We start from the raw sequence: 70,116 nt of genomic DNA, 5'->3' as shown, positions 1-70,116 counted from the left end.
ATGACTCTAGCCCCGAGTAAAAAAAAAGAATGTTAGGCATTCTAATGAGATGAAGCTAGGGGAGCTTATAGGGAAAGAACTTTTTGTTGAAGTTTTCAGAATAAAGTGATAGACAAAAAGAATATTATCCGGAGAATAAGAAGAAAATAAATGAAGCATCATGAGTAAGATGTGATATAGGGGTGATAACAGTAAATCAAAATATGACACGATGACAGAGTCTATAGTCAAAGTGAAGGAAAATACAAGAGGTGACAAGCCTTAAGGCAATAAAAGAGTATAAGCCATAAAATCATATTTTTATTTCGAGAAATGAGTTGGTGACTTCAACGTGATTACCAGGAGGAAAGGTTAGACCCCAGAGTAATAAAAATCAGTATGGGCTGGTGAACAAGATAAAACCGAACATGAATTAGGGCCCGGAGGATTTGATAATGGTCGACATCGTGAGAATTTCAAAGATCGTGCTCCAAACAATAATAGAATAGACAACAGACGAATAACCTTTAAAGGTTATTTAGGAAGTCGCTTACCTAAAGCAAGCACTCTGAGCAGAGTTAATCTTAAGGGACTAAATGTGCCAGTTACCGTAGGTGTCACCTTCGTGCGTAAGAAATTTAGTTATCCCTGGTACAGAAGGTTACCATAAGGTGATTAAGGTTCATTGATAATGTGAAAAGACGCCGAATATGAAAAGGTAAAACAAGTATAGGTAGATCGTCGTAGTACTAAATCTTAGTACTCCCCTGAAGGGGGGAATATGGTGTGATATGGTATTAAGTCGGAGTTAAGCGGTTCAGTTAACTATGGAATGGTAAAGGAAGAATGTGGTAAAAAGGAGAAAGGGATGATGTTGCATTTATTCAGTTCCTGCAGATATGTTGCGAATCCAGAACATTATACAAGCACGACACCGGGGAGAGGCAGTAAAAGTTTCCGGCCAGGATGTTATTGATAAATAAGTATGAATGGACATTTGATACATCTGGAGCTAGTGGTGAGAGATAAGTTAAGACAAAGGATATATCCCAAGAGGGATTATGCAGAATATATATATATATATATATATATATATATATATATGAGAATGGACCAACGAGTAATTAGTAGTTGATTTAGGAAGAGCCCAGTTATGGCTAGACAAGAGGTCACGGATAAATCAATAGATCATGCAAGATAAATGTAGTGAACTGCAGCATAATGAATTTAGTCTCGCAGATACAAGATCGCAATCATTTGAAAAAAATTCAGATAGGAGTTGAGGCAATTAAAGGTACCACTTTTAAAGGTTTATGAAAATAAGAGAGAGTGTCACTAAGGAGACAATAAAAATTTGAGCTTAGAAGTAACCCTACGAGCACAAAGGCATAAATTTATGTAACTAAGGATTATTATAGGCAAGTAAGAATAACGAAAATTACCTTCGGGTGTACGATATATCAAGCTCGCAACTTTACAAGAGCCAGAAGGTCTCCCTAAGTACTACAATGAAAGACTAGTTGAGGAAATAAGGAAGAAGGTTTCCACCTAAGCATAGTGAGCTAGAGAGTAAATGATCCTGTAACAACAGTCTCACTACAATATTGTATACACTCCATAAGAAAGTGGCACCTATCATGGCTAATGAATGGTAAAAAAAGAAGCTATCAAAGGTGATGTTTGAGATCATATAAGGTACAAGAAATTATAGTATTCGTGGGCAAAAAGGACAAGCCAAGTATTCATGCAACAAGTGATAGAACGACCATCAAAAGTAATTGCTTACATTTAAGGACAACTGAGAAGGCACAAAAGGAAATTTATGGTGCTATCAAGTTAAAGGAAGGTTGGGAGTAGTATAAATAGATCGGTGTAGGTCCTAAGGTAAAGTATTGTAGAGCAACAAGGTTTTAGGTAGATAGGAGTAAGGATATGAAAAGATGAGTGAGAAGGTGACGAGAATATGTATGTCCTCGGGATTAAACCCATCAAAACAAGGGAGCTGATGATTTCCATATGAATAAAAAACTCTATACAGCCTGAATGAACCCAGAGGAGTCTAAGACTAGGTGCATTTAGAAGAGATGGAATGTTGCCCTGGCGGTAGAATAAGGGTGTAATTGTGATAGATAAGAGGATGATTCTTAGGCCTTTGATTGAGTAATGATTTAACGAGAAAGGGATTTCATTAATTGCACGGGATTAGAATACCCCCATAAGATGAATCGCGTTGGGATGCAATGAAATATGGTTATTGAAGTATAGTATTATCCCTAGGTGGATCAGGAAAATCACTTCAGATGTTCCCCAATAAGATGTGAGCCCTAGTGACAGTGTATTACGTAAGAGGTTGCAAGTTATCAGTGATAGATTATAGATCAACATTAAGGTGAATAAACAATAGATGGGTACAAGTTCCAAAGTATGAGATGAGATTTGTTTGTTATTCTTAAGATGAATAAAAATGAGGAAGCACTAAAGGACTTAGATTTATACATATAGGATAAGCAGCGAGAGAGTAACCTGGAGTTGGGTAGCAAGTCTCGGTAATTATAAAACGAAGTAAGTTTTATGGTATAGTATAACCTGCCTAGATGTAGTAAATCCATAAGGATAGATATGCAAGGCTATGAAACAAGAGATAGCAATAGTCTTAAGTTCGATAAAGTACCAAGCGAAAGACATCAATACACCTATAGATGCCTAGAGGGACAGCTTTTCATAATTCTGTATATGTTCATACGGTGAGGCTTATAGATTGGCTAAAAGATGGAGGAAAAAGGGAAGACGAGTCGCTAGGCACTCATATAAGGACACAGTCGTACATACTGCATGATATAAGGTAGCAAATGTTACGATGTTGGAAAAATTCCGACCACATGTCATGGCGTGACAAAGAGGCCTAAAAGGGGGGAATGCCCAAGCGTTTGGATTTATTCACAAAACTGTTGCTTAGATGGCAAGATGAACATTAAAGTATTCGTAAGAGCCATAGTTTATGAAATTGATAAGTGCATCAGTCAACATTCGAGGACGAATGTTCCAAAGGGGGGAATGATGTTACACCCCAAGTTTTCATACGTGAGAGTACATCGTAAGTCATTGATGTAAGCTCGGAAATGAGATTCTATTTGGAAGAAAATAAAGTAAGTTAATAATGTTACCTTGGAGGTTACAAATATTTAAGATCATGAATAACGATTACCAAGAGGGTTGGAAATCTTAGAAGCTAAACCAATTGAAGAAAATAAGTTTCGTCGAAAGTCGACAAGTTTCGAATGTTATAACATGTACTTTGGGGTGAGACTAGGGTTATTAACATGATAAGGAGGTTATTCTATGAGTTATTTTAGTCGTATGATATTCATTTTCTACATTTTGAAGGCAAGCAAGTTGTGGAACAAGAGTTGGCAAAGGTCATCACAAGTTACATTCATAAATTTGCTGAAATTTAGGTCAAATGTATCTGAGAATTTCTCCAAATATACTTGGAATAATGGGGTGTTCTACCTACCAAATTGAAGGTCTACCGAGTCTAGTTTCTAACGCATTAAACCGTTTGTCAATACGACATCGGAGTAGAGAGATATTCGCATTTTCGCGAGACCGCGCAAGCAGCTCCCAATGGGACCCACTTAGGCGGTGGTTGACCTACTTCAATTTATAAACGATTTGGACGCCTATTTTTGCTCATTTTTCAACTAAAGTTCGTCTCCAAACTTCTCCTAACCCTCCTAAACATATATCACAAGGGTTTGAAGTGATTCCAAAGTGATTACACCATATTTCAACATCAAAACTTAGTTCTAGTGAAGAACAACACCTCTTTGAGGTTGTGTTGTCATTGAGGATTGTTGTGGGCTGTATTTGGATGAAATTCCAAGTTGTTGCTGCTGTATAAGGTGAGTATAACAACCTACTAATTGTGCTTAAGCTTGCTTGTATGTTGGTTAAGTTGTTAGGATGATAAACTATAAGATAATACTTGGACTAGCTTAAGTCACTTCTATGGTGTTGTATTGCTATTAAGGGTTGTTGTAAAATGAATATAACTTGGATTTTGACTTGAAGTTACTGTAGGAGGTATGTATATTGTGTTCTTGCTTGTGCCTAAGGTTATCTTGATATTGATTAAGTTAAATGGATGGGCTAGACCTGAACTAGTGAATAAAGTTGCTAGTTGGGGATAGTTGAAGTTGTGGATTATTTTCGTTGTTATAAATATATGGTATAAGGCTGGAATCATTGATTAATGACTTCATTATCAAGTTAATGATACTTTTATGTTGAAGTAAGAAGTCTATAAGGATTGATAAGGGGTATACGGATTCCAATCGGAGTTTGCCGCTCGTCGTAATGTAGTTGTGACTTGTTGTGGTTATATGGTGTCTTGATATTGATAATTATGTATTGATGGATTGCTCTGGTCATTGTTGTTGGTATATGGTATTGGAGGAGGCCCTTGTTACAATGGAGATGCTGCCCAAATTTACGTAAACGAGCTACTAGCTTAAGTTATAGACTTAGCCTTTGCTCAGCACTGATTTTGAATCTCCTTATACTATGATAGATTGAGTTGACTTGTTTGAAGAGTTGCTTGGAAGTGATTAAGGACTCAACGGGTTTAAGGTATGTTAAGGCACTTTCTTCTTTCTTTTGGCATGGTCTAAAATGAAATGAACATAAACGATACGCTATTTCATAATGACTCTACTCCTAGCAACTAAGGTTGTCCATGTTGTTCTTTCCTTATAAAATTATTCTAAACAAGTGTGTATGATCCTTAAATCCTACTAAGGTTCATATTGATGGTAGGGATGTCCATAATGTTCTTAAGTCACTCCAAAAGGTTTAGAAGATGATTCCATGAGTCTAGCATGCATTATATATAGTATCTATTTTACTCTACCGAGCCGCGCTATAGTCGGCCGGGTACGACACCTATTGTGCAACCACTGATCAGTTGGGTTTACCGAGCTCCACGTGGCCGGGTACGATTCTACCGAACCTTATGATGGTCGGGTACGCTTTTACCGAGTCCTCTTTGAGGCCGGGTACGATATGATGATGATGCCCACAGAGGCGAATGTTTTAAAAAGTTTATGTATATATATGTATTATGCATTTCATATCAGTAACCCCCAGAGGCACTCTGATGTTACAGGTTGTATCTCCTTTATCTCTCTCTTTACATTACTGTTCTTGTTTATGCTTTCCTGCCTAACATACTCGGTACTTTATTCGTACTGACGTCCCTTTTGCCTGGGGACGCTGCATTTCATGCCCGCAGGTCCCGATTGATAGGTTGACAGTCCTCCTAGTAGGCTATCAGCTCAGCGAAGGTGTTGGTGCACTCCACTTGCTCCGGAGTTGCCTATTTGGTCAGTATGCTTTGGATATGTATTGATTGATATGGCGGGGCCCTGTCCCGACCTTTATGATTTTATGTACTCTTAGAGGCTTGTAGACATATGTCAGGTGTATGGATAATTATATGGCCTTGTCGGCCTATGTTTCGAGTTTACTAATGGTCATGTCGGCCTTATAGGCCCGTATGTCACATATATTAGTTTGTATATCATGTTGGGTCTTCATATGTTGACTATTCCCTTATGTTTTATTCTTGTTATCTCAGGACGAGTTTTCTAGCTCATTTACTCATGATAACATGATAAGAAAGATATGTTACGTTGGTACTCGGTTGAGTAAGGCACCGGGTGCCCGTCACGGCCCTTCGGTTTGGGTCGTGACACTTGATCACCGCAGATGGTTCACTATTTGACCCGTTCAACTTGATCACAGACTTCTCACTTGTTGAATTTTCAGACGGCTTGGCTTCACTAGCCCGAATCATCATGACCGTTTGCGAAGGCTTCTTGGGCTCCCCTCCCTTATGCACTATCTCAACCATATTTGTCTTATGATGGGCTGGCAAGGGATTCTGATTGATATTGGGTGCCTCTGGAGCTTGTACATCAATCTGATTAGTATCAATGAGCTCTTGAATAACTGTTTTCAATTTCCAGCATTTCTCTGTATCATGACCCGGGGCCCCTGAACAAGACTCACAACTTACCGAGCGGTCAAGATTTCTGGGAGGGGGATTCAGCAGTTTAGCCTCGATCGGATTCAACATACCCAACTGTCTCAGTCTGTGGAATATACTACCATATGATTCTCCCAACAGAGTAAAAGTCTTCTGCTTCTGCAACCTCTCATTCTTAAAGGCTTGATTGGGTCGAAAACCTATTCTAGGAGGATTTCTGTAGGTTTTTGGGGGTGGATAGGTATTCTGTGGAGCTGGGTATGTATTTTGTGGAGCTGGTGCACGCCATTGTGAGTGAGTAGGAGGTTTGGGTATAGGTTTGTGCGTGATGGATGGAAATATGGGGATCGGGCGGTGGGTAGTAGTGTTGTGGTGGGCTATATGGAGTGTGGGGTAAGTTTGTTGATAGGGCCAAGGCTGGTTGTAGTAACGTGGAAGGTTCCTGGATCCAACCCAAGCTCCTGACTCAATTGTTGCAACATCTTCTTTCTTCTTCTTCCCAAGTACACCCCCAATACCGTTTTGAATGGCCTGGGTGGTCGCTTTGATTGCTGAATAACTCATGATCTTGTTGGACTTGAGTCCCTCCTCAACTATACCTCTCATTTTTACAACCTCATTGAAGGACTTGCCCACTGCTGACACCAAGTGACCAAAATAAGTGGGCTCCAAAGCCTGCAAGAAATAATCAACCATCTCACTTTCTTTCATCGGAGGGTCAACCCTCGCTGCTTGCTCTCTCCAACGGAACCCATATTCTTTAAAACTCTCACCGGGCTTCTTCTCAATTTTTGTCAATGACAGATGGTCTGGGATAATTTCAAGATTGTACTGAAAATGGCAGGCGAAGGCTTGGGCCAAATCGTCTCATGTGTACCACCTGATGCAATCTTGTCTGGTATACCATTCTAATGCCGATCCACTCAAACTTTGGCTAAAATATGCCATCAGCAATTCATCTCTTCCACCTGCTCCTCTCATCTTGCTACAGAATCCTCTTAAGTGTGCTACTGGGTTACCATGACCATCGTACAGATCAAACTTGGGCATTTTGAACCCTGCGGGTAACTGAACATCTGGGAACAGACATAAATCTTTGTAGGCCACACATACTTGACCTCCTAACCCCCTCATATCTCTGAATGATTGTTCTAAGCTTTTGACCTTTCTGATCATCTCCTTGTGTTCGGGATTCTTGGGTGGCTTCTCGATTTCTGCCGCGAGATCAAGATGAGGGGTGTAAGAATATGGTTCTGGAACTTTGAAGGTGGGTTCAGGGGGATAATACTGGTTGTCGTGAGTTTGGAATAGAGGTTCACTAGAAAATCGGTGTAATGTAGCAGGTGGAGGTGCCACAAAAATAGGTGTGATTGGTGGGGGAGGGTGCGGGACTTGTCTGGGTAGAGGAGCTTGTGATGTATGGGAAGTGGTGTCGTGGCATTGTTGGTAGAGGGGAAAGGCTGGAGATGAGTTCACAGTGGGAGGTTCTTGAGGTTGAGCCAATGGTGGGATATAAGCAGGGTTGGTGGGATAAACCGATGGTGGATGCCCCTTTGCCCAGGCTTGGTACATTTCAGCCATTTGTTGCTTTAACTTATACATCTCTTCCCTCATCGCATTAACGTCCAATTCTTCCACTTCTTTCATCGGGTTGATAATACTTGTCTCCAATTCTTGGTTGGCCATATTCAGCCTGTCTTTTGATCGGGTTGTATGAGTGAGTGGCCAGAATGCCAATCAACTAACCACCTGTCTGGACTCAATACATCTACAGCAACCTTGTTAGTGGTTAGGGCTTTAACAAATTGGTAACCGCACATTTGGGGAATGAATGCACCTAAGCAGTTAACCGTTTCTATCATGCATTTGATCGGATGCTTGCGTCATCCCGACTTTTCCATTTACAACTTCCCTTCTTTTTCTCTTTCTTTTCATTCTGGCCTTTGCTCTTCTTTGTTTTTATCCTCTCATTTCCCTCTTATTTTGCCATTGTTTCTTTTCTCTTATTTTCTCTCTTTTTCTTTTTTTCTCTCTTGTTTTTCCTCTCTCTTTTCTTTGGTTATGGTCGAATCCTATGGATATTGCCTACGTATCATGACCCCGCATGAATCAGACCAAGCGTAGTTCTGGGGGTTAAGTGTGAAAGTAAATAATAAAACATTTTTTGGGATTTTCAGTTTTCATAAAAAAACAAATGCTTCGATTACAAAGACTCAAAACTAACAGACTCTGATGAAAATATGAAATACAGACTCCGAATATAAACTAACATACTCAAAAGAAAATACAGACTCGAACACAACTGACAGACCCCAGCAGAAAGGAAAGACAGACTCAAAACAACTGACGGACTCTAACAGAAAAGGAAATACATACTCCAATGAAAAATCATGAATACGGTAATGCTCCTGGTGCCCGCGGGACATCATTCGGTCTCACTGCGAGCATATATGCAATCTCCCTTTGAAGTCGGTCCAAGTCACTCATTATTTGCTTAACAAACGTCATCACTACCGCGAAGAAGGTGGTGTGAGTCATATCCTCACAAGCTTTGCACTTCACGACAATGTAATCGGCGATGTTTCTAATTCTCTCTCTTATGACACCTTTTTCTTGTAACAAACGCTCGATCTGTTGGGCCCTGGCTTCCAGAGTTTGCTCGGCCACATGATCCTGCTCCTGAAGTTGTTGCAAATCTATTTCTAATTGTGCCAATGATGTATAACAATGTTCTCTTTCAACCTTGAAGTCTTTCGCCTGTTTGATCATTTTGTTTTCCGTGGTGATGACCCTTTTCTTTAATTCCGCGACCTCATCATCGTACTTTTCTTTCAATTGCTTAACCAGGCGTGCTCGTTCATTTGCATTTTTAGCCAACTGTTTTCGAGACTTGGCTAGTTCACTTTCTTCTTTGTTCAAATCAAAACTATAGTCACTCACTTTCTGCCTCAAGTTAGCTATGGGTTTCTCATCTTTGGCACTTCGGGCTGGGTTTTCTGCCGCTATTTTCATTTTCTGAATGTGGACTCGAATGGCCTCATTTTCTATGGCTAGCTTTTTCTTTTCTCCTTCATCCGTCGTGGCTTGCAAGATATTTTCAAATTGAAGGTCCCTGACTTGTTTTTCCAATTTGCTTATGGTAGCCCTGTACTCGTTTTCTTTGGCCAACCAGTCCTATTGCACCTGTGCTCCGTCAGTGAACTGTTGGACATGGGGTCTCTTTGCGGGCCTTTCGGGCTCATATTTAACTCGGGATCTTTTACCATACCAAACAGTATAACTAGGCTCCACCTCGCCTCTGGATAGATCTCGTACTTGAGTATTAGGCCCTAAGAATCTACACTGATGCCAAATCCGAAGCACTTTTTCTTCTGGGAAGGCAGCTTTTGGTTCTAACTCAATGACCTATCGACTCAAATATTCATCGGGTGGGATGGTCTGGTATAGGACTAACTGACGTAGGACTCTGTATGGAGCATAAGGCTGGATACTCTGAAGACCCATCAATAGAAAAAAACACACCTCAGCCGACATATAGATTACTTCACTGATCGAGAGCCACCCGATCGTCCATTCGATCTTGTTTGCAGTCAAAGATCTCAAATGAGCATGCCATGCTTCCATACCATCCAGGAACTCATAACCCTCTACCTGCTTTTCATGTTTTTTGATGCATTCGAGGCCAGTCATACCACAATTCAAGTATCCGGGACGATGTCTATTTGTTTCTCATAAGTCTTTGGAAAAGACTCCTGAGCCTCTATTGAATGGTTTGCCTTCTCATCTCTATTGTCTGACTCAACTCGAAACCCTAAGGTTCGGGGATTTCTTGGCATTTTGATCTTTTGTGTGCGAGTTAGGTTCCACTTCGGGACCCTGGACTCTCAGACTCATTGTGAGTCTGCGAACTAGACTTATACCTCTTCTTGCTTATGATTCTGAACCTTTCTTTGTTAAACTTTCTTCTAAATAATTTGACAAACCCCTCTGGTATTCACATATTTGTGTGTTTTATATATAAGGACTCTTCCTTCAAAGGTTTGATTGATTCTGAAATCCTCTAATGGGGTTTGATTGATTGATACTGATTTTTCTTTAATTGAACCTCCTTTACCTTTTCCTGACTGGGTTCATTCGAATTGAATTGTAATTTTGATTTCCCTAGCTGTTTAATTGATTCCCTTTCCTTATTTTTTCCAAGCCGTGTACTATTCAATTCTTTCCTTTAATAACTTCTCTGTATTTACCCCTTTTGTGCTACTTTGAAAAGGTTTTAATCAAAACTGCTTTCCTTAATTGGATTTTACCTAGTGAAATCAGAATCCCTTAACTAAAGGGAGGTTGATTTCAATGTTATTTCCTTACCTTTTCTCATTTGTTTTCTGCACTATAAAAGGGGCACGACCCTTCTGCACTTTGATCATCCTTAACTTACAATTCAATACTTTTACAACACACTTCGAATTACATACTCTTACACACTACTACTACTTTCAAAACCTGCATTCCCTCTTGCTCTCTTCTCTAATGTTGTTCTCTGCTCCTGCTTATTATTAGCTGGGTGAAAGTCAAGGCTAATATACTACTACTACTTTGTCTTTGCATCCTGCTCTTGCTCTTTTACTGATATGTCTTGATTCATTTCCTAGCAATCATCCTAATGTGTTTACTTAGAACCTTTATATCTATGCCTATTACCTGCAAAGTTTGACATGTTCATATACTGCTGTTTGCTTTACTTTCTTGCGAATACTTGATCCTTATACCTTTACCCTCTATGTGTTTGTAAATGGGGATTCAGGGCATGGCAACATGAGTTGTTGTCCATGAACGGAATTTTAACCCCAAGTAAAGAGTGTCAGTAGGTTTTATTGTTGATCATGTCCTTTGCCCACTTTTCTTTTGTCTACTGTTTCTGTTATGAATCCCCTACCCTTACCCCCTATGTACGCTGAGTTAAGGCTCATAATCTGGTAGCCTCTTAAATGGCTACCCAGGCCTGAGCCTGGCTTTCAATAAGCCCTAACTCCTCAACTTGAAATGACAAGTTGGTCAGGGGTGTGCCAGTACTTTAAGTTGCTTGGCATGACCACCAGTTCATCACTCCCCTCCCCTGCACTTGCACCTACTCTTAGATTTTAAGTTCTTCCCCCCTCCTATGAGCCTTGCTTTAGGACCTTGAGTTCCCTCTAAACTTGGACATTTGAGGGCTGACCCTTCCACACTGCATTATGTCCTTGATTCTGAAATATATTTGGGGTTAAGCATTGCCCGGAGCCCCTTTGAGACTCTTGGGAACTTTGACACATCCCAAATAAGAGAAAGGCTTTGGAACTTGATGTTTGGAGTTGGTTTACTTCATGCTTCAGACAGAAGTACGGATCAGGCTCGCCTTGGTTGGGACTTTTAGTTTTCTGATGTAATTTTTATTTTATTTTTATTTTATCAATTCTGGTTTGTAATAATCTTGTAATAAACATTTGGGTTCAGCTAGTGGAAAAGGGTGGGGAACTATGCATGCAAGGGGTAGATATCATGCCTACAGAGGTTATCATTTATAAAATTCTACATCTCATCTAGAGATCATGCCTATAGGAATTACTATGTTTTAAAGTTCTGCATTTTATAAATCATTGAAACTCTGCATTCTCACATAGATACCATGTCCATAAGATGTTTTGCATTCTCATATAGACACCATGCCTATAGGACTTTCTGTATTCTTCATATGCATCTATTATTAGGCAAACGTGTATACAGGTTTAAATAAGAATCAGTATTTTAGACACCATCCCTATAGGACTTCTGCACTTCTACAAACGTTTAATAATCAGTAACGCCTAGATATCATGTCTATAGGATTCTTGCAATTGTTTAAGATCAATGACACTTAGAAACCATGCTTATAGGATCCGTTAAATGAATCAGCCACGTTTCGAATCTAAAACCCGTCTTAAAATTTTCGGATCCTTTTTTTTCCTAAAATCAGTAGAGTTTTTCCTTAAAATCAGTATACTTTGCATTATTAGATGTCATGCCTATAGGTTTCACCTAGGCAAGCTTTAGGGTAAAAGCCATAAGTGCATCAGTCTTTGACAATTCCAACTAGTAGGCAGGTCTGATTCGGATTTCTTATCTGAAGTATGTAATAAATCAGTCTGCCTCACGCATTTTTTAAGTTTAATTTAGACCTAATCAGTACATGTAAGACATGCTAAACTCTATGCTTTTCTGACTTGAGAAGGTTTATTTGAGCCTTTCAACTATTATGTGTTTTACCATATCTGCTTTATGTGTTTTGTTTGTCGCCCTAAAATTTTATCCTTTCAAAACCATAAAAGCCCCAACTCCCTCCCCTTCAAGATTAGTAGTCTCAATGCCTCCGAGATTGATAGGATTGGGACAGGTAATAGCATGCAATAAGTAACGATATCACTCTGTGCTTTAATACCTTAACGGGGCGGGAAGGGTAGAGTATGGATATGATGACCGGTGTACTAATATCACGTGTGACCCCTCTTCTGAGCAGTGATTGCTAGATATTGCATTGAAGTGATCCATATTAATCACAAACCTAGGACCCCTTTTTCTTTATTCGCTTCCTTTAGAGTTGTTTAAACTTTTTCAAATCCTTGCTCTCTTTCTACTTACTTTCATAAGTTTCAACCTAATTGCAATGTTGTATGCAAGTCCTTATTTGAGCCTTGATTGTTTACTTGTAAAGTCAGAATTGTAGCATGGCCGGGAACCACACTTGTGGATCCTGAGGGGTGCCTAACACCTTCCCCTCGGGATAATTTCTAGCCCTTACCCTAATCTTTGGTCTCTTCATCTCAAACTCTTCCAAAAAGTGTCGTAATGCACTATAATCATTAGGTGGTGACTCTTCAACTTCTAAACCCAATTCTCGAAAGGGAATAGAGTTGTCCTCCAAATGTCGTATACCCGATTTCTGACCCCACGGTTAGAGAAAAAAGGGGGCGTCGACAGCATGGCGACACCGCTAGGGAATTCTTTAGGCTTTTACCACTGCATGCTGCTTGTGACTCTATTATCTCATTAATTGCTTTATTTACTGTCTTTTATTATATCACTACGAAACTGACTTGGCTTTTCATGTCTTTTCTTTCCTTTAACTGCTTTCCTTTACTGCTTTATTTCATTACTGTTGTGATTACTGCAATTATTGTAATCATTTATCTTATGAACGTGGAAATACATGTCAATTTGTTTCATTCTTGTAAACTGCATCTTCAACATCATATTCCACTTGTGCCAAACAAATACAATAGCAACGCTTATAATGAGTGGTTGCGCTCTTCCAATATTATCACCCTTTAAATTCGGCAAAGGCGTATTTGCGGTAAAACTAGTCGATCAGCGGTGCAGTCGACGGTTTCGTGCCTTTCCCTCTTGAGTTGTCCGCTCAAGGGTACCTGTCTAATACCCCAATAGAAACCTTACTCTGTTTAATTGTACATGCATCATGGTTAAACCAAGGCGAGTTAGTTATGTTGTCCACATAATGACTCATTAAGATACCCTTGTCCAAAGTCCATTGGGTTTCCCTGAAACCCAAATGGATACCTACATGTTCTGTGTATTTATTTGGAGAACTAAATGCTTTTATGCTGATTATTGGTATTAAATAGTTGAGTCCGGTGGGAGGGGTGAGGTATTAACCCTTTTGTTTTGCAGAAAATGAATGACAAAGTTCCTGACTTCGGTATGGTAAACATACCTTCACTCTTGCAGACTTGGTGGAGAAACCTCCCATCGAGCAACCAAATCAATGAATGGAAAGAGAGAGTCACCAAGGCTAGTGAGAAGCTAGAATACCTGGAGTACAACTTGCTGGAATTGGAAGGGAAAGTGAGGAAAAGAATCACCAACTGTCAAAATGCTGAGGAAGGCAAAGGAGAACGTCTGGCGATAGCATTTTTACTGGAAAATCTGCGCGATCTAGAGGACTTGATCAACGAGAACATTCAACCTGAAGAAGGTCCTTCTGGGACCAAGTAGTTAGGAGTCTTTCTTTTCGCTTTTGATGTAATAAGGCCAATGGCCAATAGTGACATTTTTACTTTCCGCTATTTTAGTGTCGTTTTGGGATTCGTCTTATTTTTATCAATAAGATGAGGCATTTAGAATTATAAGTTCTCCAAATTAACTTGTCGCTAGGCCTACCTCGGGCACAATGAGGCACCCAAATTAGGACACGATTTATATTCTTGCACAATATGTTTAAATATTGCAATATATTTTCCTCATAATCCGCACTAACTTGTTACCTTTTATATTTTTCTTTTCTTTTATTATTCCCCTCCCCAAAGGTTAGTGCGTGCATTCTGGCACCATCATCATACAGTACAAGATCCAAGGTCCCGAAAGGCTTCGGGTTAGCAAGGCTAAACAAAAGCACCATGCATCACATTTTACTTTTTACCAACTGATTTTATTTCTGCATTGTCTTTAATTCTGAAAGAGCTCTGATATTCAAAACAAATATGAATTTAATCGAAGTATTTCAGTTTATATATCTCGCTCTTATTATTTTTCTATCATTCACTTTATTTTTACACAGCATTACTATTACTTGCCTTGATGATGAACCAACGATTGTGACTTGCAATGAGACAATGCAACAAACGGATACGGACTCAGAAGAGGATGATATACCAGAAGAGGTCGTCGGAGGAGTTGAGAATTTTGAAAATAGGCCTAAGTCTAACTTGGACGAAACTGATGTCGTTAATCTGGGAGATACAGAGAATGTCAAAGAAATGTGCATCAGTGTTCACCTGTCACTATCAAAAAGGAAAGAGTACACGGAGTTCCTAAAGGAATATAAAGACATATTCGCCTAGTCATATGATGATATGACTGGTCTCAGCACATCCATTGTAGCTCCAAAACTACCAACAGATCCAACATGCCCGCCGGTAAAGCAAAATGTCACGTCCTTAGTTGTTAACTAAGTACACGTGCGGCACTTGACAATTCACTCACGATCTTGCACAACTTGCTCACATTCTTGCTATGCCAAGTCAGCCTTACTACCTTTAAGATCGCTAAGAGAATGGAAGAAAGAACACAAGAGAATTGTTCAAGAAAGCTTTGTATTAGAGAGAACTTGAATTATTTGCTTGATGAATTACAAATGAATGACCCCTTTATATACTAGTCTCCTAGGGGCTAGTGTGTAAATATTAATTACTACACAAGTCCTTGATATTTACAAGATAAGGGCTTTTTCTAGAATTCTCTACAAGACTAGAAGATTCCAAGGACTTTCCTAGAAAATCCATAAGGATCTAGGTTCTTCTTAAGGAAATGTCCATACCTCTCTAGAATCTTCTCACAAATGCTAGCCTTCTTCTTATGTAAGCTTCCACATGGCATTAATATATTCCTAATGGCGCCTATGTGGCATGATGACATGGCGGGTCATCACACTCTCCCCCACCCAATATTGCGACGACCGCGGCGTAATGCTGCTGCATAAACTCTCAGATCTTATCTTTGAATTGCCACAAGTCTTTATATCGTTCCCACGTGGCCTCCTTCGGTGATTGCCCTTTCCAATGAACGAGGAACATAGCGGTGGCTTTTTGCCCTTGTTTTCGCCTGGCCTGGTAATATATGATAGCCTCAATCTCCCGATCATGCGAGGCGGTGATAGTCATTGGCGCCTGACTTGATTGGCCCTTACTCGGATCATCCTTATCTTCATGATATGGCTTGAGCATGCTGGCATGGAAGATAGGGTAGATCTTAAGATACGATGGCATGTCAAGCTTGTATGAGATCTTGCCTACCTTGGCGACGATCTTAAATGGCCCCTCATACTTGCGAATCAGATCTGATGCATGCCCCGTAGTGCCTTGAACTGTCTTGGGTTAAACTTCACCATGACGATGTCCCCAACTCTATAGTCTGTGGGATGCCGTTTACGGTCAACAAACTTCTTCATCTTCTTAGCTGCCTTATCCAAGTAGGACTTAGCAGTGTCGAGCTGCTCCTCCCATCTTTTGGCCATATGATAAGCCCCCAAACTCTTTCCCTCGGACGCGGCTGGTAATGAATGTGGAGTTTGTAGTTGTTGGCCTATGGCTAGCTCAAATGGTGTCTGCCCCGTGGACTCACTCCGCTGCAAGTTATAAGAGAATTGGGCGATGTCTAGGAGCCTTGCCCAATCTTTCTGGTGCGCGCTTACATAATACCTCAAGTAGCATTCTAGTAAGGCATTGACCCATTCCATTTGTCCATCCGTCTATGGGTGGAAACTAGTAGAAAAGTGCAATTCCGTGCTAAGTATATCGAATTACTCTCTCCAAAAGTTCCCAGTGAAGCGGGGGTCTCGATCACTGATGATATGCCTTGGTAAGCCCTAATATTTTACCACGTTCTTAAAGAATAGCTTGGCGGCTTCCTTATCGATGCAACCTAGTGAGGCGGGAATGAAGGTGGCATATTTGGAAAATCTATCCACGACCACCATAATAGTACTATAACTGTCAGACTTCGATAGGAAAGTGATAAAGTCCATAGTCACGCTCTCCCATGGACGCTCTGGAACTGGTAGTGGCTCCAAAAGTCCTCCGGGTTATTGTTGTTCAACCTTGTCCTGTTGACAGATAAGACAAGTCTGCACATAGCACTCTATATCATCACATATGCGTGGCCAATAGTAGACTGACTCAACCAAGGCCCTAGTGCGATGTTGACCTGGATGACCAGCCCACATTGTGTCATGACTCTCCCTTATAATCCATTGTCTAATGTTTCCAAATTTAGGAACGTAGACCCGCCGACCTGTGGTAAGTAGTAGGTCGTCTTCTATCCAAAACCGTCTCGTCTTGCCTTTGTTAGAAAACTCGATAAGCTGTCTGGCTGCTGGATCATGCTGCATGCCTTCTTTTAAAGCCTCCCGAATGTCCCATCTCACTGAAGTGATTGCAGCAATCTCGGCTTTCCGGCTCAAGGCATCGGCTACAACATTACATTTTCCTGGCTTATACTCCAGCGTATAATTAAACTCGGCTAAGAAATCCTGCCACCTAGCCTGCTTTGATGTGAGTTTCTTCTGTGTCTGAAAGTAGTTAGTAGCCACATTATCAGTCTTGACCATGAACCTCGACCCGAGTAGATAATGTCTCCATGTACGAAGGCAATGCACAATGGAATTCATTTCCTTCTTTTGCACCATGTAACGCCGCTCCGTCTCATTTAACTTGCGGCTCTCAAATGCTATGGGATGCTTATCCTGCATCAGGACACCCCCAATAGCGAAGTCTGAGGCATCTGTGTGCACCTCAAATGTCTTGGCAAAGTCAGGTAATGCCAAGACTGGCTCCTCTGTTACAGTTGTCTTAAGGCATTCAAACGCCTTTTGACAATGCTCCGTCCAAACCCATGGCTTGTTCTTCTTTACCAACTCAATCAATGGTGCGGCCTTTGTTGAGTATCTACTGATGAACCGGCGATAGTAGTTAACAAGGCCAAGGAAGGATCTCAACTCAGTTACCTTTATGGGTGCCTCACACTCCTGGATAGCACGTACCTTAGCATCGTCCATGCGTAGCTCGCCATTGCTAATGACATGGCCCAAGAAGTGCATCTTTGATTGCGCGAACTCACATTTCTCCATCTTGATGTATATCTCGTTATCTCGCAAGACTTGGAAAACCTTCCTTAAGTGCTCCATATGCTCCTCAAAGGTGTTGTTGTAGATGACTATGTCGTCTAGGTAGATTACCACGAAATGATCAAGGTAGGGATGGAAGATCTTGTTCATAAGGGTGCAAAATGTGGCCGGTGCATTGGTTAAGCCGAAGGGCATCACCAACCACTCAAAGGCTCCATATCTCGTCACACATGTTGTCTTTGGCTCATCCCCTTCCGCAATGCGAACCTGGTAGTAGCCCTTTCGAAGATCCACCTTGGTAAAGTACTTGGCTTGCCCAAGTCTATCGAATAAATCAGCAATGAGTGGGATCGGGTACTTGTACTTCACTGTAACCTTATAAAGTGCTCGGTAGTCTATGCACAAGCGCAGCGATCCATCCTTCTTCATCTGGAACAATACTGGTGCGCCGAAAGGTGCCTTTGATGGGCGAATGTGACCAGCATCCAACAATTCTTTCAATTGTTTCTTGAGCTCCTCCAGCTCGGGCGGTGCCATACGATATGGGGCAAATGCGGGTGGTTTAGCCCCTGACTCCAACTCAATCTTGTGATCCACCTCTCGCCTAGGTGGAAACTGCTTAGGCAACTCCTCGGGCATGACATCTTTGTTCTTCTCAAGCAACTTCTCTATGCAAGGCGGCACTGTCTCTTGAAAATTCTTGTCTTCCTCTAGACTTGCAATGGTTGCCACGAATGTCGGCTCCCTCTTCTTGATCCCCTTGACAACCTGCATAGCTGAGAGTTGTGCTTGGCTCTATCCGTGTGGCATAGTCATTGTAGGTACCATGCAAGCTCCTTCTCGCTCCATAACCAAGAGACGTTGGAGGTAGGGGTCGATCAAAGTATGACAATGTCTAAAGAACTCTTGCCCTAGTATGATGTCAAAGATATCCATAGCGGTTACGGTAAAGTTTGTCATACCTTTCCAAGCTCCCAATTTGACACCAACTCCATTAGCTACCCCACGAGCATTCTGTATCTCGGCATTCATGGTCTTGACGCGAGAGTTGGTTGGATCAAGCTTGAATTCTAGTCTCTTTGCGGCAGCCTCAGCCACAAAATTATGAGATGCTCCAGTATCCACCATTGCACGAGCAGGCTTGTTGTTGATGGTGAGATCCACATACTGATTGCCATTCTTGGTAGGTTGGATAGCTTGCTTCGTGACAGCGCCACATAATACGATCATACCCAACTGTGCGGTTCCCGGACTCTCTCCTTGTTGTTGTTCCTTCCGCTCACGTACCATGGCATTGAGGCTCTTGAGGTCAGGACAATTCCTAAAGCCATGTGGCCCTCCGCATATATAGCATCACTTCTTCTCGACCTGTGCCTTCTTCTCGGCGTAGCCCTGATGACCACTCGACTTTTTGAAGTCTTGAGTCTTGGAGTATTGTTGTTCTATCTCCTTGACTTTGCCACGATCTCCCCCACCTTTGACATTGTTAACCTTTGACTCCTTGCCATTGCCTTTGTCATGCTTGTCATGCCTGAAATCCATCAATGATTCAGCCTTCACTATGGCTTGGTCTATATCAGTGACTTGTTGGCGTTGCAACTCCTGCTTAGCCCAATTTTGCAACCCGTCCATGAAGTGGAACAACAAGTCATCATTGGTCAGGTTGGGGATTTGAAGCATAAGGGTAGTGAACTCCTTGACATAGTTACGTATGCTCCATGTTTGCTTCAATTCCCTAAGCTTGCGCCTTGCCTCGTACAAGACATTGTTTGGAAAGAACTGTCGCTTGAACTCTGCTTTGAACTGATCCCATGTGATAATAGTACCTAGACCTTTATCCATGTCGGCCATCTTCCTTATCCACCATAGCATGGCAGTCTCTGAGAGGTACAATACCACAGTATTGATCTTGTCCTCGTCGTCCCTCACTTTGTCGTGCCTGAAGTAGTTCTCCAAGTGCCAAAGGAAGTTTTCCACTTCTTGTGCATCACGAACACCTTTGAACACTAGGGGTTAGGAGCCTCGATCTTGGCCTCCCTCGTCACCACAACATTGTTGGCTACCTCGGTCACGCCAGCATTGACATGCTCCTCGAGTGACTCTATCTGTGCCTTCATAGCATAGATAGTACTCAAAGCCTCCATGAGTCTGCACTCTAAGGCAGTGATGGTTTGCCTTAGTTCCATCTCAATCTGTGTACATACCTCCAAGTCATTTCTGATACACTCAATCTCTTCAAGAGTGTGCCCCTCAAGAACATTAAGGGTGTCTTCCACCTTCCCCAAGCGTTGGCCAAATATCTCCACAGCATCCATCCTCGCGTTCATCTTCATCACCCACTCTTTACCGAATGAGACGTCCTATGGAAGGACCTCCACTTCATCCTCGCTCGCCTCAGTGGTAGATGGCTCTTGGGATGTAAGCCCTTCGTTTGACACAACCTTAGGTGGCACCCCCTGGCTCTTGTTGGTGGCATTCCTCTTTTTGCTACGACCGTTCTTGCCAGCAGCATCCTGGATGACGTTGGCTTGGGTGTTGGCAACTTTAATTTCTCCATCGTTCGCCATTCCTTTAGTTGAAACCTTCGCTCTGATACCTCCTTATCACGTCCTTGGTTGTAACTAAGCACACGTGCGGCACTTGACAACTCGCTCACGATCTTGCACAACTTGCTCACGTTCTTGCTATGCCAAGTCAGCCTTACTACCTTTAAGATTGCTAAGAGAATGGAAGAAAGAACACAAGAGAATTGTTCAAGAAAGCTTTGTATTAGAGAGAACTTGAATTGTTTGCTTGATGAATTACAAATGAATGGCCCCTTTATATACTAGTCTCCTAGGGGCTAGTGTGTAAATATTAATTACTACACAAGTCCTTGATATTTACAAGATAAGGGCTTTTTCTAGAATTCTCTACAAGCCTAGAATATTCCAAGGACTTTCCTAGCAAATCCATAAGGATCTAGGTTCTTCCTAAGGAAATGTCCATACCTCTCTAGAATCTTCTCACAAATGCTAGCCTTCTTCTTATGTAAGCTTCCACATGGTATTAATATATGTCAAATGGCGCCTATGTGGCATGATGACATGGCGGGTCATCATAAAAAGCTCAGGAAATTCAAACCCGACATGAGTGTGAAAATCAAAGAAGAGGTTACCAAGCTAGTCAAAGCCAAGGTTCTCAGGGTAGTAGAGTATCCGACATGGTTAGCCAACATCATGCCAGTGCCAAAAAAGGATGGGAAAGTTAGAGTTTGTGTTGACTACCGGGATCTTAATCGGGCCAGCCCCAAAGACGACTTCCCCTTGCCTAACATACACATCCTTATCGACAACTGCACCAAGCATGAGTTGCAGTCTTTTGTTGATTGTTTCGCTGGGTATCATCAGATATGGATGGATGAGGAAGATGAAGAGAAAACGGCTTTCATCACGCCATGAGGAATGTACTGTTACAAAATGATGCCATTCGGTTTGAAGAATGCTGGTGCCACCTACATGAGAGCCATGACTACCATCTTTCATGACATGATACACAAGGAGATCGAGGTATATGTGGATGACGTCATCATCAAATCCAAGAAAGCCAAGGATCACATGGCAGATCTAAGAAAGTTCATCAACAAACTGAGGAGGTACAATCTGAAACTGAATCCTGCCAAGTGTGTATTCGGGGTTGCTGCTGGAAAATTATTGGGTTTCATCGTGAGTCGTTGAGGAATAGAATTGGATCCATCAAAGGTCAAAGCTATCCAAGAATTGTCGCCGCAAAAGAACAAGAAGGACGTGATGAGTTTCCTAGGAAGACTCAACTATATCAGCCGGTTCATAGCTCAATCCACGGTCATTTGTGAACTTATCTTCAAAATGTTGAAGAAGGACGTTGCTACCAAATAGACTGATGATTGTTAGAAAGTTTTTGACCTAATCAAGGAATACTTGTCAACACCATCGGTCTTGGTTTTGCCTGAGCTAGGAAGATCCCTATTGCTTTACCTTGTGGTATTGGATAGAGCATTTGGTTGTGTTCTAGGACAATATGATGAAACAGGGAGGAAGGAGCAAGCCATCTACTATCTCAGTAAGAAGTTCACACCGTACGAGGCTCGGTATTCTCTTTTAGAACGCACTTGTTGTGCTCTGACTTGGGTCGTTCAGAAGTTGAGGCATTACTTCTGTGCTTACACTACTTATCTCATATCCAGAATGGACCCTCTGAAGTATATCTTCCAGAAGCCCATACCAACTGGCAAGCTCGCCAAGTGGCAGATCCTACTAAGTGAATTCAACATTGTTTACGTGACCCAGAAAGCAATCAAAGGGCAATCTTTGGCGGACTATCTCACCGATAATCCCGTGGACGGAGAATACGAGCCCCTAAAAATATATATTCTCGATGAAGAGATATCTTTCATAGGAGAAGATATTGTAGAATCCTATGATGGTTGGAGGTTGTTTTTCGACGGAGCTGCAAATTTCAAAGGAGTTGGCATAGGAGCAGTCTTAGTATCAGAAACCGGCCAGCACTACCCGGTATCCGCCAAGCTCAGGTTCTTTTGCACCAATAATATGGCCGATTATGAAGCCTGCATCGTGGGGCTCAAAATGTCCATTAACATGAACGTTCAGGAGTTGCTAGTGATCGGGGATTTAGCTCATACATCAGGTTCGAGGAGAGTGGGCAACCAAGAACTCTAAGATACTTCCCTACTTGCATCATATACAAAAGTTGAGGGAAAGGTTCACAAAGACAGAATTTCAGCACGTCCCCAGAGTCCAGAATGAGTTTGCGGATGCATTAGCTACTTTATCGTCCATGATCCAGCATCCAGATACAAATTTCATTGATCCCATCCCAGTAAAGATTAATGATCAGCCAGCTTATTGTGCCCACATTGAGGAGGAAGCGGATAGAAAACCATGGTTCCATGACATCAAGGAGTACTTGATAACAAGGGCATATCCAGGACTTGCCAACGCTACCCAGAAGCGTACACTTCGTAGGCTATCCAGCAACGTTTTTCACAGTGGAGGAATCCTGTACAGGAGGACTCCCGATTTGGGTTTACTAAGGTGTGTCGAAGTAAAAGAAGCGTCCAGGCTATTGGACGAAGTGCATGCAAGGATCTGCGGGCCGCACATAAATGGTTTTGTCTTAGCAAAGAAGATACTTGTTACGACCCAAAGGGTCATCACCGTAATTCTTCCTTGTTCTGTGCTTCCGAGGCCTTGAAAACCTTGCTTTTAGTTGCATCGATTTGCGTGCGTAGTCCGGGCGCGTAGTCGGAAAGCTTTTATGTTGAAATATGCAAATTATGTGAGAAATTTGATGAATTTTGATATTAATATGCATAATATTGACTTCGGTCAACATTTTGAGTAAACGGACTCGGACCTGTGATTCGACGGTCCCAGAAGGTCCGAAGAAAAATATGGGACTTGGGCGTGTGCCCGGAATCAAATTCTGAGGTCCCAAGCCCGAAAAATGAATTTTTGTGTGAAATTGTTTCCTGAAATTTATTAAAGAAAATGAAGAAGAAAATTGATCAGAAAACTGTGGTATCGGGCTCATATTTTGGTTCCGACGCTCGGTACGAGTCTTAAATATGTTTTAAGCACTATCTGTAAAGTTTGGCTAAAAACGGACGTCATACGACGTGTTTCGAACTTAAAATGAGGAATTTGAGTTTTATGAAAGTTGAAAGAAAATCATGAGTTTTGAGGCTTGATCCTCTGTATATGATGTTATTTTGGCGATTTGATCGCACGAGTAAGTCTGTAAAGTGTTTTCGAGATCATGTGAATGTTTGGTTTGGAGCCCCGAGGGCTCGGGTGAGTTTTGAGTGGGGTCCGGGAGGTCTTAGGCTTAAAAATGCAGGTTCAGATGTTGCAGGCCCCAGTGCGGTTGCGGTCATTTCCGCGTGGTCCGCGCTGGCAGCCACGCAGCCGCGGTGCTTTTCTATGCGGTCCGCGTGGTGGAGTTCAGAGGGTCGACCAGCGCGGCCGCGCACGAAATCAATGCGGTCCGCGCTGGGTGGGTTCAGAGAAAGCCCACTTCTTCCCTCCCACGGCGCGACCGCGGTACATTTCTGCGCGGTCCGCGCTAGCCCCCAGCAAAAGTATATATATTCGGGATTTTCAGTCATTTTTCCACTTTTCAAAAACCCAAAACCTAAGAGGCGATTTTCCAAACAACTTTTCTTCTCCAAAACCATTGGTAAGTGATCTCTAACTTAATTTCTTCACTTCTTAACATCTTTTAACATGATTTCAACTTCAAATCAAATATTTTCATGGGGAAATTGAGTGTTTTGGGTAGAACCTAGGTTTTCTACAAATTGAGAAGTTGGACCTCAATTTGGGGTCTGATTTCAAAACAAAACATACATTTGGATTCGTGGGAGAATGGGTAACCGGGTTTTGGTTCAAACCTCGAGTTTCGACCACGTGGGTCCGGGGGTATTTTGACCTTTTTGGGAAAAACCTTGTAAAAACTATTTTTATGCATTGGGGTTAGTTCCAATAGTAATTATTAATGCATTCAAGCAATTTGTGACTAGATTCGAGCGGTTGGGTGGTGAATTCGAGAGGTAAAGCTATAATCGAGACTTGAGTTGGAGCATTCAAGGTAAGTGTTCGGTCTAACCTTAGCTTGAGGGATTAGGAGTTGAGTCATATTTGCTACTTGCTTCTTGTTGAGTACGACGTATAGGCAAGGTGACGAGTATCTATACGTTGGTGTCAAGCATGACAGTGAGTCTTATATTGTGATTTCCATGATTTTGTTGTAATATTCATGCCTTGATGAAGATTTCTATAAAGTTGTGGAAAGAATTGTGACCTATGAACATTGAGAAGCGTTGACTCCAGTTGTGTAACGAATTGTGAAAGTATAAGTGATAGTTGAAACTCTAGAGTATTGGCTCGAGTGGTGAAGGGAGTTGTGAAGTAAAAGTGAGAAAGGGAAGAGATTATCACGTTGCACCCTTTCCAGGCTATTGTTGAGTTGTGGTTCCCTTGCATTGTGGTCTTATTTGATATTACGGATGCTTAGGTTGATGATACTTTGTGTTAGGTGTTGTAATAGGTTTAGTTATAGCTGAAGTATTTAGATGTTGTAACGAGTTTGGTTATAGCTGAGGTAGTTAGGTGTTGTAACAAGTTTAGATATAGTTGAGGTAGTTAGGTGTTGTAACAAGTCTAGATGTAGCTGAGGTAGTTAGGTGGTAACAAGTTTGGTTATAGTTGTTTCTCCCTTGCCGAGAAGTTAGTATATTCCTTATGTTCCCTATTTGGATTTGTTCGTGATTGTTTTCATCGACGATATTGATGAACTAAAATGGGAGCGGGTGGTACGCCTACCACAAGATAATGAAATGGGAGCGGGTGGTACGCCTACCACAAGATAATGAAATGGGAGTGGGTGGTACGCATACCACAAGATAATGAAATGGAAGTGGTTGGTACGCCTACCACAGGATATGATGAAATGGGAGTGGGTGGTATGCCTACCACAAGATAATGAATTGGATCGGGTTGCACGCCGCAACTGCTATATATATATTGGATCGGGATGCACGCCGCAACAGATATTATATTGGATCGGGTTGCACGTCGCAACATCTATATATATGTGGATCGGGTTGCACTCCGTAACGATGTTAAATGATAAGGGATCAGGTTGCGCATCGCAACAGTATTGTTATTGTATCGTTGTAGGTATTGAGCTGTCCTTTCATATTTTAATAAGTTTCTTTTGTTGGTCTTGATATGTTTCCCCGAAGCATGTACCCCTCCCATTTTAAACTGCTTATTCCTGTTTATTTTCCGCAACATATTATATATCTGCTCAGGTTTATCTGGAGTCTGGTCCTAGCCTCGTCACTACCTCGCCGGGGTTAGGCCAGGCACTTACCAGCACATGGGGTCGGTTGTGCTGATGATGCACTTCTGTGCTTTTTGCACAAATTACGGTACCGGAGCAGCTTTAGGACCGCAGCAGTAGCGTATTGATCGGGAGCTGACTTCAGTCCAGAGACTTCAAGGTAGCCTAGCTGACGTTAGCAGGCCGAAGTCCTTCTCCATGTTTAGTTTGTCTTCATTGTACCGAGACAGATATTTTGTATTTCCATTCAGACTTGTTTGTAGCACTCTTTAGCAGTCCATGAGTTAGTGACACCAGATTTTGGGTAGAGATTTGTCTTAAACTTCCGCATTTGAATTTCAGTTTTACAAACTTAAAGTCTTCCATTTTTTTATTTATTTAATTGCTTTCGTATATGGTTATTGTTGAGAAGTTATCAGAGAATGTTTAAAGTTTGGCTGGCCTAGCTCCGTTAGTAGGCGCCATCACGACTCCCGATGGTGGGGAAATCCGGGTCGTGACAATACTCCAAGTAGGGTATTTTTGGATGACTATGGAAACAGACTGTATCCAGTATGTTCGCAAATGCCATCGTTGTCAGATACATGTAGACATGATAAAGGCGCCTTCAAATGAGCTCACTGCGACAAGCTCACCATGGCCATTCGCCGCTTGGGGAATGGATGTTATCGGACCTATTGAGCCTGCCGCATCAAATGGGCACAGGTTCATCCTAGTGGAAATCGATTATTTTACCAAATGGGTCGAAGCAGCATCACATAGGGCGGTCACTAAGAAGGTTGTGGCGGGTTTCTTCCGCGACCGCATTGTTTGTCGGTTCGGGGTTCCGGAATCAATCATCATCGATAATGGTTCCAACCTCAACAGCGACTTGATGAAAGCAATGTGTGAAACTTTTAAGATCAAACACAAGAACTCTACAGCCTACAGGCCTCAGATGAATGGAGTTGTGGAAGCAGCCAACAAGAATATCAAGAAGATACTAAGGAAGATGGTCGAAAGGCACAAACAATGACATGAGAAGTTATCATTCGCCTTATTGGGATACCGCACATCGACCGGAGCAACTCCCTACATGCTGGTTATGGTACAGAGGTGGTCATCCCCGCCGAGATAGAAATCCCCTCTTTAAGGATCATACAAGAAGTAGAATTGGATGATGCAGAATGGGTAAAAGGTCGCTACGAGCAGTTAGCCCTTATAGATGGAAAAAGGATGAATGCGGTTTGACACGGGCAGTTGTATCAGAACAGAATGTCCAGAGCCTTCAACAAAAGGGTTAAGCCAAGGAAGTTTACACCGGGCCAGCTGGTGTTGAAGAAAATATTCCCACATCAAGACGAAGCCAAGGGGAAGTTCTCTCCCAATTGGCAGGGTCCGTACATGGTCCACCGGGTTCTAATTGGAGGAGCCTTATTCTTGCAGAAATGGATGGGGAAGTCTGGCCGAAGCCAATCAATTCAGATGCAGTGAAACGATATTATGTCTAACCACTTATGATTCCCTTAACGATGTAATTTGAACTACGCCTGACCTGATTCCCGTTTAAGAGGGGATACGTAGGCAGCCCTACGGGTTCGGTCATAATTTAATAAAAGTTCCATTTTCCCCCGCTATTGGAACCGGGGCAGAATTTTGAGGAGGGCCCTTAAAATTCCGAAGTTAATTTTAGTTCATGCATCGCCAAAAGCGCCGGCCCAGCAAACTGGGGCAAAATTTTGAGGAGGACCCTCAAAATTCCAAAGATGTTTTTTAGTCATTTAGCACAGCCGTCAAAAATGTCCGCTCAGCAAACTAGGGCAGAATTTTGAGGAGGACCCTCAAAATTCCAGAGAAAAGAGGTCGCAATGTCCTGAACCACATCACAGTCGTTGGATCATCTAAAGAAAACTATTTTCGATTATATACTTACGTTATATTTACTAAATCATGCATAATTATTATCCGAATTGCTGTTGTTTAGTGACGCTACCCCAATGACACACAACATCAAGATCCTGGGGAAGACGAACTAACCTTTCCCCTCATAGAACTCACGATTTTCTTTGGATGTAGGCACTCGACTCGCAATATCATCAGGTATATTTATGTACGCATACTTTCCCAAGAATGCAACTTCTCAGAATCATCACTTGCCCGCAATTGCTATCCATACACAATCTCCCCAGAAATCATATTGTCGTAATCGGCTATCAGTTAAAAGATCTTACTACTGATCATCCTTTTACATTCATGTACTGCATAAGGCTACCTTTCTGCCTTCCGAGGTTAAGCTCTACCTCCATCTGCATTTTGCATAAGGCTACATTTCTGCCTTCCGAGGTTAAGCTCTACCTCCATCTACATTTTTTGCATAAGGCTACCTTTCTGCCTTCCGAGGTTAAGCTCTACCTCCATCATCATCTGCATAAGGCTACCTTTCTGCCTTCCGAGGTTAAGCTCTACCTCCATCTGCATTTTTTGCATAAGGCTACCTTTCTGCCTTCCGAGGTTAAGCTCTACCTCCATCTGCATTTTTTGCATAAGGCTACCTTTCTGCCTTCCGAGGTTAAGCTCTACCTCCATCATCATCTGCGTAAGGCTACTTATCTGCCTTTGGAGACTAAGCTCTGTCTCCATTTGCATTTCCTACATTGCAAAAGGCTACTTTTCTACCTTCCGAGACTAAGCTCTGTCTTCTTCTGCATTTCCTGCATCGCATAAGGCTACCTTTTCTGCCTTCCGAGGTTAAGCTCTACCTCCATCTGCATTTTGCATAAGGCTCCCTTTCTGCCTTCCGAGGTTAAGCCCTGCCTCCATCTGCATTTCTCTGCATTGCATAAGGCTACCTTTCTGCCTTTCGAGGTTAAGCTCTACCTCCATCTGCATTTTTGTATAAGGCTACCTTTCTGCCTTCCGACGTTAAGCTTTACCTCCATCATCATCGCATAAGGCTACCTTTCTGCCTTCTGAGGTTAAGCTCTACCTCCATTTGCATTTCTCTGTATTGCATAAGACTACCTTTCTGCCTTCCGAGGTTAAGCTCTACCTCCATCTGCATCGCATAAGGCTACCTTTCTGCCTTTCGAGACTAAGCATTGTCTCCATCCTATATTTTTCTGCATTTTGCATAAGGCTACCTTCCTACCTTCCGAGACTAAGATCTGTCTCCATCCTGCATTTTTCTGCATTTTTCATAAGGCTACCTTCCTGCCTTCCGAGACTAAGCTCTGTCTCCATCCTGCATCGGCTGAAAGATCGCCACTTTATCTTTCTCGCATGGTTGAAATATCGCCACCTTTTATTTACGTCTTGCATCGACTGAAATATCGCCGAATCCTACATTTCATGGGCTGAAAGATTACCAAATTGTCCAAAGGCGTCATTGTTCGGAGGCACCATTTGCATAGCCCGAGAACGCCATGCCATGGCCTGAGGACCCCATTTTATCTTTTGCATATCATTATTTAAAGGCATCATAGTTTAGAGGCATCATTCTCATAGCCCGAGAACGTCAATTCATAGCCTGCAAATCCTTTATCATACGCTTCATGGCCCAGGACATCATGGTCCAAGGACATCATCCTACCCGTCTGAAGACAGCATTCATGGTCCAACGGGAACTTGCATCACGTTTAAGTTTATGCACGATATATGTTTGTATTGCTCACTTGCCGGTACACTGACTATCAACAGCCGTCTCAGCAGGAGCGATCCCGCTCCGGTTCCCGTAGTCTATTTAGATTTCAACCACCTTTCGCAACATAAACATCGCGTCCGTTCCTTTCGAAAATCTCCATCAGCATATTCCGTCAATAAATCCTGAACTACATATGGCTTGACTCCTGTGAGACCAGGAATATGTAGGCAGTGCAGGAACCAGAGCTTGGTCAAAACACCTTTCAAATCACCACTTCCGGTCAAAATTGGTCATCTTATATTTACCCGACAACTCTTTCATCCTTCCCGGGTAAAGAGGGGCAGTTGTTGATACCCAATTTTTCCATATGTATTTTTATACAAAATACTTTCAAAATAGCATGTACATGCACATATAAGCATGCCCCAAGAGTTTTGGTATTTTGTCCTAATCTTTAAGATTTTTGAAATCAATTTATTGTCTATTTTAGCAGTGCAAAATCCATAATTATTCCCAAAATCATCAGTTTTGGTGAATAATTTATTTTATTCCCATATTTATACCAAAATATAGTTAATATACTTTTTGTACATTTTTACAAATTTATTTGGTATGTTAAAAGCTAAATTGCATATAATTGCAAGTGTAGCCTACTTTAAGATTAATAGCATTTTATAATTGTAAAATTGGTTCTAATATTTTTAAATTAATATTTATATATTGTTTATTGGCTCAGTACTTTTAATTTGCTTTCAAGATCATTTCACCATGGTTATAAAAATAAAAAGGGAAAAAACCTGGCTATTTAAAATCTGGCCCATTGTATTTCAATCATAGCCAAATTATTACTCTAATTGACCCAATTTTGAAACCCAATTGGACCGGCCCAATTCCGATTTAACCCAACCCCTTTACCCATTTATCCGAACCGCCCGGTTTTCTTTTAATCCCAACCGTTGATCTTTTAGATCAACGGCTCCCCTCATCCCCTTCCTTTTTTAATTCAAACGACCCCTTTACCCTACCTCATTCTCATCAACCACCGCCTCTACAACCCTCCACTATCTCAAACCCTAGCCTTATCCTGCCTTGTTTCACCGTGTTTTCACCGGAATCCATGGCTTCTCAGGCCATGGACAACCTATATTCACCTCCTCCGGCTCTTGCATGCCTGATGCTCGAAGGTCTTCACTCAGACCTTCACCGATTCGAAGATTCCGGCCATCTCCGACTTTGCACCGGTGGCTCTTGGTTTTCTGAGCCTGTTTCTGACCTCATCCGACTTAGATCGGGCATCTTTCCAAGCCTTTCTCATTCCAGGGTTCCTCTGAAACCCTATCTATTCAAGGTTTTCTCTAATTGTTCTTTTAAATATATGCTATATTTGTGCTTTACTGGAGTTTGAAAATGCTTTCCCCAATTTTTCTTTCAAAAATTACTTCTTTCCGATCTAGGGTTTCTGAAAGCTTAAAATGTTTTTCTGGCTCTTCCTTTTCTTTTCTTTTCTTTGTATGTATGCGTCTATACTACGTTCGTATGTTTTCTTTTCTACCACGCCTATATTGTCCTTCTACTTTTCTTTTATACATGTTACTTCTGTGCTCACATGATTATCCTTGTTATGTTTTCATTACTCTTCTACTATATGTGTTTACTGTTAAGTTCTTCGATTTTTGTTTGCTTTACTGAACTCTGTTTGTGTTCTTGCTAAATGTGTTTCATCTACTACTTCTTAAGTGTGTATCACTTTTTCTTCTGAACTTGTTTAAGTTCTGAGTTTTTCTCAAAATGTGTTCTCCATGCTTTTGACTGTGTATCATGTCTGTTTGTTTCTCATAAGTCTTTGGAAAAGACTCCTGAGCCTCTATTGAATGGTTTGAGAAGCTTCTCATCTCTATTGTCTGACTCAACTCGAAACCCTAAGGTTCAGGGATTTCTTGGCATTTTGATCTTTTGTGTGCGAGTTAGGTTCCACTTCGGGACCCTGGACTCTCAGACTCATTGTGAGTCTGCGAACTAGACTTATACCTCTTCTTGCTTATGATTCTGAACCTTTCTTTGTTAAACTCTCTTCTAAATAATTTGGCAAGCCCCTCTAGTATTCACATATTTGTGTGCTTTATATATGAGGACTCTGCCTTCAAAGGTTTTTGATTGATTCTGAAATCCTCTAATGGGGTTTGATTGATTGTTACTGATTTTTCTTTAATTGAACCTCCTTTACCTTTTCCTGACTTGGGTTCATTCGAATTGAATTGTAATTTTGATTTCCCTGGCTGTTTGATTGATTCCCTTTCCTTATTTTTTCCAAGCCATGTACTATTGAATTCTTTCCTTTAATAACTTCTCTGTATTTACCCCTTTTGTGCTACTTTGAAAAGGTTTTAATCAAAACTGCTTTCCTTAATTGGCGTTTACCCAGTGAAATCAGAATCCCTTAACTAAAGCGAGGTTGATTTCAATGTTATTTCTTTACATTTTCTCACTTGTTTTCTGCACTATAAAAGGGGCACGACCCTTCTGCACTTTGATCATCCTTAACTTACAATTCAATACTTTTACAACACACTTCGAATTGCATACTCTTACACATTACTACTACTTTCAAAACCTGCATTCCCTATTGCTCTCTTCTCTACTATTGTTCTATGCTCCTGCTTATTATTAGCTGGGTGAAAGTCAAGGCTAATATACTACTACTACTTTGTATCATGCTCTTGCTCTTTAACTGGTATGTCTTGATTCATTTCCTAGCAATCATCCTAATGTGCTTACTTAAAACCTTTACATCTATGCCTATTACCTGCAAAGTTTGACATGTTCATATGCTGATGTTTGCTTTACTTTCTTGCGAATGATTGATCCTTGTACCTTTACCCTCTATGTGTTTGTAAATGGGGATTCAGGGCATGGCAACATGAGTTGTTTTCCATGAACGGAATTTTAACCCCAAGTAAAGAGTGTCAGTAGGTTTTATTGTTGATCATGTCCTTTGCCCACTTTTCTTTTGTCTACTGTTTCTGTTATGAATCCCCTACCCTTACCCCATATGTATGCTGAGTTAAGGCTCATAATCTGGTAGCCTCTTAAATGGCTGCCCAGGCCTGAGCCTGGCTTTCAATAAGCCCTAACTCCTCAACTTGAAATGACAAGTTGGTTAGGGGTGTGCCAGTACTTCAAGTTTCTTGGCATGACCACCAGCTCATCACTCCCCCTCCCCTATACTTGCACCTACTCTTAGATTTTAAGTTCTTCCCCCCTCCTGTGAGCCTTGCTTTGGGACCTTGAGTTCCCTCTAAACTTGGACATGTGAGGGTTGGCCCTTCCACACTGCACTATGTCCTTGATTCTGAAATATATTTGGGATTAAGCATTGCCCGAAGCCCCTTTGAGACTCTTGGGAACTATGACACATCCCAAATAAGAGAAAGGCTTTGGAACTTGATCTTTGGAGTTGGTTTACTTCATGCTTCAGACAGAAGTACGAATCAGGCTCACTTTGGTTGGGACTTTTAGTTTTCTGATGTAATTTTTATTTTATTTTTCTTTTATCAATTTTGGTTTGTAATAATCTTGTAATAAACATTTGGGGTCGGCTAGTGGAAAAGGGTGGGGAACTATGCATGCAAGGGGTAGATATCATGCCTACAGAGGTTATCATTTATAAAATTCTGCATCTCATCTAGAGATCATGCCTATAGGAATTACTATGTTTTAAAGTTCTGCATTTTATAAATCATTGAAACTCTGCATTCTCACATAAATACCATGTCCATAAGATTTTTTGCATTCTCATATAGACACCATGCCTATAGGACTTTCTGTATTCTGCATATGCATCTATCATTAGGCAAACATGTATACAGTTTAAATAAGAATCAGTATTTTAGACACCATCCCTCTATGACTTCTGCACTTCTATAAACGTTTAATAATCAGTAACGCCTAGATATCATGTCGATAGGATTCTTGCAATTGTTTAAGATCAATGACACTTAGAAACCATGCTTATAGGATTCGTTAATTGAATCAGCCTCGTTTCGAATCTAAAACCCGTCTTATAATCTGCGGATCCCTTTTTTTCCTAAAATCAGTAAAGTTTTTCCATAAAATCAGTATACTTGCATTATTAGATATCATGCCTATAGGTTTCACCTAGGCAAGCTTTAGGGTAAAAGCCATAAGTGCATCAGTCTTTGACAATTCCAACCAGTAGGCAGGTCTGATTCGGATTTCTTATCTGAAGTATGTAATAAATCAGTCTGCCTCATGCATTTTTTAAGTTTAATTCAGACCTAATCAGTACATGTAAGACATGTTAAACTCTATTTTTTTCTGACTTGAAGAGGTTTATTTGAGCCTTTCAACTGTTATGTGTTTTACCATATTTGCTTTATGTGTTTTGTTTGTCACCCTAGAATTTTATCCTTTTAAAACCATAAAAGCCTCAACTCCCTCCCCTTCAGGATTAGTAGTCTCAATGACTCCGAGATTGATAGGATTGGGACGGGTAATAGATGTAATAAGTAACGATACCATTTTGCGCTTTAATACCTTAACGGGGCGGGAAGGGTAGAATATGGATATGATGACCGGTGCGCTAATATCACGTGCGACCCCTCTTCTGAGGAGTGATTGCTGGATATTGCATTGAAGTGATCCATATTAATCACAAATCTAGGACCCCCTCTTCTTTATTCGCTTCTTTTAGAGTTGTTTAAACTTTTTCAAATCCTTGCTCTCTTTCTACTTACTTTCATAAGTTTCAACCTAATTGCAATGTTGTATGCAAGTCCTTTTTTGAGCCTTGATTGTTTACTTGTAAAGTCACAATTGTAGCATGGCCGGGAACCACACTTGTGGATCCTGAGGGGTGCCTAACACCTTCCCTTCGGGATAATTTCTAGCCCTTACCCTAATCTCTAGTCTCTTCATCTCAAACTCTTTCAAAAAGTGTCCTAATGCACTATAATCATTAGGTGGCGACTCTTCAACTTCTAAACCCAATTCTCGAAAGGGAATAGAGTTGTCCTCCAAATGTCGTATACCTGATTTCTGACCCCACGGTTAGAGAAAAAAGGGGCGTCGACAAACATAATCTTCATCTCCCTTCAAAAAAACACTTCATAAGCTATTCTTTACATGCTTAAATCAGGGACATGTACCTGAAGATGGAAGGAAACAGGGATTAAGGATTAGCGGCAATAGCAAAGAGCAACAGCATGAAGCAACCAGTGAACCAATTTAAAAACCAAAATGATGCTCAGCCAGTCCACAAAAATAGTTTCAATCGAGTAGTAACTCAGTTGGTTTTAGTCCAAACTTAAAACAGCTAAATTCAATCCATCTCAACACCAGATGAATCAGAAATGGCTTCAGCAAATTTAAAAAAAATCAAAGAAAGAGTTCAATAGAACAGTAGTTTTCTGAAAATCTTAGTCGTGTTTTTAATTTTTTGGATCTTTTCTCCTAGGTCTCTTGGATCTACCTTGAAAGTCAAGAAATGATGCCTTTATAGGCAAGAGAGTAGGGCAGTCTCAACTTGCACTTTGCGCCTTTTCTAATTTTTGTTTTAGCTTAGGTGCCCTTAGTTAAATTTTTAGAATTCAAGATAGCCCCCCACCCTAGCTTCCTAGAAGCTTCCCCGGGCAGTTACAAAGAGATTCCCAAGCCTAGCTACCCAAATTACCCCTTAATGACCCTGTTATTACCTGAAGGAACCGGACAGAGCATGGGTCGATTCGACCCAATTGGATTAATTCAGGTTCGGCCCAAACCAGTAAATCAAAAGATCAGAGGCATAAACCCAAACCCAGACCCAAGTCGAATTGATTGAAACAAATGCTCATAACAGAGACGCGTCCGAACAACTTCAAAAACAGAAATCAAGTACTGGGCTAAAATTAAAGAGATTTCCAGATAAAACTAACCTAATTAATCAAGCTAAGTGACCTAATATTTTAAAATAACATGCATAATAAACAACCCATAAACGAACACAAAAGACCTAACGGGACAACAAATAATAGAAGAAACGAAGGAGTAGAGAAGGAGGAGAAGAAAAGAGACATACCCAAGAGGACCCAGACAAAAGGGCCTAAGGAACAACCTTCAACTCATCGATTCCGGCCCGATCCGAAGTTAATCGTATGTTCTTAATATCAAGAACACACGAATAACATCGATTTAGGCCTAAAATCTTCTAACCCTCGCCGATTCTGACCTTTGGACTTTTGGGTTGTCCCTTCAAATCCAGATTTGATGAGCTTCACTAATATTCAAGGGAAACAGAGTGGATTTCTAGAATGAGGGTGAGACGAGGGTTCAGGGGTGTTATTTTGGTGGTGCATGGAATTGGCACCGCCGGGCTAAGGCGGAGAGGATATGTGGGCGGCGCTAGGGTTTCCAGTCCCTGAGAGAGAGGTGAAAGAGACGGGATAAGGGTTCTGAGGGGGGAATGGGGGGTTCCGACACTTATATGTTGAGATAGGGTCAGTTACGGACCGTTTGATCAACTGAGATCAACGGTCCAGATCAAAAGGACGAAACGGTGTCGTTTGACTTAGTTGGGGGAACGGACCGGGATGGAACCGAATATGGGCCGGGTGTGGGGCAATTTGAACGGGTAATGGGTGTATAATCGTTTGGTCCTGGAATAATTCGATGGAAAAAGCCCAAAAATCCGATTTTTCTCTTATTTCCTTTCTTTTTCTTTTCCAATTTCAAATCCTTTTTTTTCAAATTAAAAATAAAATCTAAATTAAATTTTGAAAAAAATTAATCTACCCAATTAGATTAATCAATCACTCTAGTATTTACAATAATTAATTAAATCCTAAATTCAAAGAAAAGCTATAGAATTCACAATTAAAGAGTTAAAAATGCAAAATGAGCTATTTTTGTGATTTTTCCATTTTTATAAAACAACTAATTTGTCAATTAATCCTAAAATGTAAAATTAAATCCTAAATGAAAATGCAACATATTTTTTGTATTTTTCATTAATTAAACAAAAATAAAAATGCACAGACAAATGCAAACAATTATCAAAAAATGTCACAAAATCCTCAAAAATTCCAAATAATGAGAAGAAGTTATTTTCTTTTGAATTTATGGGAATAATTCATATAGGGCAAAATCATGTGCTCACATCTGTCACTTCTTTTGGTTCATTCATGCCTACATATAGCTTCAATCTCTGCCCATTGACTCTAAATGTGTGAGAGTCTTTCCCTGAGGCAATCTCCACAGCCCTTGAAGGGAATACTTCGACCACTCGAAATGGGCCAGACCATCGTGACTTGAGTTTACCCGGAAATAGCCTTAATCTTGAGTTATAGAGCAATACCTTGTCCCCGGGGTTGAAAGGTCGCTCAACAATGTTCTGGTCATGCAACCTCTTCATTCTTTCCTTGTACAACCTTGTGCTCTCAAAAGCCAGATATCAGAACTCGTCAAGCTCATGCAATTCAGTGATTCTCGTTGTGCCCGCAACCTCAATGTCTAGGTTCAGCTGTTTCAGTGCCCACCAAGCTTTATGTTCAAGTTCCACGGTCAAGTGGCAGGCCTTTCCGAACACCAACTTATATGGTGACATACCAATTGGTGTTTTAAAAGCAATTTTATAGGCCCAGAGTGCATCATCTAGCTTTTTCGCCCAATCTGTTCTTTTGGCATTTACAGTCTTTGTTAATACACTCTTTATCTCTCTATTAGACACTTCCACCTGTCCACTGGTCTGAGGGTGATAAGGTGTTGCTACCTTGTGACGCACATCATACTTCGCTAGCAACTTCTCGAAGGCTCGATTACAGAAGTGGGTGCCTCCGTAACTGATAATAGCTCTCGGGGTCCCAAAACGGGTGAATATGTTCTTCTTCAAAAACCCCCCACCACCACTCTTGCATCGTTAGTGGGCAATGCTGCAGCTTCTACCCATTTGGACATGTAATCAACAGCAACAAGTATGTACTTATTTCCAAAAGAGCTGATGAAGGGTCTCATGAAGTCGATCCCCCAGACATCAAACACTTCAACCTCTTGAATTGGGTTCATGGCATCTCTAATGTTCCCGGTTCGCTGACATTCATTATAGCCCTTCACCCATTGATGTGCATCCTTGAATACTGTTGGCCAAAAGAAACCGGCCTCTAGCACTTTTGTGGCTGTCCTCACTCCTCCAAAATGCCCTCCATATGCCGATGTATGACATGCCTGCAAAACAGAAGATTGTTCTATCTCGGGGACACACCTATGGATCATATTGTCAACACATATTCGAAACAGATAAGGTTCATCCCAATAATACATACGGCAGTCACGATAAAATGTTTTCTTTTGCACAGATGAAAGGTCATAAGGAACTATACCGCTTGCCAGGTAGTTTGCAAAGTCTGCATACCATGGTACTTCCTCAAGACTTGTAGCGAGCAGTTGCTCTTCTGGAAAGGTTTCCAGAATATCCTCAACCTCAACTGAGTTTTCAGCTCCCTCAAGTCGTGATAGATGGTCAGCGACTTGGTTTTCTGTGCCCTTACGGTCATAATTTCGAGGTCAAACTCTTGCAGTAACAGCACCCAACAAATCAGGCGCGGTTTAGACTCCTTCTTCTCAATCAAGTACCTGAGAGTTGCATGATCAGTGTATACAATTACCTTAGAGCCAATCAGGTATGATCTGAACTTGTCGAAAGTAAACACCACAGCCAACATCTCCTTCTTAGTCACAGTGTAATTCAGTTGGGCTCCACTCAGCGTTCTACTGGCATAGTAGATTGGATGCATTAGCTTGTCTTTCCGCTGTCCTAGCACTACCCCCACTGCGTAGTCACTGGCGTCACACATGAGTTCGAATGGTTGCTCCCAGTCGGGGGCAACAATGATGGGTGCTGTGACTAGCCTCTTTTTCAACTCCTCGAAATTCTACCCTGCAATCATCAGAAAACAAGAAAGGGTGATCTTTTTCTAACAACTTATAGAGAGGGTTGGAAATTTTTGAGAAGTCTCTAATGAATCTCCGGTAGAAACCGGCATGCCCGAGGAAGCTCCTGATTGCCTTAATTGAAGTTGGAGGTGACAGCTTTGCTATCACATCAACTTTAGTACAATCCACTTCTATTACTTTACTTGATACCCGGTGTCCCAAGACTATGCCCTCTTGTACCATGAAATGGCACTTCTCCCAATTAAGAACCAGGTTAGTCTCAATACATCGTTTCAGCACACGAGTTAGGTTTATAAGGCACTCATCAAAAGAGTTTCCCACCACTAATAAATCATCCATGAATACCTCCATTATGTCTTCTACTATGTCAGTGAATATGACCATCATGCACCTTTGGAATGTGGCGGGTGCATTGCATAGGCCAAAGGGCATCATGCGAAAAGCATAAATGCCATATGGGCAAGTGAAGGAGGTCTTCTCTCTGTCATCTGGTGCAATGGAGATTTGATTGTACCCTGAGTACCCATCCAGAAAACAGAAATGAGACCTCCCTGCCAATCTGTCTAGCATCTGATCAATGAAGGGAAGTGGGAAGTGGTCTTTCTGGGTGGCCAGATTTAACTTTCTGTAGTCCATGCAAATTCTCCAACCCATGACGGTTCTTGTAGAGATCAACTCATTGTTATCATTTTTGACCACCGTCATGCCCCCCTTCTTAGGCATACATTGCATCGGGCTAACCCAGCTGCTGTCAGAGATTAGGAAAATGATTCCCGCATCCAACCACTTTATCACTTCTTTCTTCACCACTTCCTTCATGTTGGGGTTCAGCCTTTTTTGGTGTTCCCTGGAAGGTTTGTGTCCCTCTTCCAGCAGAATTTTATGCATATAATAGGCTGGGTTGATCCCCTTAATGTCTGTCATGGTCCACCCAATGGCAGTCTTACACTTCTTGAGTACCTGCAAAATTTATTGTGCCTGCACATCTAACAAACTAGATGTGATAATAACATATAATGTGGAGTTAGGTCCGAGGAACTCATAACTGAGATGGGCGGGCAGTGGCTTCAATTCCAGCTTTGGTGGTTCTTGGAGTTTCTTTGTTTTCTAAGTGCAGGGGCTTAAATTCAAGAGTTCTATCCCAGAACCCTCTGCCCTCTAAAGCCAACACCCATTCTTCCAATTCTTCCCCATTCACCTCATCTAAATTTACCAGACATGCAGCAAGAGGGTCCTCAATAGTCAGCATCTCATCATCAGCTTCTACGATTACATCCACGACATCAATAAGAGAACAATTGGTGAATTCACTTGGGCGCCTCATAGATTTCTGCACACTGAATGTTATCTCTTCATCGTTCAACCTCATCTTGAGCTCCCCAGTCTCACAATCAATGAAATCTCTCCCAGAGGCCAAGAATGGCCTTCCCAAAATTATGAGAATCTCTTCATCCACCTTGCAATCTAGAATCACAAAATCTACAAGGAACACAAATTTCCCTACCTGAATCAACACATCATCCAAGATACCTAAAGGTCTTTTCACGGTCCTATCAGCCAGCTGCAACAACATCGAAGTGGGTCTAGCTCTTCCAATCCCCAACTTCTTATAGATCGCCAAGGGCATAAGATTTATGCTAGCCCCCAAATCACAAAGTGCTTTGGTGAAAGCAAAGCTACCAATAGTGCAGGGAATTGTGAATCCCTGGTCAGACAGCTTTTCAGCAATTGGTCTAGTCACCACCGCATTGTAGGTCTGAGTAAGAGTCACCGTGGCCAAGTCTTGGAAATCGAATTTTGGGGACATCAAGTCCTTCATCATTTTTGCATAACCAGGCATCTCCTTCAAAGCATCAATCAATGGAATATTTACCTGGATTTGTTTCAGCATCTCCAAGAATTTCTTGTATTGTTCCTCTTTTTGGTACTTGGCCAGCCTTTATGGGAATGGTGCGGGGGGTCTCTTTTTCCTAATGATTTGGGTATTTTCTTTGTCAGCTACCACCTCAACTACCGGTTCCTGGGGTGTCTCAGCTTCTCTCTCAGCCTCAATCTGTGTGTTATGTTCTTCGTGGGCAGGCTGTACTATCACCTCAGTCAGTTTCGTTAACTCATCTAGTTCAATGGGCACTAGTACAAGTGTCTCAGCTTGTCTTCTTTCTCGAGCCCTCTCTTGCTCAAAATCTAAATCTCTACCATTACGTAGACTCACTGCCATCAGCTGCTTCGGGCCTTGATCTTTTGGATTTATTTGAGTGTCTGCAGGCAATGTCCCATGAGGACGATTATTCAAAGACATCAAAATCTAGCCTATCTGCACTTTAATATTCTTAATAGCTGAATCATATGCATCTACTCTTTTACTGATTTTTGCGTTTGACCCAATAACCTGCTGCATCATTGCCTCGATCTAGCAAATCCATCTTCCTGCCGTCCACCATGTTACTGCTGAGGAGGATGATACCCCTACTGCTGATTTTGACTATTATATCCTTGTGACCTTTGATAAGGCGCCATATTGTTGTGAGGTCTCATACCTCCCATGTTTCCATTGTTGAGCTATGGTTGGACTGGCCTGTACTACTGATTTTGTTAGCCCCAATTTTGACCACCCTGTCTCTGGCCTCCATAATTAGACACATAATTCATGTCCTCAAGGTAGTGGTGATGATCACTTTCTGCATTCCACTGGGTACCAATTGGCTGACTAATGCAAGATGTGCATAAGCCCCCATTGGTAGTATCTACAATATGTACCTGCTGCTTCTGCCCTGACTCTTCCACCTTTTTGGTGAGTATACTCATCTGTGTCATTAACGTGGCCATGTTTTTAGCAAAAGTGTTGGATGGATCTAAGGGCACTAAGTGAACTACTGGAGTGATAGGTGCATTCCTGGTTGTCCACCTCGAATTCTGTGCCATCTTGTCAAGCAGACTCTGGCCTTCTCTCCATGTTTTGCTCAGAAATGCTCCACCAGCTGAAGCATCAACATTACCCTTCACGCCATCTGACAATCCCATGTAAAACCGCTGCCCCAACATCAGATCTGGAATACCGTGGTGAGGACATATAACTAGCATCCCCTTGAATCGTTCCCATGTTTCATGCAGTGTCTCCATTGGTCTCTGTTTGAAACTCAAAATTTCATCAATTTGTTGAGCAGTCTTGTTGGGTGGGTGCAACTTGTTCACAAATTGCTTGACTAACTCCTCCCAAGTTGTTATGGAATTAATAGGGAGTGAGTTTAGCTAGGTTTGGGCAGCTCCTGTCACTAAGAATGGAAACAATAACATCTTGATTGCTTCCTGAGTTACGTTGGTCTACCTTTAGGTTTTGCAGATTGATAGGAAATTCTTTAAATGTTGTTGAGGATCTTCAATTTGTGACCCCAAAAATAGTCTCTTGTTTTGCAACAAGTGCAGCATGTTGTTCGTGATTTGAAACAATTCAGCAAGTATCTGCGGGACTAAAATCGTTGTGGCCAGGTTCTCTGTTGTGAGTTGTGCCTAATCATATAGAGCCGCCTCTGGCACAAGAGGTGCCACTGGCGCTACTGGCACTACCGGTGCAGCTGGGTCTACTATGTGATCCCCCATGTCTGGTTCGAATTGTTCAGTTGTTTGTTTTTCCGGTTGGCCCGATTCAAGGCCTTGAAAACTTTCTTGGGATCTGATAATGCTTCAAATACTTCACCAGTTCTCGATGAGTTTCTACGCATGCACCTGTACAACCAAGTCAACAAATGTTAAAATTTCAATGTATAGATTGGGTATAGAGAAAATTGACTATACTAAGAATTTTGTATTTCTTTCAATTGTAACTGATAACACCGTTAAGTTCCCGGCAACGACGCCAAAATTTAATCATGCACAACTATGCCTTATAAAAAGGACACGCGGACGTTGCAAATATAATCTGAGTATTTCGCCTAGAGTCGAACCCACAAGGAATTAACCTATCAATTACTCTCGTTAGACTTACGAAATTCTACGTAATCAACTTCCCAAACGTTTTGAATAACAATTGAGGATATTTCTACTAACTAAGACTGACTATAATTAAGCAAATAAAGACAGACTATGATTAAGTTGTAAACAATTAAGAGAAAGATCTAAGGTTATAATTTTCCCTATTGATGGAATCCCTTCCGGTTATGTTTCACATAAATTCGCCTATTCGTCTCTATCAATCATGAACACTCTTATTACCGTAAATCTATCCCAAGTAATCACGACAATTTACTAGACGCACTCTCCCGAGTTACACTAGCTGGCTTTGTTTATTACAGCTTACTTTAGATTGCACCCAAGGCTTGGTTATCCCTAATCCCACCTTTAAACCCTCAGTTATTGATCCCTCATATACTTTGGGAGTGATGTTGTTCAATAATTACCTAAATATGCATTCTCTCCCGAGTTATGCACTAATTGAAGATTCTATCAATTAACTACAACAAGAACGTAGTTGAACAAATAGAGAGTAACTTGGGCAAACTATATTAACATAACAAGAGGTTCATCCTTCAATAGGTTCTATCAAAACCCTAGATTGAGGAATTAGCTACTCATAACAAAGTAAGATAAAACTACTAAATTGTTCATAATGTGTAATTGCAATAATAAAGAGAAGATAGAAAAACTCTAATGTTTGGTTGCTCTTCTCACACTTGTTCTTCCTCCAAAGTAGTCTAAAAACAAGCTTAAAACTTTCTTGGGCGAGCTTCTTGAGTTTATAAGGGGTTGGAATAAGTTTTTCCCAATTTACACTTTGGTACCAAAAGTTCTGGCAGCTACACAGTTCACCACGGCCGCGGCAGAACGCGGCGCGACCGCGGTGAAAGACAACCATTCTGCCTCGATCCCTTAGCCTACCGCGGTCCAGCCAAAGTTTGATTGTACTCTCTTACGTCAATCATCCGTACCATGATCACTATAGAGGAAAGCAACTTAATTTAGTGAATGAAGGGACCGTATCTGCATTAGCATTTTGACATTGCTCTGAAAATGTTCTCTCCCTGTTTTTTTTCAGAGCCTGGTCAAGATCCTTTTGCTAAGAGACAAGAAGAAAAGAAGAAGAGAGTAGAAAAGCAACAGAAAAATCGATTAAGTAACTTAAAGGAAGCTGCAAAAGCTGGTGCCTTGCCAAGGTCTTGTCCATCTAAATTTCTCATTGTTTTTCTGCCAAAACTTTAATTCTTTATTAATTCCTGCCATCTATGAAGATTAATTAGGTTTGTTGTTCCATGTCTCAAATCCTTTGTTTTGATGACTAGCTATTGAGTATCTTATTGCTTAGCAGATTTCATTCAAGAAAATTGTCAACCTCTGTTTCAATTGTCTTGAACCTTGCATCTACCTTATTCTCTTAAAGTCATGTTGTTGATAAACGAAGATGTGTTTCTATTTGCAGTCACGTTCAGCTTGCTGCCACAGCACTGCCTATAACAGGAACACAAGCTGCACCGAGGAAAATTAGCAAGGATGAACTCGGCAATGTCGCTGGAATGGCAGCAAATGCAACAGCTAGTGGCGGAAAATTTGACAAGAAGTTGCCTGGGGAAAAACCCCCAAAACATGATAAGAAGTACCGTAAGGTTTGTATTATGGAAAGTGCATGCATAAATTTGCTTAGGACTAACCTGATTGTATTGTCTAAGTCAACTCTACTCTTGTGTATAACCAGTTCCTACCAGTTGCAGAAGGATCAGGAATGGGCTCCTTAGAGAAACAGAAGTCACCTATACCACAGGCTGTAAACATGTACAATGTGAAAAAGGACAAGAACCGAAGGAACCAAGGAGGGAAATCGTCATCAACTCCAAGCAAGTTGAAAGTGAAGAAGTCACCTTACAAGAAAACATCATCAAAAGGGCCTGCTTCAATTAAAGGAAAATCCAAGTGACTTTGAAATTTCCTCATTGCAGTGTCAGTTTAAAGTTTTGATAGGTAGTAACAAGTAGACAAGTAGTGTAAGCTTAATCGGTTCAATTGCTTATTCTTCTTTTTCACCAGCAAGAAAGTGTATAAGCTTCCTGCCACACCCAAATTATTTTTCCTTTTTTTTTTGGGATTCAACAACAAATTCCTAAATTTTGTCTCATATCGCATATAGTAAGTGATGTGGAAAAGTGCAGTAGAGGGAGTATTTCTTTCTGGTTTGACATCATATGATGCGATACAGGAACTTGTCTATTGTGGCAGTTGCCATTTGGAGGAGCAAAAATCTGATTATTGTGTTGATAGAGGGAAAAAAATATCAATTGTCTAATTTCTGTTCCAATGATACTGTGAAGAGATTCTTGAAAAAGGAGACAATACACTTTAATGAGAAAAATTACCTGCAACAACAACAACAACAACGGCCCAGTATAATCTCACAAGTGGGGTTTGAGGAGGGTAATATGTACGCAGACCTTACCCCTACCCCGAGGGGCAGAGAGACTGTTTCCAGGAAACCCTCTGCTCAAGAAAGTAACAAGAGACGATATATTAGTACTATCAATAAACTCATAATAAAATAACAATAGAGATACGGAATACGAAATACGAAATAGATGGATGATATAGTGCAATGCCAGAAAAATTTAATGAAAGGATAACTACCAAGGCTATCTCAAGTATATGACAATACAAATTAAATTTGAGTTTGTATGCTAAATGCATAGAGAAGTTATTAAATTTATATCGGTTCATTACTTTGTCTTACCACAACCTTCCCCCTTTATCCGAGCATAGGAGAAGCTCAAATAGACAGTTGCTTCAAGACAACAGAATTTAAAGTTTCAACAAAAGTAGAAGCCTATAAATTATCAGTATGTAACCAACAACCAACTTTGAATTATATTACAAGATAAACAGAAGTAGAAACCTGAACAAATTTTACAGACACAATCTATCTTAATCACTTTCCAGCACACCATATACATTGACCTAAAGAGCCAAAAATGTCGAGCAACAAAACTTTGCTAGCAGATAAGAGTGTACTCCTAACAAAAAACCTCAGGGCAATTAAGCTCAGTAGAGATCTTCATTTATTGAATCGAAACGCTTGCTCTCAACTCTGCTCATCATTTCTAAGGTCCTCTCGGCTGCTGCGCCATCAGCTCATCCATTTTGTCACTATTCCCCCACACAATCTCAATCTAAAAAGAAGAATAACTTAATAAGAAATGCCTTACTTCAGATATACACTTTCAAACTTATTCCAGGTATATATAATTCCCAGTTTAATTATTAAAAATAACTGTCTATATGCAAAGCATGGCCATGAATCCTTTGAATATGTCAACCTACTGCAACCATCCTTTATCTAGACACGAGATTGACTATGTTTTGTGAATCTAACAAAGGAGGACTTTAAAATGTGTACCACATATAATATATGAACACACACATATATGTTATCGTATATAACAATCCTCAAGAAAAGGAATGGTGTTCAAAACAAGATTTACATAAATTAACAATGTTCAACAGTTTAGTGCCTAGTACGTACCCTTGTAGGTACATTAATGAATCAACTCTTTTATAGTCTCTGATATTCGTGAACTAGGACGACAGCAGACGTTTCTCTTCCTCCTCAAGTCTTTTTAACCATCTAAATCCAAGGTCAGATCCTGCTTTTGCAGCAATTTCAAATTGTTCTCTGGCCAGCTCAATCGGATTAAGCTCAGGATCAACTCCATTCCTCCTCGATATTCTGCTTGAGGACCCCCGCTTCAGTAAAAATTTTGTTATTGATTCTGGAAGTTCCACACCTGAAATAATGCCCCACATGAAACAGAGAATCTTAATTTGCTGAGAGCAAAAAGTCCAATATACACCCAACCGGCAGTATATCATCTTGTATCTCTAAACTCAAAAGATTAATCAGAATTTTCTGTGCAATATGATAAGTTCATGATACCTTTTCCTCCACTGGCTCGACAAATGTTTTGTGGTGATCACTGATCAGCAGCTCCCACCTTTTTATTTTTCTTTTCAGTTATTCTTTCTTCCATTCTGAGCAAGTCATATTCCCTATTAGCATACTACTCTAATTATGATATCATGGTCTTTTTCTTTGAACTTTTAAATTTTTGCTTTGTAAAATGGTATGTCAAACTGAACCTTTAAAAAGAGCTCATAACATATTCCAATCACGTGTATTGCATCACTTGAATTAGCAGGAACTACAACCCATTAAGTAAACAATAAAAAGAGACAAAAATAAGATGAAGCGACACACAGCTAAGTTGATAACAAGAGGGGACAGTCTCACTGTTAGATGTTATAAAATCCTTGTAAGAAGAGCACGAACGCATCTTTTGTTGTCTTTGAATTGTATATATAGCTTCCGGTATTGCATTTGTACTGATGATATGTACAAATTGTTACCTTTCTCGAAAAAAGATAACAATTGGGGACAGTGTACCTTGCAGTAGAAGGGATCCATAAGCTATAGCTGCTCCAGCATGACCCTAGATTCAAGCAAAGAAAATTAGGTGGGGATAATTGTAGAGGCTCTTCACTTACTCGCTAGTAAAGCAAGTTTCTACAAGATAGAGCTAAATTACGCCAACCACAGTTTGTCAACACGAATATGCTTCCCAAATGTACTTTCTCTTTTAAGTTTAATACGAACATCGTCGTTCAGAACAGCATATAATTTGTCATTACATAGTTAGACTATATGTACTGATTAGTTGTAGCATTCAACAAGCAGTAAAATGCTCGGTACCTTCTCAGATGCTCTATGGAAACACCACAATGCAGAGCCAACATCCCTTTTCACGCAATCCCCAGTAAGATACACAGCACCTAAGAGGTAAAGTGCACCTGGATGCAACTGAAAAAAAAAAAAGAAGAGAATTTTTCGTGAGAAATTTAGGGCACTTAATAGGAAGAATAACCTCAGCTTTGCTAATAAAACACACACCTGGTCAACAGCCTTCTCCAAGTAGTAAAATGCTTGCTGATCTGATTGCACATACTCGTTCTGTGAAGATCATACATAAAGACAGTCAAAACTTTTACAGAATGTTTCTAAGACAGAACAAGAGAACAATTCAAGGGGAAACTCAATAAGGTAGTCGATTATGCACTACAACAACAACAACAACCCAGTAAAATCCCACTACTGGGGTCTGGGGAGGGTAGTGTGTACGCAGACCTTACCCCCACCCCGAAGGAGTAAGTAGATTAGTAGTCGATTATGCACTACTAAACCAATAATCTTCTGATGGACATTATGGAGCAAAAACAGATATTCTTAAAACACCGAACTTATTAACCTATCAACAGAAGGAAAGAAAGACCTAGCTGACAGAGTGTTTAACACAGACTTGTCTGACAACCAAACACTAATAGCGCAAAGGGGAGTCGCACAATAATTTCCCACTACTGCAATAGAGTATGTGAAAAGGCTTCAGATATATGATTATATTGCCCAACCAAAGTGGATAAGATAAACATTGTAAAAGCACATCGAGAAGGTGTCAACGTTAACGCCCATTTTATCAAAAATGTTCCTTTGTAGTTCACACTAGAGTAGTTCACAAGTCATACCACGGAAAGGGAGATCCAACAAGCTAACCTTGTTCAGATATCAAAGTCATGTTAGCCAAATTTTGAGGTTTAAATTAAAACTAGCTGCATAGACGTTCAGATTATTCGTCTCTAAACCAATAGAGAATCTTTAACACCATTCGAGCTCATAGGTGGTGTAGCCATTCTTCTTGACAAAATTAATATGTTCTAAAAAAGAAAACCACACCTCAACTCTTAGACGGCAACCTAATTCAAATTGAGCATCTGGATCACCCATCTCTGCAGCTTCCACTAATAAAGCAGCCCCTCTGTCATTAAAAATAGGAAGAAATATTAGCTGTTAGTTTTGACAGTAATTCATGAAAAGTGCTGAAAGTATTGCTCAAGTCAATTTAATTAGTCCATGAAAAAGTACTGAAGATATTGCTCAATCAAATAATTAACAACTCCCTCATCTCATAACGAAATTAAGAAGTTATATAGACATAAATATCATGTAAGCAGCGATTAAATAAGCTGAAAAATCAATTACTCCCTCTGTCCCATAAAACGGGATGGTGTTTGATTGGCACAGAGTTTAAGAAAGAAAGAAAGACTTTTAAAACTTGTGGTCCAAAACAAGCCATAGACATATGCGTGATTATAAGTTATCTCATTAAAGGTAAAACGAGAAGTTAAAAAGTTTAATATGTTTCTAAATGTAGAAAAGTGCCAATATTTTGGGACAGGCTAAAAAGGAAAGGATGGCACATAAAAGGGGAATGAGAGAGTAATTAATAACTAGAAAATGGTCAAATCAGTTAGGAAATTTTTAAAAACCTCAATCATACACATGATGGCTTAAGTTCAATAATATAAATTTGGAAAAGCTAGAAACCTTTTAAGTGGAGCATGAAGATCTATTTGGTCCTGCTTAAAAGCATGCAACAATATAGCACATGAACGATGATAAGTGTCTGCACTTTGCAGATGTCCAATCTTCACACCAAAGAGACAAAACTTACACAGCTTTGCACGCCCCGGGGACATGGTACTTGAGATGCAGTTTTGAAAGCCAATATCTTGCATGGGTATTTGAGTTGTCTGCTTCCAGAGCCAACTCAAAATTCTCCTTTGCTGTCTAACACATAACCACCCAATGAGAAAATATTTGATAAGTCAAAAATCCAAGAAAAAGAATATTAATGGATAAACTCTACCAAGAAATACATGCTTAAGTATTAGTACAACAAATATCTAACATACAAAAAACGAAATAAATTTAACAAATGGAAGGTACTTCTTAGTAAATGTTGATTTGATATAAGAGAGACGTAACCACGTGAGAAGTAAAGAAGCAAACAAAATATACAATGATGATATTTTCATAAGGAAAGTCGATTATAAACAGGACCGTTATTGTAATTTAGCTACCAGGCCAAAAGTGCATGCGTCTTCCATTTCTTTGGAATAACCTCAATTCCTTCTTTAGAAAAAAAGACTAATTGCCATGCTGTGCCTTCATCTCCAAACTCAAAAGACAGCAAGAATCACAAGTCGGGTGCTTTACAAAAGAGAGATCAGAGGGTTAAGTTGACTGTAGCCATGTTGGGAGCTAAATTTACCCCAGAAAGATCAGTAAATCTACTTAACTGAATTAACTCTTTTACAATCATTACTAGCAACCAACTTCCATTACTTATTCAAGAAACCGAAGAAAACATAATGACCATTGAGCCACTTCGTTCATGTTGCAACCTTCTAAATAGACTTACAGCAAGGATAGCACACTATTCTAAGGACATAATATGAAAACTTAACAACAATGTCTCTGGGTGTAAAACAGCACAACCTAAGATAAATGGAGATAGTAGTAAGCACTGAAGAAGTAAAATCACAGACACAAGCACATTAATTTCCTTCAAAAAACCATAAACAAAAGAAGAGCAATTGTATCAAGCTATCTGCTACTAAACGTACCCTAAGTGAAGGAATGAGACGTTTGTCATTAAGCTCACAATAATCAATTACTCTATCAACTTCCTGCAGAGCATTCCACCCCCTAGCAATGTACTCCATCGCCTTCTTATTTCTGCTGTGCATTCCTCTCTATCGGAGAAGCAAAAGTTAGCACTAAGTGAAACTAGAATACCAATCACTACTGTCCCAGAATTGGATTGACAGGATTTGAAAATTTTACCTCTGGATGGAACTGAAAAGGATGACGACAAAGCTGTTTAGTGACAGCTGGATGATAACTAATCTGTTTATAGACAGCCTTTAGAAGAAATGATCTAAACATTATCTTACTGCCTGCATTAAGAACCATAAGGATCTTCTCAGTGTCAACTCATCGAAGAAAGCACTAAAACAAAAAATAAGAATCACCATCTAGTGAAACATCGAAAAGATATAATATTAGTCTAACATGAGTACAACAGATAAAAGTTTGTCTATAAAATGTAAATGCACTTCAACAGTAAATATGAGGGAGAATTTATAGGTTTAATAAACTGTATCTCCATCAAGTGAGGCATGCCAACAGTGGCGGAGGCAGGATCTCCACGAGGGGGGTTCAAAAAAAATTTTTGTAGCTAGTGAGAATTGAACTCATGACCTTATGTAGATTTTGAACCCCCTTGACCACTAAACTACACTTTTGGATTGTGTTAACGGTGTTCAAAACTTAATATATAGAAATAAAAAACAGATTTTGCCTTATATATACAGTGTAATTTTTCGGCGAAGGGTGTTCGGGTGAACACCCTTGCGCCCCCCTAAATCCTCCCCTGCATGCCAACATAGTTCTCTAACATGAATATTATAGAAAAAAATATATAATGAAAAAAAAATGGACATACATTAAAGGTCAGGAGATCTTTTTTTCATTATTTGGGGGAATGAGTAGTTATGAGGGAGAAAATGCTAGGCTTCATTGATATTCAAACACGCGAAAAGAAGACAAATTACAATGTAATTTCACAAAGCATTTCATATCCTAACACATACAAATGATGCGTCAAATGCTCCTTGGTTATTCATCTTTAGCAATGGGCAGCAGTGAAGCCATAAATTCTAACAAGGGGATTCAAAAAACACTACACTAAAGATTTTATTTATGTGAAAGGTATTCAATAAGTTCTATATAAACATAAAACATTGGTTTACCCATATATTTCATACATTTTTTCGGCGAAGGGGATTATATTAAACTACCAGTCAGCTCTTCATGTTTTAACAAATGAATAACCACAAGAAAACCAAAATTCCATATATTAACCCACACTTGTGACTCGTCAAAAGCTTACAACATAGTAAAATTCTTAAGCCATTTCTTTTGGAGTTCCCAAAAACTGAGCTTGCGTGAATTTCTATAGAAAGCGTTCTGTTTTACAAGAAAATTTCCAAACTCAGTTTTACAAATCTTTCAAAAACTAAAAAACTAGTTATATAGAACTTCAAAACAAACCCCTTAAATCTGATTTATGAATATACCCCATGTAAATTATTTTCTCAGAAAAAAGAACATTAAATTCACGTCCAGAAACAAATGGGTAACACCATAAACACCTCTATTCAACAAAGGGGGAAAGAGAGACCTTCAATTTATAGAGAAACCAATAAATAAGGTAGCGCTAACAAAAAAAAGAAAATACCTTCCACATTTATTAACAGAGATATAGAAAATTGATATTTCCAGGAAGCATCAATCATAAGAATAAGCCCAAAAATTGGAAGCAAAGCAGCTTATAAGGGTAACCAATGAAGAGGAGCAACAGAAATGGTAAAGCAATATAGTAATTTTAGTTCCCCATATCTACTAATTTTTGAATTACGAGGAAAAAATTAAATTCCTGTACCTTCTGAGCAACTGAAGCTCGGCCAATGGTGGTCGCTCCGAACTACAAAGAACACTGATCGCAGCTTTTCAAAAGGGACTGGAGAAAATGTAGGGCAAAGGAGCGCCAATTGCCAATTCAGGCAAGGAATCGGCGTTTGTCTATTGCTATATTTGACAAATTGGGCAATTTGTTAGTGAGCTTCTCCAGAATTTATTTTGTAAAATTTTGATGATTGTTACATATGTTTCTTTCAATAAATAGTATTATATCGTATTGTATAGTAATGTTTTGAAAAATTGTGTCATTCTATAATATCATATTTAAATATTATAGTAAATTACTATTATAAAAAATATATGGTATAATATAATATGAGATTTGGTTCCGAAAAATTTTGACTTTTATAGAAAAGTGTTATTACATAAGATGACGTTATAAAGAAGTCTGATTGTACCATCAATTTGTATAATAAGCTTATAATATTATTAAACAAAGGCAAAATACATATGTTACCATCTAAACTATGGACCAAATACTCCTTACACACTCTCTCACGGCAAAAATCATCTTACACATTCAACCTTTCAAAAGTGAGTTTAAGACACACCATTTTTTCCAGATAGCATGCGCGTGTTTAACTAAAACATTGAGCGCGTATAACCACTAAAATTTTATTTAGATCCTTAATTAAATGCCACATGTCATAATTTTTTTCCTTATATCTTTTCTTAATATGATAGTAAAAAGAAACTAGAAAAGGGGAAACCAGATCTGGCTTTCTTTTTGTTCCTTGTCATCCCAGCTTAGATCCATCCTCCCACTTCCCCCCCCCCCACCCCCCATACACACACAAAAAAATTATTTTACATTTCTTCCCCAAATCACCTTCCGGCAAACTCTCACTACAACAATTTAAGCCAATTTAAAGTGGGTTTTGCATTTGAAGTTATAATCCACCTTGGTATTATGTTTCTTCCCATGTATAAAAAGAATCATAACAAACATTTAAAGTATTTTCCATTTTCCCTCTTCAATTGCTGTTGGATTTCTCGTTTTCAAACAAAGGTTTCTTTTTTTAAATGGGTGTGGAGAAGGAGGACTGTGGTATTTGTTGATTTGTTTTGAACATTAATAGTGATGGTGGTAGCTACGACGTTAATGGCAGCTGTGGCGGTAACAACAGTGATAAAGTGGTGATAATGGACGAAGGAAAAATTATTTTAATTTTTGGTGAATTTTTTCTTGTGGTCGCCAGGGGATACTTTGTCGGAGAAGAGAAAGAGATGAGAGGGAGAAGATGGTTAAAGGGTGGAGTTGAAAATTTAAGTATTTTATTCTTTGAAAAACAGTACTGACACGTGTCACGATTTTATTGGTGCGTGACATTACACATTTCTACAAAACTGGTCAAGAAAAAAATAGTGTGTATTAGATACACTTTGAAAGGTTGAGTGTGTAAGATGATTTTTGCTGTCAGGAAGTATGTAAAGGGGATTTGGTCCATAGATCAGGTGGTAACTTATGTATTTCGCCTTAAACAAATGAAGTATGGAGAGAGTAATTATTAAAAAAAATAGGGTGAAAAGTATAGAATTATAATAAGAAAAAAATAAAATAAGGAGCCGATTCCACCAAATTGGTAATTACATTTGAGTGCAGAACAAAAGAATTAGCTCAATTCGAATAGGAGAGTGAAGAGTGAAAACCAATACTCATTGCTTCAACATAACTAACGTTGCTTTTTGGCATATCATGTTTATTTTTTGGTGTTTCGGGGTCATGCAACACGAATTTATAACTATATTTACTTTTTTGTGTGTATTAGTACATATTGATTTTGAAAATCTTTTTTGATGGATGATGACTGGCCTAAAATTTCATAGGTCCATATAAAATGACTTAATGACCAATACTCAAATCATCACCATGACATTCGAGTTTATTTTATTGCGTTTTGAGGGCATGTAACACGAATTTATGATTATATCCATTTTTTTGTGTGTAGTAGAACATGTTGATTTTGAAGAATTTTTTTACGAACTCTGATTGGCCTGAAATTTCATAGATCTATAGGGAACGACCTAGTGACCAATACTCATAGTTTCGTCATGACTTTCGAGTTCATTTTGTGGCTTTTCGAGGTCATGCAACACGAATTTGTGATTATATTCACCTTTTCGTGTGTATTAGCGCATATTGGCAATAAACAAAATTTGACGTACTCTGATTAGTCTGGAATTTTATAGGTACATAGGAAATGGCCTAGTGGCCAATACTCATTGCTTTGCCATGACTTTCAAGTTCATTTTTGGTATTTCGGCTTCATTTTTTGGTGTTTTGGAGTATGCAATACGAATTTATGAGAATATCCACTTTTTTCGTGTGTATAAATACATGTTGATTTTGAAAAATTTTACGGATTCCGATTGGCATAAAACTTCGTAGGTCCATAGGAAATGACCTAGTGACCAATACTCATTGCTTCGCCATGACTTTCTAGTTCATCTTATTGCAGTTTTCGAAGTCATGCAACACGAGTTATGACTATATCCACTTTTTCGTGTGTTAGTACATGTTGATTTTGTAGAATTTTTTTTTGACGGACTCCAATCGGCCTGAAATTTTGTGGGTTCATTAGAAATGGCCTACTGACCAATAGCATTGCTTCGCCATGACTTTCGATTTTCTGGCATTTCGAGGTATGCAACACGATTTGGTAAGCATATCCACTTTTTTCATGTGTATTAGTACATGTTGATTATGTAGATTTTTTTACGAACCTTGATTGGTCTGAAATTTCGTAGGTGCATAGAAAACGGTAAAAATAGCACGGGCTAGCCAGTTTTCGGACTGGTCATTCAAAAATAGCCAGCGTTTGCCAAGTCATTGAAAAATAGCCATTATTTTGCTGGAATAGAGACCGATTCAGCATAATATACTGGAGTTCGATGCACCTGTATATGAATTTCCAGCATATTATATTGGAGCGGTATACTTTGCTGGATCCAGTATAATATACTGGAGTTCCAGTATACTTTGCTGAATATACCGGAGTTCCAGCAAAGTATACTGGAGTTCCAGTATATTATGCTGGAGTATTTTCCAGATTTTGAACAGTATTTTCGTTGAGATTTATCTTTACATGAAAAGTGATTAAATTTTGATGACTTTTGAAACTGTGGCTATTTTTGAATGATCACTTGTAAATCTGATTATTTTTGAATTTCTCCCTAGAAAATGGCCAAGTGACCAACACTCATTACTTCGCCATGAATTTTCAGTTGAATTTTTGATGTTTCGAGGGGTCATGCAACACGAATTTATGACTATATTTACTTTTTCAAGTGTATTAATATATGTTGATTTTGTGGAATTTTTTTGATGTTCTGATTGCGCTATATTAATATATGAATGAGAGCATTCAATCCAAAATTTAAAGTCATAATATATTAGTTCAAGACTTCTATTAACCAGTTTGAACATTCAATATACATAACCCCCATTGTGCTATTATTATGATACTACCATTTAAAAAGAAATCATTGAGCTCAAGGTACCAGAGACTGCTTCAATCTTTATTGCAAGTCAAGCACTTCTGGAATTCAATAGATGAAATGCTGTAGGTTTCCATTTAAGGAAAGTGGTGGAGCTCCTTTTAGGGTCGATTCTAGCCAACTTAACAAATTTCATTAGAATAAGAGCAAATGCTAATATAAGGTTTTGGTTTCACAGAACTTGATATTATGGGTGTATTCCTTTCTATGTATCCAAGTGAAAAGTCATGACGAGTAGGGGTGCTTACGGGGCGAATCAGACGGATATTTACGCTTAATGGTTTGACTTATCGGTTATCGATTGTGTAGTAATCCGCTAGCCAACCAATAAGACATCGGACTGTTTGGTAGCGGATTATCGATTAGCGAACGGTTTATCAGCTAAATCAAATAGACAATAAAAAAAGTAGAGAATTAGTGATAAAGGGAAAACTTGGAGTGTATCACATCTGCTCGATGCTCGCCTCCCTCTAGTTGAGCATTTATAGAATCCAAACAAAATAGTAGCTAAAACTTCTTGACTTTGCTTTGTCTTTGCGATGATTCTGGATGAAATAAATGAAGCCCTTTGTATTGTAAACTGAACTAACTGAGTAACACTAAAAAATAGAAGCTGAACCCCAATCAAATTCATTCAAAGCTGGAGCGGGTGTAGTATTTGGGCAACGAGTTTGGTCATATCAACCACCTTTAGCTTAACGGGGGTAAAAGTATAAATACAAAAAGTCTTAACGGGTTAACGGTTTATCCGATAATAAAATTGAGCGATCCGCCCCCAAACCGTTAAGCCATTAATTATAAACTCTCAATCCATTCACCAACCATTACCCCGATAACCTAATACCAAAGCCAATAAGTCAATTTTGCGATTCGCTTAACGATTAAGATTCGATTTTGAACAACCCTAATGACGAGGGCACCCAGGGATGTGGCCTAACAGTCAATAAAGCGAATTCAAACTTGGAAAATTGAGGTTCAAATCTCGACAAAGATAAGTGATTTTTTCCATCTGCCTAAGCCTTGATGGATAGAGTTATCGGTACCTGTAATGCTGCAAGGTAGCATGTCCAATAGAATAGTTGTAGTGCGTGCAAACCGGCTAGGACACCATTTGTTATCACCAAAAAGTGTGAGTCATGACATAGTTCATGAGAGAAACAATTTACTCTTTCTTCAGCATGTATGTTGCAAAATATTATAGAATCCAATGCACTTTCGAAACACTATCAAAACTTACAAATATTTACTTCAATCAAAACTAATCGTTCAAAAAGAAACTTTGAACTACTGCAATGGATACGAATGATTCGTTACCCGTATACACCTTCGGCTATATGCACCTTCAGCTAAGTCAGTGAGACGTAAATTCTGTCCTTGTTAACCCAACGAATCTAATCTGTACGAAGCAAATCAGTTTGTGGCTTGAATGTCCCGAGAACCAAATATGGAAGTATAACCATGCAAGCCATGAATAGAGTGAACTGCAAAACATTGAAGTCAAGGCAAATAATGTTCAATCAGAAGTGAGAAACTGCTAAGACAGACAAGAGATGGAAAGGAAGAGGTAATAATCTAAAATGCAGTGATTTTAAAAGCGAAAAGCACAAAAATGCAACAAGGTCTAGGGGCTTTAAAGCGAGAAGTGAAGAGCACAATTTACAGAAATTAAAAAATATCTAACAATGTTACAACAACATGTAGTGTGTACGCAGACCTTACCCCTACCCCGGGAGGTAGAAAGGTTGTTTCCGAAAAACCCTCGGCACAAGGAGATGAAAAGGAGGCAATGGAACAATAACAACCACATACATCAAGAAGACAGTGCCAACATTCTAAGAATCAGAAAAATAAATGAAAAAGGCAATAATTGAATTTCTATTAAAATAACTAATTTTAGCATCTACTATACAATAATGCCGAGATTAATCCAACTCTTTAAAACCATCCTTAAAACTGAAATTCAAAGAAGTTTCTGATTCTTGTTGAACGTGCACCATTATTTGAAGCACAAACTTCTCTAAAGTACATGGCTTCACCTATGAAGCCATAATCTCTCGATTTGCAACGCTTCGTCGTTTTAAGCAACGAAGCAATGACTTTTAATAACATTGCTTGAATGATATGTTGAATAAACATTTTTCGTTTCTGCCTTTGGTAGGCAATTGTTACTTGGTTCTCTTACATGATTCATTGAAAACAAAAGTGATTTGAAGTTGGTCAACTGTATACTGGTTAAACATAAATAAAGGGACAACAATAATTAACGGAAATAAATAACGTTTAGCCAAGTTCAGGTCATACCACAAGAGGAAGGGTCAACAAGCTCCAAATAGGCCACAGAGCATAACAGAACCTGAAACAAACGACTCGTAAATCTCATTTGATCTAGAAGTTTCAAACTATATCTGTGTATTACTATTTGGATGCACAAATAATTCATGCGATCATTATATCACTTACAATAGGAAAGATAGGAGCCCAAGCACAGTGATGAAGGGAAGGGCAGCTGTACTGGAAATCTCCCACTTCTCATATGACTTCCGGACGCCCAAAGCCAACATACTTGTATATAAGAAAAACATAACATTCAAACCAACACCAAACATCCCAATGTATAGTGGTATTCTGCAACAAAAATGTGAAGAATCGATGAATAAAGCTCCCAATCTATGGCCAAAATGTGCAAGTTTTCTCGAAGCATTATCGGTGAAAAGGTCAAGCAGCTTTAGTAATTCCTAGATATCTCATGCATCTTACTAACAGGCTAACAGCTGCAGTTTGCTAAGTTATAAAAGGATGCTTATGTGAAAGAACAGCATGGATATCTGTATATTTTGGTATCCATTATTCCAAAAATGATCCTTAAACAGAAGTGAAATTTACATGGTCCAATAGCATTAGTGGTTTGAAGAAACTAATTAGGCATTTGGCAAGCTCTATATATGAATACGAAAAATTTCCAAACTTCATATATGCTATATTTTTCCGTGTATTCCTACACATATGCTATTTTATTTCTTCGATCTAGAGTGAATTAGAAGATGGACGCACTTACACACCATATCCAAGGAGAGGTGTCATGACGTATGTTGTTCGCTGATGATATAGTTCTAATTGATGAGACGCGAGGCGGCGTTAACGAGAGATTGGAAGTATGGAAGCAGGCCCTGGAGTCTAAAGGTTTCAAGTTGAGTAGGATTAAGACGGAATATGTGGAATATAAGTTCAGCGACATGACGGGGGAAGCGGAAGTGGAAGTCAGGCTTGACTCACAGGTCATCCTCAAGAGAGAAAGTTTTAAGTACTTAGGGTCAATTATCCAGGGAGATGGGGAGATCGACGGGGATGTTACGCACCGTATTGGGGTGGGGTGGATGAAATGGAGGTTAGCGTCTGGAGTCCTGTGTGACAAAAATGCGCCACCGAAACTCAAAGGTAAGTTCTATAGAGTTGTGGTTAGACCGGCTATGTTGTATGGAGCTGAGTGTTGGCCAGTCAAGAATTCACATATCCAGAAGATGAAAGTAGCATAAATGAGGATGTTGAGATGGATGTGTGGACACACTAGGCTAGATAAGATTAGGAATGAAGATATTCGGGAGAGGGTGGGCGTGGCTCCCGTGGACGACAAGATGCGGGAAGCACAACTTAGATGGTTTGGACACGTGCGGAGGAGAAGCCTAGATGCACCGGTTAGGAGGTGTGAGCGGTTGACTTTGGCAGGTACAAGAAGAGGCAGAGGGCGGCCTAAGAAAAATTGGGGCGAGGTGATCAGGCAGGACACGGGGCGGCTTCAGATTTTCGAGGACATGGCTCTTGATAGGAACATGTGGAGGTCGAGCTAGGGGTAGTCGAGAGTTCTTCCCTTTTTTTACTGGGTAGTCTGATAGAGTTTTGTTTAGGTTTGTTAGCGGTCTGTGTTGTGTTCACATTGTTGTTTTCTTAGTTTTGTGTTATTGTTATTTTCTTTCTGGCTTTTGTTGTTACATGCCTTTTCTTTTATTTCTTTTCTGATATTATTGTCTCTCCTGTTGTGCGGAGAGTCTCCCGGAAACAGCCTCTCTACCCTCTTCGGGGTAGGGGTAAGGTCTGCGTACACTCTACTCTCCCCAGACCCCACTAGTGGAATTTTACTGGGTATGTTGTTGTTGTTGTTATTGTTGTATGGTATATTTCAAATTATCTTACCATTGCGTGCACACTCTTGCTAACGACACACTTAATGCAGTGTTTCCCCATCACTGAATGTAATGAAGCAAAAGAAGAGGTTTCGAAGGTTACTACCTAAACGCAAGGAGAAAATTGGTATTCAAGGCAGGTGCATTTTCAACTCAGTGAAAGAGTCCGATGCAGCCAATCCAAAGGACCAATTATCAAGAGAAAAGAAGATGCAAAACAAATGAAAATATGACTAAAAATTAAAAGTGTACCTAGACATTTCTGACATCTAATAATTGGAGTGTCTCTAACGTGTAAAAACAACCAATCCAATTCAAGAAGCACAGTAGCCAAAACATTAGCTACATCTATTCACATCATGTGAGTTAACTAAAACATCAAAGATGAGCAATATGCCAACAATTGAGGCAGTAGTATATACTATGTAGACAACAATTAAACTACACCATTTTTACTAATACTTGTTTGGAACTGAGATTAGATGTTTTTTTTTCTCTTCAAAGAATAACCAATCATTCCATGTTTATTTACTTATTATTCTCTTTTTCCCCTCTTTCCCTTTTAGGTGAGCAAAACATTTATGCAGTCAAACTTCTCTATAACAGTCATCTTTTATAACAACACTTCGCTATAACGACCAGGTTTTCTTTAGAACCAATTTCCATGTTATGTTATAATACATGTTCTCTATAACAAAACTTCGCTATAGCAGCCAAAAAAATGTTCGGAACTAACGAGGCTTTTATAGAGAGGATTGACGGTATATGAATAACAAATAGTTTACTCTAAAGTAATCTAAGTCAAAGGAGAAATTGAACTCGTAGGCTTACCTCCTAATTCGACCATCATGCCACAAAAGGAAAATCAAATTATGATGCCAATCACCATAGTATACAATGAATAATGCAGAAGCAATCCAAAGAAAATTCTCTAAGATCTCAGTCCATGTCCTTGTCCTGGGAATTGGAATTGACTGTGATTGCGAAACGAACCTAGAACAAGCATCATCCTCAAGATCATCGCCACTCGAACCATACCCTTGACTTAGCCTTTGCCTCACATATCCACCACCACCAACTGGTGTTCCACCAGACATATTAACACAAAATTGTTCTATACCAAAAAAAATCAACAAATTTCACTTTTCTGTAACTCCTTCAAGTTATCTCATAAGTCAGTTAAAAGCTGAAAAAGCCAATCAAACAAACCAGCTCCCAGCAAAAAAATCTCTAAATTTTCTATAAAACCTAACAAAAATCCAACCTCAATTCACTTGTAAAGAATCAAAAAATGCCAACTATATAACAATAAAAAGTAACTGTATCTCCCACCAGTTACCAAATTGCAGCTCATTCAACTATACCCTACATGCCCCCACTTGAATCAAGATTCACACAAGACTTAACTAAATGGTCCAATCTCTAAAACCCATATCAAGAATACAAAATTCTCACAAACCCAAATCAAAAATCAAAACTTTTTGACAACCCAATTCATAAAATAGCAAGATTATAACTATAAATCAAGAAACCCCATCACTACCAGAAAAAAGAGAACTCTTTAGGTTGAATTCTCGAATACCCAAAACGTAAAAACCCAAAGGTTTTTTCACATTAGAGTAATCAATGAACAATTAATGCATATAAGCACAACAAGTGTTGTTACTAATGACAAGAAAAGAAGACAATAAATGGTTTTTAAGAGACTTCGATTGGGCTTTTTTTGGTTTGTAGAGAGAGAGAGAGAAAGAGATCTGCGCATGTAAGTTGAGAGTAGTGAAGAGATTGACAGTTGGGGTAATGCCAGATTCGTTTCTTGTACGTTAGGTAGAATGTTTTTGATTGAAAACTTCTTAATATATAGTTCCCTTATTAAGAAAAATTTAAAATGTTTAGTTTAAGTTTATTGCAGTAATAGAAATCACTTTTCCATATTTTTATTTTTTTGGGGGTTTCACCTTATGTTTCGTGCCGAGACCCCACTTCATCCTTAATACGAAATATATGTAATTTTTATCCGCTCACAAAAATAATAATTAATAAAATATATAAGTTTTTAATATACCGCACATGCTCGCTAAAAGGAAAAAAAATCCATATCAAGTTAAATTGTTATTTATTACGATAGGCTTTTTTCTTCTTTTATTTTACAAAATAATCTTTATCTAGCAACATATGGTAAAGGGGCAGGGGAGGTTGTTTTTACATAGTTAGCAAGAAAGTAAGAAAGATCTAATTGAATTGTAGTCACTTTTGATTATCAAATTGAACTTGTGATATTATAATTTGAGTTGTGATCTCTAGAGATGAATTGTTCCCTTAATAACAAAAGAAAAATGGAGTTAAAACTAGCTGAATTAATGTCGTTTATGGTGGTTTTATTTCGATAAAAAAATTTATTCGTAATATTATTTTGTCATAGTATTTGTCCTCCGTCGTTGAAAATGTTAATGATTAATCACTAGTAAAAATAGAGTTTAATTGTGAAACATATAAAAATTTGTAAGTATTATTCCTCATTATGCATATACAAAAAAATTATCAAAAAAAATAACATCTTGGGATTAGCTTAAAATTCAATATAATATGTGACTGCTCCTAACGGAAACTAACTTTATGGTATAAATAAAATAAAGTGGTTTTATGACACTACATCAGAGATGTTTTGAGATATAATATTATATTTGGGTGGAGACAAGAATTAAAATTTTAAAATAGTAGGACCATGTTGCCTTTTAAGCCATGGCAAGAGTAATGTTCAAAGGAAGCATGCTTTGCTTGCCCACAACTCCACTCCTTTATAAAAGTTTGTTTTTTTTAAATGTCCACTTGAGCCAAGAAAAACTACATCCCCACCCACAAATATGGAAGGCCATCAAGAACCTTTTCATTATCTAATTTAAAAGATTATTGTTAAACAAAGCTTAAATAGATGGACTTTTTGAGGACCCGTGTATAGTAGATAATTTTTTGTACCCAACGTTTATATCAAATAAGTAATTTAATCTTAGCAATTAAAACTAAGATGGATGAGCAGGTTTATTCGAGTAAGGACCTCAGATATCATCCCGGCCCAGAGGATGCACTCTCAGGAGAGGTGGAATACCCGACGTAAGCAATTTTCCCTTAGCTGCTTTTCAACTATTCTTCCTTTCGAAATAATAATCTCTTTGTGCTTCCTGCAGCCGTCGCTTGGCACCCGGAGGCGGTTCTAGATTTGTTAGGATGGATCGGGCGGTTGAACGAGAAGTTCCCATATTGCGTTCGGTCTTGGACGGGCATGGCCAAGAAGTGTTGGGTGGGCAAGAATCATGGTGAGGTTCCCTTACCGCCTATGCTTTGTGTTTTGTGTTTCTTTCTGAGCCCTTAGCGAAAGCGTCTTTCGGTTACTGCGCTGGTGCAGGTGTTGGCGAGAATATGCAGATAAGGTCGCCCTTGGTGGCGAAGCAGGGGCCTTGGAGCCCGACACGAGTAAGAAGAGGAAAAACAGGGCAGCTGTTGACCGTCCTGCGGCAAAGAAAACCAGGTCACTGGAGCATCGAGTCGTTGTTAGGACTGCTGCTTCAACCTAAGAGGCGAGTCCTGATACTGAGGGAGAGAATGATGACGGAAGCCCACACGAGGTTATTATTGTCTTTTCAGTTTCGTTTCAGCTGCAACTGTGTATGAAACATGGGCCCATCAAACTTTGAACTGCACACACACTACAGTTTTCTCATTCGACAACTCGTGGCACTGGTGAAACCCAAATGGCTGAGGATATTTATGTATATTGCATTTTGAAGAGAGGTATTGAACGGAAAGACCAGTCTTTATTGAACTCAATGGCCATTTGTTATTGTAATTTGGGTAAATTAGAGGAAGCAAAATTGCTTTTTGATAAACTATTGGATATGAAATTGAGGCCTTGTAGTAGCACATGCAATGCGCTTATTAAGGGATTTTGTGGCCAATATAGCATCTTGGATGGGTTTGATGTTTTTGTAGTGTTGATGATGCTGGAGTATCACTAAGTTTTAGTTGTTACAATAGGTTAGTGGATGGCTTGTGCCATCGGGGGTTCTTAGATGAAGCACTCTATGTGTTTGATGTAATGGTTGAATTTGGATTAGAACCTGATGCAGTAAGTTACCAAATCATGATTGGCAAGTATTGCAAGGATCATAAAGTTGATTGTGCATTGATGCTGTTAAATAACATGATTCAGTGCAACGTTTCTCCTAGTGTGCACTCTTATACTGCTTTAATTGCTGCGCTTTATAAAGAGAATCGATTAGCAGAAGTAGATGTCTTGTACAATAAGATGTTGGATAATGGATTGGTTCCTGACCATGTTTTGTTTTTTACCTTGGTCAACAATCATCCAAGAGGGTCAGAGATTACTCTAGCATGCACCTTTTTGCGGGCAATTGCCAAAAATGGTTGTGGTATTAACCTTTCTAACATCCCTAGCACTACCAGTCAAAAAGTTACTACAAATATCATATCTGATATTGATCATCTCTTGGGAGAAATTGTGGCAAGAAACTTATCTCTGGCCAATGTTGCTTTCAATATATACATGATTGCTTTATGTTTAGGAGGAAAACTTGATTCTGCTCTTCTTTGCATGGACAAGATGGCAAGCCTTTCTCTTCAGCCTTCACTGTCAGCTTATAACTCTATGATCAAGTGCCTTTACCAAAACGGACTACTTGAGGATGCCAAATCCTTTGTTGAAGTTATGCATGTCAACGCCCCTTTTTTCTACGGGTCGAAATCGGGTATACGACATTGGGAGGACAACTCTATTCCCTTTCGAGAATTGGGTTTTGAAATTTTGAAGAGTCGCCACCTAATGATTATAGTGCATTAGGACACTTTAAGAAATGTTTGAGTTGGAAAAAACCAGAGTTCGGGTAAGGGCTAAAAATTATCTCGAGGGGAAGGTGTTAGGCACCCCTCAAGATCCACTAGTGTGGTCCCGGCCATGTTACAATTGTGACTTTAGAAGTAAACAATCAAGGCTCAAATAAGGACTTGCATACAACATTGCAATTAGGTTGAAAACTTTTGAAGGTAAGTAGAGAGGACAGAGATTTATGGAAAAAAGATTTGAATGGTTTCACGAGAAGAGATGAAAGCAAATAAGGGGAGGGGGTCCTAGGTTTACGATTAATATGGATCACTTCAATGCAATACCCAACAATCACTCCTCAAAAAAGAGGGGTTGCACTTGATATTAGCACATCGGTCATCATCTCCATATCTACCCTTCCCACCCCGTTAAGGTATTAAAGCGCAGAATAGTATCGTTACTGTGAGCACGTGATTTTGCCCTATGAGAACTACTCCCAAAAAATTCAAAATAAAATGGTTTTTGTGTTGTTTGTAATTTATATGTATTTTTGTCTATTTTCTATTTTAAATGAGAAAAATGCAAAAAAATATGTGTTGCATGTACATTTAGGATTTAATTTTACAATTTAGGATTTAATTAAGCAAGTTTGTTTTTACAAAAAACAAAAATCATAAAAATAATGTACGTTGCATTTTTAGCATTTAATGTCCAAATTGTGTGATTTTATCGTAATTGCTATTTAATTATGTGTTAATTGTTATTAAGAGTTAATTAGCACTTTTATAAATTAATTTAGTTCTATAGGCTAATTTAGGATTTTTAGAATTTTAGTTTTATTTTAAGAAAAATAAAAGAAGAAAAAGAAGCAATGGAAATAAGAAGAAAATCGGACTGGGCCACCTTTTAAATTAAATCAACCAGGCCCAAACCAAATAACCCCTTATCCAACCCAAAAATCCACCGACCCGGTCTTCCCCATAACCCAAGCTAACAACAAAGAAAAAAAAACCCTAAAAAAAAAAGAGACGCCCCCTCCTTCTGCTTCATCTTCTCCGTCGTTCACCTCCAGCCAAACCAGCTTTATCCATCAACGACCACCATCGACGAGCCACCAAAACAAGCTCCAGCCAGTCCTCCATGGCTACTGCTTCTTCTTCTTCAACAGTCACTGCTCAACACACACACACAGTCCGTCGACCATCTCAAACAGCCCCACCCCTCCATTCCCGTCGACGAACCACTATAACCCAACGTCCAGCTCCACCATGACCATGTCCTTCTCCAAACCACCACGCCTGAGCTTCGTCTTCAACACCCTCACGACCAGCAGCTCCGTCACACGCACACACACAGTCTGTCGACGAACCACCAAGCCAGCGACGAAAGCAACCAGCCTCATCATCGTTACCACCCCAGCTCCCCCACGACCTGAAACAGTCGTCTCCCAGGCCATCTCCAAACACCAGCCATCCGAGGTCATGCTCAGTCATACGTCGAGGCAATACGTCGAGGTTCCGTTCGAGTCCGTATCTATTAGTCAAGCGTCGAAATAGTGTTGCGAACGAAGTTGTGTTTCATCGGAAGTTCAACATTGTTCGACGTCGGATCGTTAGCATAAAGGTCAGCCATAGTTCGTTCACGGATTTTTGTTGCTTTTTCTTTGGTTTCGTTTTAATATGTGGTTTCATTTTTGATAAAATTTTCGCATGATATTCCTACTGCATATTCGTTAAAATTGTGTGTGTGTGCGTTTTGACGACTTTCCTACTGTTTTGAATTCGATTGATGCTCAAGTTTAGTGATTGAAATCTACTCGCTTGTTCCGTTAAGTTTGTTCTGATATGAATCTGACTCTGTTGTTAATTCATGAACGTTGTCGATTAGGAGTTTGTTTGGCGAGTTTGTTTATTCAGAGTTTAATTATTAATTAGATAATTGATTAGATGAATTAGTTATAGCTGATATGGTTTGTAATACAGATCAAAAGGGATGGGGGTAGAATGGTAATTTCAGTAGTTTCAGGGGTAATATGGGAAATGAGTCTTAAAAAATGATTAATTTGAGTGCTTCGTCCACTAGGCATTAATAATATTAAAATAATACCTAGTGGGGGACAAGACATATGATAGTGAGAATTAATACATTGTTTAATACATAGTGGGGGGACAAGACATATGGTAGTGGGTAATAATGCATTGTTTAATATAGTGGGGCACAAAACATGCAGTAGTGGGGAATAAGAGAATTAAATAAATAAAAGACATGTAGTAGTGGGGAACAAGTGAATTAAAAAGAGGACAAAACATATAGTAGTGGGGAACCAGGCATGCAAGTATGGGGAGAATATTTTCGGATTAATTTAAGTGTTTCAAGGCAGATAAAGCTAATGGAGTTTGGCTATAAATAAGGGGAGCAAAACACAAGAAGATGGGGTTTTTGGAGGAAGAAAATCGTTTCTCTTCCAGTTTTTCTTAGAGTCTAGACTGGATTTTTAACATTTAAAAGTTTAGTAATTTGAGAGTAAGAAACGGGCTGGTTTTGGGAGAGGAGAAAAAAGATTATGAAAATCTTAAAAGAGTGCTGGAGAGCTTAAAAAGAAAAAAAACAAAAAGAAAGAGAAGGTTTTTCATTGCATCTGTAGGAGTGACTCGAATTCGGGACAGTGAACCTGATTCCTTTTTGAATGCTTAATTGGTTCAGTGGTCTACGAGTTCAGTTTTGGGTTTAATACACGCGTGGTTGAGTCTGTTTGTGGTGAAGTTGGTTGTTGCTGTTTAGTCTTTTACAAACTTTTGGGGCTGTTCTATCGAGCTTGTTTGGTTTTCTTCAAATTTTTCTGAGCCTTGAATTTGGTTTGAACTGCTGCTGTTGGGTTGATGTTGTTTTTGCTATGTTACTACTATTGCTGACTGCTCCTTCATCTACTTGTATTTCCATTATCCAGGTACATGTTTTAAAGCTCTCAAATTTAATGGAAAGGCAGTAAAGAGTTGTTGGAATGGATTTCTGAATGTCTCATGTTTCTTTGTGTTTAATTTAATGTATAAGCAGTAGTTCACTTGATATCGCATAGCATGTATTAGAATGACTTTGGAATGCATAAACTGGACTGTTGAATCTATTTCTACAAACATGTGAATATCAATTGTAATTAATCTTAGTTTGTGATTACTAGTTATGAAATATAGTGTAGTTAATTTTTTTTTTTCAGTAGTCGTGTAATAGTTTCAAATAGGTTATGCCACGAAATAGGTTCAAATAGTTCATAGAAATCAGCATGTTGGTTTAATAGGGTTAGTTCTGAAATTGTGAGTTCGCTTGAGTAAGTAACATCATTTTAAATAGCATTGTGAATAATGTTAGTAACTAATATTCTCAAATCCAAATCTCAACGAAGTCGAAATGTGTCGTTAATCACGGGTACATTGATTGTGACGTGGTTCGAGATGCATTTCCATGACGTTGCAAATTCCTTTTAAAAAAAATATATAATGAATGAGACGAGCTTCGACAAACAAGAATACACAAACTGCGGGGCCCTCAACGGATAGTTATTTCAAATGCTTAGATTTCGAGACAGGCCGCATAGCGAACCTTACGGTTTTTCTCAAAATAACAACGCGTTAGTATCTTTAGGCACGTATTTAATAATGTTATCTTCCTAAACTCGGGTGCACATTTATGTGACCCAAATCCAAATCTCACCGAAGTTGGAACGTATCGAAAATTGCGGGTACATTTATGTGGCGCAATTCGAGATGCATTCTCACGACGTTGCAATTTTTTGAATAAATAATAACAAAAACGGTAAACAGTAAAAATTTGCACGTAGGTTCATAATTGTATAAAATCAGATAATTAAGCCAAATATGACAGTTGAGCGACCGTGCTAGAACCACGGAACTCGGGAATGCCTAACACCTTCTCCCGGGTTAACAGAATTCCTTATCCAGATTTCTGGTGCGGAGACTGTTAAATAGAGTCATTCTTTTCCTCGATTCGGGATTCAATCGGTGACTTGGGACACCACAAATCTCCTAAGTGGCGACTCTGAATCTGTAAATAAAATTCCGTTTCGATTGTCCTTTAATTGGAAAAACTCCCCTTTGCGCCCTTTGTGGTGGCACGAGGAAAAAGGAGGTGTGACAGCTCTGGCGACTCTGCTGCGGATCAGACCCAAAATCTCTGGTTCAGGGTTCAAAATTCGAGCTTAGATAAATTGTTATATTTGGCTTTATTTGATTTTGTTACATGTTTGGGCCTAATGTGCTAAATGATGCTTTTACCGCTTTGATATTATCCGAACTGTGTATAAACTGTGCCAAACCCTTCTCTTCTTGCCTCAGGGGATATGCTTACTGGTTGAGACTCCCTATTCTGTTAGTGTCATACCCTGAAATAAGAAAGAGGCCGGACAAGTTACTAAGCCGGATGACCTTTTGGTTTCCGGTACGTAGCCCCCTACTCGACTCGAGTTGTCCGCTCGGGTACACAGTCTAGAACAAATACCCAGGTTATAAGCCTAGAATAACTCAGCTTCATGCCGGATCCCTAGTAGGAACGCTTATTTGCATCATGTGCACTTGACTTAGGGGACTCAACACATGGGTTGGGTCCGTCTAGGACAAGCGACCTGAAATGAAAAAGACCATCCTGCTCCATCCTGTTTGTTTTACGCATTTATTTGCTGCAGACTTGCATGCTGACCGGCTTCTGAAAATACTGGAATATCGAAAAAAGAGAAAAAGAAAATAGCAATGTAGAGAGATAATTACCTATTTTTTTAAAAAAAAAACAGTGTCCGAATAGCAAACTCTGCCAAAATTTTGAGAAAATGAAAACAAAAGTGTTTTTTAGTAAACAAGTCTTGTTTTCAGAATTAGTTTATTTTCGCTGCCCGAACTACGCCGGTTTGATTCTCACAGGATGTGAGATACGTAGGCAGCCCTCATCGGGTCCAACCTCCCCTTTTGCAAAAATAGCCAAAATGTCAAAAAATTTAATTGTCAGCATAAATAAGTCGGGTGATGCCGTTTTTGGCAAGAATAGTCGAATGTTCCCGAAAGGGACGCCGGAAGGCTGACTTTGCATGAACGGCCACTTATAGTCATTTTTTGGATTTTTGACCGGTTGACTCACCCAGCCTCAAAAATCTTCATTCCTGAAGTGCTAAAAGGCCGTGTTCGGAACCGGATCTTTCTTTTAATCTGTGATTTTTTTTAAAAAAAAAATAGCCAATTGGATGAGTCAAATAAATTTTATTTTTGCTTAATCACCTTAATAAATGTGCAGGATGAGCACAATGCAAAAGGAAACTTTTTTTTTTAATAAAGATTTATGTCCACCAGATCATGGAAGATTTGAAGGATCTGCAAAGGGGCCTTGCACCAAAGCCCGTGGCGAGACCGAACAACGCCCCGCGAGCGCCAAAATTCAAAAAACTCTAAAACATTCATAGTTTGAGTCTGTATTTTTCTTTTTCTTAGAGTTTGTTGTCTGTTAGAGTCTGTTGTCATCTCGCATCAGAGTATGTCAGTAGTGATTGAGTTCGTACTTGGTTTAGTTTCGAGTCTGTTATTTTCCTCTCCAAAAAGTGTCTGGTTTGTAATAGAATGTTTATTAATGAAAAATCGAAAATTTCCAAAAAATTATCTTTTTCTTTTTCGCACTTATGTGGCAGAACTACGCCCGGTCTGATTCATGCAGGGACATGATACGTAGGCAATCCACATAAGATTCGACCACCATCAAAAAGAAAAATATATAGAAAAGAGAAAAATTGAGAAAAAAAAAGGGAAGGCGTTCAAAAGGAGTACAATTATAAGAAGCCGGAATGACGCACGTAACTGAAGCAAATGCATGATAGAAAGGGTTAACTGCCTAGTTGCATTGCATCCTCAATGTGTGTTTTCCTATCTATTAAAAACCCTGACACTAACCGGTTGCTCTCATTTTTGTTCCCTTTCAATGTTTAGAAAGGTGGTTGGTTGTGGTTCTGAAAGTAACGCTTTCCTGCAACACAAAGGTAAAAGACAATGGCAGAGAACAACAGAACTGAGTGGGTTGGTACCGATGCC

General features: G+C 39.6%; 6 protein-coding genes and 1 non-coding gene across 10 annotated transcripts; 4 read left to right on the top strand and 3 right to left on the bottom strand.

Annotated features, from left to right (window-relative positions):
- The first annotated feature begins 21,268 nt into the window (after positions 1-21,268).
- LOC138870221 (uncharacterized) lies at positions 21,269-34,423 on the top strand. Its single transcript, XM_070148014.1, has 5 exons — positions 21,269-21,376; positions 21,605-21,780; positions 21,877-22,099; positions 22,497-22,754; positions 34,331-34,423. The coding sequence occupies exons 1-5, from the start codon at positions 21,269-21,271 to the stop codon at positions 34,421-34,423; spliced, it is 858 nt and encodes a 285-aa protein (XP_070004115.1).
- A 4,734-nt stretch (positions 34,424-39,157) lies between these two features.
- LOC138870220 (uncharacterized) lies at positions 39,158-40,559 on the bottom strand. Its single transcript, XM_070148013.1, has 3 exons — positions 40,508-40,559; positions 40,133-40,377; positions 39,158-39,961 (listed from the first exon to the last, which is right to left on the bottom strand). The coding sequence occupies exons 1-3, from the start codon at positions 40,557-40,559 to the stop codon at positions 39,158-39,160; spliced, it is 1,101 nt and encodes a 366-aa protein (XP_070004114.1).
- Positions 40,560-41,170: 611 nt separating this feature from the next.
- Positions 41,171-41,277, top strand: LOC138872245 (small nucleolar RNA R71). The gene has a single exon (XR_011400713.1). It is a non-coding gene; the product is annotated as a small nucleolar RNA R71 (small nucleolar RNA).
- Positions 41,278-42,647: 1,370 nt separating this feature from the next.
- On the top strand, positions 42,648-44,284 carry LOC104246017 (ribosome biogenesis regulatory protein homolog). Its single transcript, XM_009801738.2, has 3 exons — positions 42,648-43,265; positions 43,529-43,712; positions 43,802-44,284. Exons 1-3 carry the CDS (start codon positions 43,123-43,125, stop codon positions 44,018-44,020), a joined length of 546 nt encoding a protein of 181 aa, XP_009800040.1. The 5' UTR covers positions 42,648-43,122; the 3' UTR covers positions 44,021-44,284.
- Positions 44,285-44,373: 89 nt separating this feature from the next.
- Positions 44,374-51,685, bottom strand: LOC104218901 (uncharacterized). 4 transcript variants are annotated; one of them, XR_011400436.1, is made up of 10 exons: positions 51,486-51,684; positions 49,826-49,938; positions 49,606-49,734; positions 48,651-48,766; positions 47,873-47,954; positions 47,036-47,095; positions 46,838-46,945; positions 46,532-46,577; positions 45,614-45,875; positions 44,374-44,577 (listed from the first exon to the last, which is right to left on the bottom strand). XR_011400436.1 is itself a non-coding variant. In XM_070148531.1 (9 exons), the coding sequence occupies exons 2-9, from the start codon at positions 49,925-49,927 to the stop codon at positions 45,667-45,669; spliced, it is 852 nt and encodes a 283-aa protein (XP_070004632.1). In that variant the 5' UTR covers positions 49,928-49,938; positions 51,486-51,684; the 3' UTR covers positions 45,472-45,666. The 4 variants fall into 4 exon arrangements, 1 of the variants encoding a protein (XP_070004632.1); XR_011400435.1 differs by lacking the exon at positions 44,374-44,577 and adding an exon at positions 44,892-45,260; XR_011400437.1 differs by lacking the exon at positions 44,374-44,577 and adding an exon at positions 46,025-46,119 and having other exon boundaries at positions 45,472-45,875; positions 46,379-46,577; positions 51,486-51,685.
- A 4,485-nt stretch (positions 51,686-56,170) lies between these two features.
- On the bottom strand, positions 56,171-61,021 carry LOC104218900 (uncharacterized). The gene is made up of 4 exons (XM_009769498.2): positions 60,031-61,021; positions 57,482-57,646; positions 57,323-57,374; positions 56,171-56,502 (listed from the first exon to the last, which is right to left on the bottom strand). The coding sequence occupies exons 1-4, from the start codon at positions 60,294-60,296 to the stop codon at positions 56,413-56,415; spliced, it is 573 nt and encodes a 190-aa protein (XP_009767800.1). The 5' UTR covers positions 60,297-61,021; the 3' UTR covers positions 56,171-56,412.
- Positions 61,022-62,144: 1,123 nt separating this feature from the next.
- Positions 62,145-63,971, top strand: LOC104218899 (uncharacterized). The gene is made up of 3 exons (XM_009769497.2): positions 62,145-62,310; positions 62,385-62,513; positions 62,603-63,971. Exons 1-3 carry the CDS (start codon positions 62,225-62,227, stop codon positions 62,769-62,771), a joined length of 384 nt encoding a protein of 127 aa, XP_009767799.1. The 5' UTR covers positions 62,145-62,224; the 3' UTR covers positions 62,772-63,971.
- The last annotated feature ends 6,145 nt before the right edge of the window (positions 63,972-70,116 follow it).

Source organism: Nicotiana sylvestris, chromosome 6 (genome assembly GCF_000393655.2).
Source record: "Nicotiana sylvestris chromosome 6, ASM39365v2, whole genome shotgun sequence".
NCBI classification, from domain to species: domain Eukaryota; kingdom Viridiplantae; phylum Streptophyta; class Magnoliopsida; order Solanales; family Solanaceae; genus Nicotiana; species Nicotiana sylvestris.
The sequence above is the reverse complement of the archived record's forward strand: the minus strand, read 5'-3'. Positions and strand labels throughout refer to the sequence as shown.

What these genes read in the sequence shown, in the direction of transcription:
- LOC138870220 (XM_070148013.1), bottom strand. Translation starts at nt 40,559, where the DNA reads ATGGTGGACGGCAGGAAGATGGATTTGCTAGATCGAGGCAATGATGCA. An exon ending in TCGAGGCAATGATGCAGCAG is followed by an intron (nt 40,378 to 40,507) that starts GTTATTGGGTCA and finishes CATTGCCTGCAG; the next exon opens with ACACTCAAATAAATCCAAAA. An exon ending in CTGAGACACCCCAGGAACCG is followed by an intron (nt 39,962 to 40,132) that starts GTAGTTGAGGTG and finishes GATGCTTTGAAG; the next exon opens with GAGATGCCTGGTTATGCAAA.
- LOC104218900 (XM_009769498.2), bottom strand. Translation starts at nt 60,296, where the DNA reads ATGTCTGGTGGAACACCAGTTGGTGGTGGTGGATATGTGAGGCAAAGG. An exon ending in CATGATGGTCGAATTAGGAG is followed by an intron (nt 57,647 to 60,030) that starts GTAAGCCTACGA and finishes TTTTTGTTGCAG; the next exon opens with AATACCACTATACATTGGGA. An exon ending in TGTTGACCCTTCCTCTTGTG is followed by an intron (nt 56,503 to 57,322) that starts GTATGACCTGAA and finishes AATGTTTTGCAG; the next exon opens with TTCACTCTATTCATGGCTTG.
- LOC138870221 (XM_070148014.1), top strand. Translation starts at nt 21,269, where the DNA reads ATGGCAGATCTAAGAAAGTTCATCAACAAACTGAGGAGGTACAATCTG. An exon ending in TTCACACCGTACGAGGCTCG is followed by an intron (nt 21,781 to 21,876) that starts GTATTCTCTTTT and finishes TCTCATATCCAG; the next exon opens with AATGGACCCTCTGAAGTATA. An exon ending in CTTTCATAGGAGAAGATATT is followed by an intron (nt 22,100 to 22,496) that starts GTAGAATCCTAT and finishes TCCATGATCCAG; the next exon opens with CATCCAGATACAAATTTCAT.
- LOC104218901 (XM_070148531.1), bottom strand. Translation starts at nt 49,927, where the DNA reads ATGTTTAGATCATTTCTTCTAAAGGCTGTCTATAAACAGATTAGTTAT. An exon ending in GTCTCATTCCTTCACTTAGG is followed by an intron (nt 48,767 to 49,605) that starts GTACGTTTAGTA and finishes GTTATGTGTTAG; the next exon opens with ACAGCAAAGGAGAATTTTGA. An exon ending in TGGAGAAGGCTGTTGACCAG is followed by an intron (nt 46,946 to 47,035) that starts GTGTGTGTTTTA and finishes TTTTTTTTTCAG; the next exon opens with TTGCATCCAGGTGCACTTTA.
- LOC104218899 (XM_009769497.2), top strand. Translation starts at nt 62,225, where the DNA reads ATGGATGAGCAGGTTTATTCGAGTAAGGACCTCAGATATCATCCCGGC. An exon ending in GGAGAGGTGGAATACCCGAC is followed by an intron (nt 62,311 to 62,384) that starts GTAAGCAATTTT and finishes TGCTTCCTGCAG; the next exon opens with CCGTCGCTTGGCACCCGGAG. An exon ending in TTGGGTGGGCAAGAATCATG is followed by an intron (nt 62,514 to 62,602) that starts GTGAGGTTCCCT and finishes GCGCTGGTGCAG; the next exon opens with GTGTTGGCGAGAATATGCAG.
- LOC104246017 (XM_009801738.2), top strand. Translation starts at nt 43,123, where the DNA reads ATGTTCTCTCCCTGTTTTTTTTCAGAGCCTGGTCAAGATCCTTTTGCT. An exon ending in AAAGCTGGTGCCTTGCCAAG is followed by an intron (nt 43,266 to 43,528) that starts GTCTTGTCCATC and finishes TTCTATTTGCAG; the next exon opens with TCACGTTCAGCTTGCTGCCA. An exon ending in ATGATAAGAAGTACCGTAAG is followed by an intron (nt 43,713 to 43,801) that starts GTTTGTATTATG and finishes GTGTATAACCAG; the next exon opens with TTCCTACCAGTTGCAGAAGG.